Genomic DNA, 72,089 nt, shown 5'->3' with positions numbered 1-72,089 from the left:
AACCATGCATCAATAATACAGAAACAAGCAAATTCATGAGAGAGAGGAAGAGACACCTCCTGCAAACACAGCCTCACAGAGGAACTCCAATGGAATAGTAGCCCTAGATGTGCTTTCAGAGATGGGAAATTCAGAACCATCGGTATGGGTTTTTGGAAGGATTTTATACATATTCGGTGTTATAAAACTCAGAACTGCTGCTTCAGAAACGAAAGAAATAGGTTTAAATGGTGACCTCTGTGACATCTGATAAATCATCTCTTATATGGTATGAAAGAGAAGAAAAGGTATGAACACGCTTGGACTTTCCTCACAAGCCGTGTTGAATAAAATACCTTTTTGCGGATTTTGTGGGGCAATGACAACTTGGGTGTGAACATATTTAAGCAATTTTCTTGTCTTGCTTCTTATCTGTTGATTTTATGCATTTTAGTTTATACTAGGGAAAAGTGAGAACTATTCAAATGGCTGCTGCTTATCTGCTTATGCAAGCAAGGGCTTGCGGCATTAAATTTCATGCCTACTTAGCGTTGCTCCTTATCTCTTCACATGTAAGAACTAAGAACAGCACGCGATTCATGGATGTAGTGCAGTTTTATCAATGAGTTTGATGCTTTGCATCTACATTTTTTGCTTCTTTAACACAATAAATGTATGCCTTGGGCCCAGAAGGGCTGTGCTTCTGCAGAAGATCCTCTTAATATTCAAACTAAAGAAGACTCTTATATAGAATTGTGATTGGAGGTTGACAGGCTGGAGCCATGGATGAGTGTATTTATGATTCCATGTCTGTGTCACATTAACAGGATAACATTAAACAACTATTGCATCAGTACTGGCCTAACTTGATGAGCCATATTCTAAACCATATATTTTCAGAATACCATTGACTTTTGAAAGCTAAACTTTCCCTAGACTTTTTAAGCTATGTTTTTGAAAAAAAATTACCGGAAAAATGTAGAACAAAGAAATTAAAGAGAAAAAATTTAAGGAAAAAATGAAAAAAAATAAAAAATAATTTTTAAGTTAATAAATTATTTTTATATGTTATTTCCTTCCCTTATATAAAGACTACCTAATTTAAAAATATGTAATTTTTTAATTATATTTTATCCTTTTTTTGTTTTCAAAATCAAATATAAAAAAAACTATTTTCCTTAACATACTCTTTTCTTTCCTTAATATTTTTTAGAAGCAAACGTAGCCATAGGTTCATACATGGAAGAGTTTAGACTTGAGATCTTTGTATTCGGAGTTAGGTGGTTATATAATTGGTGACATAATGCACTTTTAACCTAAGGTTTATTTAGAAGTGATTTTAATTAAACATGACAATTTTATTAACAATACTTTCATTAGAAATGCTTTTAAAGAAAGTAATTAGTGCTTAGATATAAACTAAAGAAAATGATTGATATTGTTTTTTTACATATACAATATGTTATATAAAAATAATAATTTAAAAAAAAATTACATATCAATTAATTTTTCATAAATCACTTCAAATGATTCATTATTTAAAAAAAAAAAAAAATTGTCTCATAACAATATTTTTTTAGAAAAATATTTCTAAATATAAAGATGTCTTTTAAACATTTTTTAAAATTACTCCCCGTTCAACTCTCAACATCTGTTTAACAATTGTTTTTTAAAACAGTTTTTTATTTTTCAAAACAAAAAGTTTAGAAAATTGATTTGGCAATCAAATGCAGTTTTGTGTTTTATAATTTTTAAGAAAAAAAATATTTTTAGAAAATATCTTTTAATTTTTTTTCGCTTATTTTATAAGGGTTATTTTATATAATAATTATACAAATATTTAAAATAATTAAAAATAAAATACTATACTTTAAAATTATTTTTAAAACATGATAAAAAAATACTAAAAACGGATTAAAAACATTTTAAATTTTTAAATAAATTTTTGTTTTACAAAACATAAAAGAACAATTTTGTAAAACTGATGTTCAAACGGTTACCCAACAAACCCTTATTTAGTGTGAAGTGTGGCTAAATTTAGGTAGTTACCCGTCAAGAGGTTCCCGCCCATGTAATCTCTTCCTGTATTCTTCCTTTATTCCCTGAACAACAGGCAAAGTGAATTTTCATTGTTGGTTTATAACATGAGATACAAAATATTGTGCCAAGAATGAGAGGAAAAAAAATCCAACTCAAACCGTAGTACTTTCCTTGTTGAAAAAGACAAAAGGTGTGAACATTTGAAAGAACTCATGGCGTCCAGTCAATACCAAAAAATCCTTAGGAGTCCAGTCAATGAAATTTGGTTCACTTCACCAAAGAAACAACCAAGCAAGTACCAAAAAATCCTTGGGAGTCTGGTCAATACCTCACAGACATTCCAAATGGTAGGATGGCGCGTCTTGCTTGGTTCAAGGAAACTGAACCAATCTGAACTGGGTTACACTCAATTTGGAAGACACAGATATTGTTGCTTAAAACTTGTCTTATTTAAGTAATCAAGTGGATTAAAATGATAGGAGGGTCAAAAAGGGCCTCTTGTGAATGCAAGGGGGGAATAAAGACTTTCGCTTCAAGCTTTCTAGTATGAATATCAAATGGAGATCTTAATTTGACAATTAAGCTTTTCTCCACCTTTGGACAATGAGGGTTGGAAACTTGGAACCACTTTCCATATTGCAACGAATAAAACTTGGATTTGACACTTGGAATTGACTTGAAAGGATAATTATGAATGGGTTTTCTCAAAGTAGGGTCCGTCATCTTCAATTTTTAAATAACCAAAATGATGATTTTGGGTTATGCTCCAATATCAACCCTCACATATAATGCTATCTACTATTTTCCCTTTTTTTTTGTTTTTTCTTTGTTAATTCATTATTATTATTAGTCCAAAAATGATCATAAAAAATATTCTTAATTTATTTCCAAATAATGATAGATTCTTTCTAAAAATGTTTCTAATGAAAGTATTGTGATAAATTACTACAAGATAAAAATGCTGTCATAATTACTATATAACAAATATTTAATCTACTGAATTTTATTAATTTCTACTCAGACATTTAAATTGATCTTAATAAACAATTCTCATACTTTTTGTACAAAATAAAAGCATTTATAAGTCAATAGATATGGGCATAAAACATCAGCATGTGTTGTTAATTATGCTCTTTTCACTGGGTTTTGGCTGCACAGCTGCCTGGCTGCAATAGTTCCTCCAAAGCCATCTCACCATTATTCAATTTAAGGCCTACATGAACTTTATCTCTTTATTGTTGACCAATGTGGGAGATCCTTTTCATGATAATAACTGCCTGCCATGTAAGAATATATACGCACTGTACTAAGGTCAAAAACCATCATTAGTTAAACAGAATACCATGTAAGAATAACTGCCTACCATGTAAGAATATATACGCACTTAAAATCTTCCAAATATCTAAATCGATGCTTTTTGTTAATATATATATGCACTTTAGTAAGGTCAAAACCATCATTAGTTAAACAAAAAAGATTTTGCCGGTTAAGTTTTGTCATATGTTGCATACACATATATAGATGCAACGCCTCATATATAGACTTCAAACCATATGCAACACCTCATAAACTTCAAACCATATTATGAAAATTAAACTACTTTTTTTTATTATCTTTTCACACAATCAATATTGTCTGAAGTAATGACGTAAAAAGAATTTTAGAAATTATGACATGTCATGCATTCTTATTGATTATAATGAATATTTATAAATACATTTGAGTTATATTATAATTTAAATTCTATCTCTTACTTTAATTTAAACTTTATATTCTATTTTAATTTAAATTAATAATTAATTAGATAAATCTTAATATTTAAATTAAGAATAAATATTTAAATTATTTCTTTTATCTATTATGTCTCGCAAGATGGAGCTTTGGGAGGAAAGTTCAATCTTGACTTAAAGAGTGAGAAATTGTGCACACGAAAGAGATTTGGTGAGGTCATCGGCTAATTGATTTTCGGAGGAGACATAGGCCACACGAAGAACACCACTTTGAACTTGTTCACAAATGAAATGATAATCTAATGTAAAATGTTTCATGTGGGAATGAAAGATGGGATTGGAGTAGAGATTAGTAGCCCAACATTATCATTGTAGATCACAGGCATTTGGGGAACATAGACACTAAGTTTAATAAGTGAACATACCTAAACACATTCAACAAACATACGAGCAACATAACGATATTCCGTTTCAGTAGAAGAGCATGCCATAATTTTTTGCTTCTTGGAACTCCAAGAAATAGGGTTGCATGCGACCAAGGTAGACAATGTAAACACTTTTAGAAGTGAAGTCTTTTTTATTACCAACCTAATTTGCAATAGAAAAGCCATGAAGAGAGAGAGAGGATTTGCAATAAAGAACCAAACCATGATTAGCTATGCCACAAAGATACTGAAGCAAGTGTTTGACAATAGTCCAATGATCACTAATAGGGCGATGCATAAAATATGAGAGTTTATTTACTACAAAGTGATATAAGGTTGAGTGAGAGATAGATACTAAAGACTACCATAGTAGTCCAATACTTTATTGGATCAAAGAGGGCAGTACCAGTGTGAAATTCAAGAATTGGAGATGTAGCAAGTAGTTTGGTGACTGGTTTGACATCTGACATGTGAGTGTGAGTTAAAAGTTCTCTAATACATTGATGTTGAGAGAAAAATGACCCATGACGATGGTGTGCTGCTTCAACACCAAGGAAATAAAAGAGAGGTTCGAGATCAATCCTTAAGGGAGAATCGTTAGGTAAGAGTTAGGATGAACTTCTGTATGACACCCTCATTGTCACCAGTAATGATAATGTCATCAATATAAATAAATTGTTAATATCAACCAACATAATTAAAGTGAATTTGTTATTAATAAAATTTAAAATACTTGGATATATCACTCATATATCCTCGATATATCCAATATCTATGGATCCCGATATGAAATTTGAGAAGATATATCCATCAACCAATATTTTTTGAATATTTTACCCATATTTCATCAATTTTTCAATTTTTTCGAATTTTAACTAATATTTCATTGATATTTCTAGACGTTTTATTATTAAATAAATTAATTCTAATTATTTTAATTTTACATTTGATTTAATTTATTACCAAAAATATAAAAATTGAATTTTCTTAATAGGTTTTTTTATATAATCTATATATTTATTAAATATAAATATATATATAAATATTAAAAAGTTATACATATATTATCATTTATTTGATATCACTAAATACATTTAAATTAAAATGGATCATAATTTTAATATTAAATATATTTTAAAATTAGACATGTTATCATAATATTATTGTAAAATAATATATAATGCAACTTAATAAAAATGTATACTTATAAAATTTATATTTTTTTATCAACAAAGGGGATATTTTAAATAACTTTAAAATATCTCTTTTTACTTTTTATATAACTTTTTAGAGTTTTTTTTTTTTTTAAAAAAAAAAAACATTTTCAGAATTTTCATTATTTTTTACATTATCAATATTTTGTGTCAAAATATCCACCTATATATATATATATAATATATTTGTAAAATTGAAATACCAATATATCCATGATTGCTAATATTTTCATCTTTGATTATTAATAGGTTCAATTTAGTTATGTTGGTTGATATCCACATCTTACTTTTAGTTGAAAAGAAAAAGTCAAACATTTGGTTTTTTCTATTCAGCCAAAAAACAATACCACCTTAGTATTTACACTTCTTTCTTACTTATTTTCTCTATTCATTTGCAATTGTACGTTCTTATATTGATTTTTATCATATTATTTACCTATTAATTATGACTTGCATTCATAATTTTTAAATTTGTAAAAAATGACCATCATCTTATTCCACCATTTCCCCTCAAGTGATTACCTTATGTTGGTATAACTAGAATCCTAACAATTGATATTAAAGCAAAGTCTCTTGTCTCTACTTATCATCCAAAGTTTTTCAATTTCTAAACACCAATTTTTTGTTTTTGGAAATAATTATAGGAATTAGAAAACAAAAAGACTTGATTTTTAAAGTTTACTGATTTTGATTTATGACAAGTTATTCAAAATGGATATCATATTCCAACTCAAATTGAAAATGAGGTGTGTATTCCAAAGTATATCCATGAGTGGAATGAGTAAGAAAAGAGAAATACTCAATTGAATGTTAAAACTATATGTTACCTCCATTATGTCTTAGAAATGAAAACAATAGGATCTCCTAATATAAATCAACTAAATGTGAAGACTTTTAAAAATTACTCATGAAGGCACCAACCAAGTGGAAAAGTCTAAAATCAACATTCTTGTGCATGATTATGAATCATTTTCTATGAAGGAATTTGAAACAATTGCTTAGATGTTCACTAGTTTTATAGATATCATCAATGGATTTTAAGCTTTGAAAAAGACTTGCATCAAAACAAAGTCACAAAGATTCTAAGTCTCTTCCAAAGCAATTGGAAGCAAAGGTGATGACAATCCAAGAAGCTAAAGATCTCACTAAGCTGGCTTTTGAAGAACTCATTGAATCACTTATGACTTATGAGATAAATATGGAAGTCATTAAAAAGTTAAAGACAAGAAGAAAAAAATGAAATAACATTCAAAGCTTCAACTATTAATGATGAAGAGGAAGAAAGTGAAGGTGAAAACTTGATCTCATAACAAAGAATTCATGAGGTATATCAAGTTTGAGAAGATTAAGGGAAAGAGATCTCAATCAAAGGAGTCCTCAAGTTCTAAGAAAAAAAAAAACAAAAGCAATGGTGGCAACATAGAATGAAAGTAATAAAGACTCCATGGAAGAAGAATGCATAAATGAGGATACCAACATGTATTTCATGGCTTTTGAGGATGATGAAAATAAGGGAAATTCTTCAACAATAAATGATAAATTATAAAATGCCTTTGAAGAATTATATTTTGATTTTAAAAAGTTTGCTTTGAAAAAAATGTCTATCTCAAAAATAAAATTTCTTTTCTTGAAAATGAGCTTAAAAAATTAAAAATATTGAGAAGACAAAAATATCTTTTGAAAAAGAAAATAAGAAGGAAAAAGAAAAAAGAGTTGTTAACATTCTCTCTAGAAAATTTCTCAAATGGTCAAAAGGTTTTTGCAAGGTTGGGAGCTACGTTTGGATTGACCTAGTGCTCTTCGTTGAGCTCATGTCTACCACAAAGTGTCTTCTCTCCTCTTCCTCTTGTGTTTAGCAAATGAGTATTTGTTAGGTCTTAGCGCCATCCAATTGTTCAACTTCATAGTAATCAAAGTCCTTAAGGAAGAAGTGCTCCTCAGGAACTAAGTATCCTAGAGAGATTTGAAGAAGGATCTGAGGGACGAAATGATCTACACGAGATATTCCCTCCATCTGGTTTGGTTTTAAAAGTAACAAAGTATGCTTTCTTTGAGCAATATTGATCATGTGTAAGTGGTTCAAGTGCTCCCATGACGCCTTTTCTACCCACTCAACTAGGCATATTTGTTTCTTATTTGTAAGATGAATCATTTGAATTAGGTAAGAAACTGGAGAAACATTGATATTGAAAACTATGGCAGTGCATACCTAAGAAGTTTAGAGTGTGGTTCAAATAGAACTTCCCATGGGCCTCATCCTTTGTACCATCCCAAAAGTCATAGAAAATAACATTGTCCTTTGCCCAACCTATACTAAAGTTAAGGCAAATTAATCACTAGCTATAATGAATGGGTATGGGCCAAAAGAAGGAACTTTTTCTACCAATTCAGCTTGATGGTATGTATGAACATAACCTCCTACAACGATAAGTCAAGGTTGTAAAGGGTGTTCAAAACACTACACCCCATCAATATCTGAATTACATTCGAATGGAAGTAGACTAGAGAGATGTAAGAATAGTAAAAAAAAAACTACCTCGCCATTAAGGGTAAATTGCTCTTTAGTAAAGTACATAGAGTTTAGGAATTAGTCAGTTGTTGACTGCGTTTTCACGCATGTGGTAACCTAGATACCTGTTGTATTTAAAATAAAAAATTTGGCTCTAAATTTCTCCTCAAAAAAGTCATCTACAAGCTATATAACGCTCTTATGGGGAAAATTTTGTACCATGCCTGTAGGATTTCCCAATATTTAAAGTTGCACCCTGTTTTTCCATTTGCATGGAAGTAAGCAATAGGGTTTTACTCAAACAAACAATGTTATAAACAAAGCGCAAACACATTAAGTCATTCCCTAACCATTTATCCTAGACGAAAATGGTCATGTATCTAAAAAGTTGGCATGCTAACTTGGAAAATCATTCCAATAGTTTCAACAAAGAAGGTATGCTCAACCCTAAACCAAATCCTATTCAGCAACTACAAGCATGGCTTCCCATCGAACAAAGACACTTGATTCATGATCAAAGTTTTCTCTAAGCCATGAGGGAGGTACCTCAGACTATGTAGGACCCTAAGGACCTAAAGTGCCTTATGCGGAAATAGAATGGAGACTAAACTTATAAAGCATAAGTAGAAGGCTTAATTCACCAGGACAACTCATATTTAACACAACAAGAAGGAAATTAGAAATGTAAACTAACATGTTCAACAAAGGTTAAGGTAGAAGAAAAAAACTCTAATGGTGTTGTCAATGGTGAACCAACACTTTTAGAGGAGTAACAGTAAGTTTCAAAGTGAAACAATACTTAAGTAAGAGGATTAGCAAGATGGAAGAAAAAGTAAAATAGGAAAGGAAAGACAACACTATATACCCCCAAAATAGGCATTGGGAAGGTAGAGAGTCAATCATCATGTTATTTAAATGATTGAGGTGATTTATGTGGGTGCGAAGTCCTATAAACTACAACACATCCCCTCATTGTGTGACAAACTACAACAACATTAATTCAAATTTTAAAAAATAAAAATAAACGTAAAATAAGTTTGCTAGAAATCCTTATTGTTTCACTAATTTTTGTGACTCACCACCCTTAGATTCCCACCTAGAAGGCAAAGTTGCAAAAAGGGGCAATTATAGAAGGTTGTAGCTATGTCAGTGCAAGGACCTAGTGAACATGCTTGAATAAAAACATTTGAGCATTTGCTTTAAAATGTGCAACCAAGTTTGGGGGTGCCCATATGAGTTTTCATAGGGAAAAATATCAAGCGAGCATGGTTCCTTGAACCATAGATGTTTGCCTAGCTAATGACAGCATCGTGTCTATGACAAAATGCAGTAGATTAGAGTAACCAACATCCACTAATGACCTTGGGAGGTTTTTGTAAGAATTGCATGTCACTCTCTTTACACATCTCCTTCCCTTGCAAGCTAATGACAAACGAGAAGGCACCTATCAAGCCATTATTGTCTCACAAGTCATCTAAGTAGAGAGTGAGACAATATAAGCAAGTGTTATAAAAGAGGTGCAACCAAGCATTAGTGAAGGCACACAAGTTCATGGTCTAATTTAGTCATTAGAGGGGATTCCCTAAGGTAGACCTAGAGTATCCTTTTGTGTAGACCTTTCGGATCATGCATCAATGTCGCACAAAACCGGGTACAAACAAGTAGGAGCCTTAAACCATGAGGAAGAATGACAATGGCTCAAATATTTTATAAAACTTATTTGTAGTATCCATATTTATTTTTCTTTCTTAATTTTATCTAATCCCATTTTTATCACACAAATGATTAATCATCATAAGATTGATTTTTATATAAATCTTAATATCATCATAAAATAAATTTCAATAAATTAATTTTTTGTAATTTTATATCTAATATTTGATTAAATATCCTTTTAGTAGTGGGTAGTATTCATTTTGATCTTGAGATTTTTTAAATTTAAATTTTTTAGATCTAATTAAGTAATTAATAATTTGCAACTAACTACATAATTATTTAAATTATATATATTATTTAATTGTTGGCAAAATTTAATCTTATTGAATGATTCATATGGAGTTTTTGTTTAATTTTTATTATAAAAGATTATATGGCTTAATAGGATCCATTGAATTTATAAACAATAATTTTTAATTTTTATGTCCTCGCTTATATTTTATTTGAGAAGATTTATGATTCTACTAAATCTCTAATTATCAAAGCACTTGTGTTTTTATAATGGTACAATACTTGTATCATCATATTATAGATAACTATTAAATAAAAATCTTATAACTATTAAATGATTTACATTTAATTATTTGAAAAAAAAAATCAAACTTTTTATAGGTGAAATTACAGAACTTTTCTAAAATTTTGTAGCAAAAGCTTACTAAAATTATTTTTTTAAAAAAAATTAGCGACATTTTTTGCTATTTTCAAATTATTTTGAAAAAATCCTTTTAATTTTTAATAAATTTTAATAAAATATCAAACTTTTTTAAAAATGTTTTTATTATTATTTTATTTAGTTTAATATATTATATATTTTTCTTTCCTTTCATAATTAATGAAAATTGTCTTATTTTATTAAATTATATTGAGGGTCCTATTTCTAAGATGTATATATATATATATATATATATATATATATATTTTCTACTCACTTTCCTTAACCAAATTTTTTTACACTACCCCGAAGGAGGAACTGATGATAGTGGTAGGAGTGCTTTAAGCAAAAAAGGAAATTGAAAAGAGATTTCAAATGCTTCAAATTTTGCAAGGAAAATGTTTGGGGAGAGGTGCATTCGTCATAGGTAATGATGTCCTTCCTTTGATTGATAGACACAACGATAGCTAACCTATTGATGTTTTCCTAATGCAACATGTATCCATGAATGACTCTTGAATTAAAATTTGAACCAAGGTTGAGCCAACTTATCATGTTCACCACTCTTCGATTGGGTCATCAAGCTAGAAAATGGGTTAATTGAAGGGACTAAACGTTATCTAAGAAATCAACTCACACATACTACTTGAATCAACTAATTAGGTTGAGCCTGGTGTAGACCCCCATTTTGGGGTGTATTTTTTGCAGGTGTTATTTTGCCACGTGGAAGAACCTTAGAAATCCATATGTCACCTCAGGATTGGCCATTGGGGAATCACTGTAGTGGGCTGAAGGTGCAATGAGCCAATGACACGTGCAAGGAGAATATTCTGAGGTGGTTTTGAAAAAATGAAAAAAAAAAAACTGAAGGTCATTATACAGGGTAGCGTGTTTTTTGCTAGAGCATGATGGGTTGGGAAGGAAGATAGCTGGGGAAATTGGAGAGGACTGAGGAGAACCAGTTGGGTATTCGGGCTTGAGAAGAATAAAAAAAAAAAAAAACGTGTTTTTGGTTGTTGGAAGAAGGATTGCTTAAGAAATAAGAGAGCTTGAGCAGAGAGGATAGCTAGAGAGGGGGAGATAGCTGGAGAGAAGAAGAAGTAGTGAAAATGAAGAGAGCTTGAGCGGAGAGGATAGATGGGAAGGGAGAAATAGCTGGAGAGAAGAAGAAGTAGTGAAAATGAAGAGAGCTTGAGCGGAGAGGATAGCTGGGGAGGGAGAAATAGCTGGAGAGAAGAAGAATGAGTGAAAATGAAGAGAGCTTGAGCAGAAAGGATAACTTGGGAGATGGGAGGTTTTCCTGGAGAGAGTTGAAACAGGGGAAGAAAAATGAGTTGAACTTAATCTAAAGGAAATGTGAAGATAGCTAAAATGGAGCTATAGGTATAGTGCGCGAAAATAAGAAGAAAAAACAGTGAGCTGCAACCCAAAATACCTTATTGGGAAAAAGACTTTTAGTAATCAGCTTATTACTCAAGTACGCTCTCTATCTTTCTTGTTCATTCGATTATTTTTAGATTGATATCCTTTTCGTATTCATGTTTGATCAATCAATTGTCATACTTGCTTCATTTTACTTAGTAGAGACCCATTTTAGGAGCTTATAGGGATGCTATAGTTTTTACCATACCTTTCCAATAAGTAACCTGACCCCCGAACCCCGATTTGATTTTTCGCAAACCATTTTTTTCAAATAAGAAGTCACACTTAAGGTTTTCTTTCTTATTTTGTTTTCCTTTTAAAAATAAAACAAAAATAAGTGGCGACTTCAAGTCATTTTCTAAAAAATAAATCATTTTCAAATAAAAAGCGAATTCGCCATCGAGTAGAAGCGCATGCACATAAATGCGGGGTCCACACCTGGTAAGAGCCTAACTTATAATTAATAGCCTATGTGCTCAATTGTATGGGGATCCTAGACTAATCCTCTAACCTGACCATGCATGGGTTACCTAAACTCTCATTTGTCATCTACTTGCAATGTCATAATTAATCCTATCTTTCCCATGGTGCAAAGTTTGTCTTCTCTAATGCTACTCAAACCATTGTTGGCCATCTCCCGTTAACATAGGATTAACAATCTAACTAGGAAGAAGCATATATATATATATATATATATATATATATATATATATATATCCCCACATGAAATACCCTTAATTATACCTTTCTAACCAAACCTTACGAGGTGATATAAAGAATAACTAAGTAATATACAAAGTATGTAACTTCTTCTCTTACTCTTACTTTTCCTTTTTGTAAGAAGTGATCATAACTTAGCTATCAGAACAGAATTCCTAGGAATCATATAAGTTTCTTTGTTATTTCAAGAGTGTACTACAACAAAGTAATTGATTGGCTAGTTATACCCAAGTATGAAAATATAGATAATCACGGATATATCGATACTTCAATTTTATAGATATATTGGATATATTGAAGACATATCGATGGATATTTTAGTAAAAAAAAAAAAAATTGATTAGCATAAAATTCATCAAAACTCATAGAAATATAAATAAAAACCTCATACAAATGTAATTAAAAGTATAATAAATATTTTAAAGTTGTTTTATTGAATAATTTGCTATATGTATGAATAATTTATCATATTTAATAATAATATTGTACGAGTTAATAAAAAATATAAATTTTATAAGTGTACATTCAGTATTAAATTATATCAAATATTATTAGATAATAATATTATGATATTTGATTATAATATGTCTAATTTTAAAATATATTTAATATTAAAATTATGATACATTTAATTCAATGGTATTAAATAATATAAAATAAATGATAATATATGTATATTTTTAATATTTAATTAATATATTAATGATATTAAAAACACTATGAAGAAAATTATCATGATAATTTTTACATTTTTGGTAATCAATTAAACAAAAGTTTTTCAGTTAATTATAAAATAATTATAATTAATTTGTTCTTTAAAATATTCTTTTAATATTTTGTTTATATGATAACTTTTAATATATATATATATATATATATAAAATATGTAGTGCAACATATTTACCAAGGGGCTAGCTTGCTCCAGTGGTGGTGGGACGATTTTTTTCATCGAGAAATCAACAAAAAAATGTTGCAAATGGCGATTTGTTCCACACTTCATCGAGTAATCACCAAATACCGAAATTTCAATGAAACATTGTGATTTTTTGGATATTTTTGCCCTCCAACATTATGACCCCCTGTTTCACTTCCATGACCCTCGAAACGTGATATTTCAATGAAATTTCATCGAAATTTATGGAAATTTTCATCTATAATCATACCCTCATTGGAGGTTCAATTAATGTCAAGTGTCTAGATCAAGCTTTGAAGAGTTACACTAATAATAATCAAGAAGTTCTTTGTTTGCTATGTATGTCTAAAACCTAGAAACATATCATATTACACTTTTTAATAACACTAGGCTTGTTTTGCATGCAAGACACATGAATTACTAGCTAATAGTGTATTTTTTTTTTTAATCTAAAAATACATAAATAAACCATATTTGTAATCTAAGTCTCTTATAACACTTGACATTAAGTCTTATAATAATTAAATAAATTTTATATATAATATTAATATTTTTATTGAAGTAAATAATAGAATAATTATCTTTCATTATATACTAATTTTAATGATAACATATTAAACCTAAATATATAAATATTTTTAATGTAGCACTATATATTTTCATTTCATCCATAAATTTAATTATATACTTTAAGTTCTCTTATCATAAAATAAAATAGAGTCATTATCAAATATACTACAAGAGACATTATAAATATACTATAAATATCATTAAAAGCTAGATAAAAAATTACTTTAAAAGAAATAAAATATAAAATATAATGCTTACTTACTAGATGTAAGTAAGTAAAATATAAAAAATCACTTTTCTTAATACAATTGTATTTGGGAATTTGTTTTAAAGACTCATTTCCTAAAATAAAAACTGGATTAAAAATAAAAGTTGAAATAATTTTTTTTCTAAAACAAAAATTGGATTGGAAATAGAAGTTATATATATATATATATATATATATATATATATATATATATATATATAATATTTAATAAAAATTGGATTAGGAATAGAAGTTGTAATAAAAACTCTTTTCTTAAATAAAAAGTGGATTTGGAAATAATTTTTGTAAATAGAAGTTGAAAAAGAAATCTTTCTAAATGGAATCTTTGGAATGGAATATCTTGTTGTGAATAAATAAATAAAATCGTAAAATTATTCTTCTAAATAAATTTGTAAATATCACTTTTCAAATAAATTTGTCAATATTATATATATATATATATATATATATATATATATATATATATATATATATATATATATTACTTTGTAGGAAAGACATTTATTCTTAAAAAAAAAAAGATATTTTTAATAAATTTTCCAAGAAACCTTTTTCTAGATAAAATATGAAAAAAAAAATCTTTATTTTAATAAAATTGGGCTGATTTTTTTTTTTTTTTGTAAATAATTTTTAAGTGCTTTTTTTTTTTAATTCAATTTTGTAGTCAATCACTTCTCTTAAATAAGATTTGAATTGAAATATTTCTTCAAAATTTGTAAAAATCTATTCTTTTAGAAAAAGTAAATAAAACTTTCTTTTGTAAGTAAAATCAAATCTACACATTTAGTTTCAATAATAAAATTGTATTCAAAACATGCGCTTTGTGAATAAGTAAATTAAAATCATTAATATGAAATTGTTTTTATTGAAAATAGATTCTTTCGAAATTCCTTTAAATTATGTTGTAATTTTTAGAATAATAAAACTCATATTTTCTAATTAATCTAATAAATTACTCAATGCAATTCTCTCATTATTTATGTTGTATATTCTTGTAATTTGTCATTATTTTATCTTGTTGTGTATTTATATGTACTAATATTCTATGATTAATTAATTAATTATCATAATTCTCTTTATTTATTTAATAGAGACCGTATGTATATGAGTTTAAAGGGGTGTTATAATTTGTCACTTTGTCATCTTATTATATAACTTGATGCCCAAATCTATTTTTTGGTTCATAGACTTGACTTTTCTAAAAAAAGGAATCACATAAAATTTTATTTTTTATTTTTTTTTCCTTTAAAAATAAATTAAAATAAATGATGATTCCAATTTTTAAAAAATTAGTTTTGTACTAATAAAAAACGAGTCTTATTATTAAGTGAGAATGCACATAAAAATAAAAATACAGTTCCACAACAAAACATTGTACCCCTGAGTTTCACCACACTCGTGATGTTCATCCATGCCTGTGTGGTAGCAAGGCTTACCATGCATTATACCTTACTCATGTCTTTAGTGTAGTATGTCTATTACCACTCCTAGAGTCACCCTCCTCCTTTACAAAGCATTTTAAGCCTTTTCCATTCTAAATGGTAGGAGATATCATGGGCACTTCCACATTCAATTATAGAGTTATTCTTAAAAACTACTTTACTTGGAAACCCCCTGTTAGGGTGTATCCTATTTTAATAGTAGGAAATGCCCTCCTAGGGCATATGCTTCAAAGGAAAATCCTAATACAATACAATGAAATCTTACACTTGAATTTTTACCTAATCAAGTCAACGCTTGTATAATACTCATAGCATATAATACTAAGAGCTTATTTGGAAACTATTTTTTAAAACTAAAATCAAGAAATTATTTTCTAGACTTGAAAAAAGTTTGGTAACTTTTTTATAGAAAACAATTTTCTAAAAACTTATTATGAAAGTATGGCATTTTTTTAACATGTTTAAATTATTTTTAGTTCTTTCATTTGTTTTATAGGAATTGTTTTAAAAAATAATTATACAAATATAAAAAATGATTGAAAATAAAACATTATAAACAAAAAATAATTGAAAATATAAAAAACAAGTTGACAACATTAAAAATTATTCAAACAAGCTTCTAGAAAATATAAAAGAACTGCTTTTAAAAATTATTATTTTTAAATTATTTTTAAAAACTATTTTTTTGAAAACTATTTCCAAATAGGCATTGAATCTCCCACATACCTCTAATTTTCATCTTGTCTTTGTTATGATTTGTCAACCCTATATGCCATAAACACTCATGGATGAAAGGTATGATTAACCATATGAGGCCCACATTCTTATGGTCAAGGTGCTCACTCTCGCACATCGAAAACTTTGCCCAATCCCTCTCAATGTTTTTTGCACTTTTGTGGGCACCTATACCAAACTTTTTGCTTTCTTTTCCTTAGAGTGGGATCTCAAGGAAAATTTAAGAAAAATTGGAGGTAGTTTTATATTGAAGCAATTAATCCTAGTATAGTAGTAAAGAAATCTTTATGAATAGATGAGATTGAAGTTGATCTCTTATTATAATTTAACACAATAAAATCTGAACATCCTTGCTGATTGCAGCAGTGGGCTGAAGTGCACTTTGGGAGTTTAGACATCAAATGGCACTCTTTGAGTTGTATTTTTTAAAATTTAAAGTTGGACTACAAAGGCCAACTTAAGGTGGGTCATTCTCATTCATCATAAAGCACTGATCCCCCCACCCCACCATGTTAGCAAAAGGCAGACCCCCCCATCTGCAAAACCTACCACTCATTATGGTTTCAAATAAAGGACAAAAATTAAAGATTATCCAGGCATCAATATACCAATTCAAATGACTGCAAGTGGGATTTTTAAATGGAATGTTATGCTTCAAATTCCCTGGGGCATATCACTCCTTAATCCTCAATGCACGTACACCTCAATCTGATGAAAATTTCAAGGAAAATCACATCCCACCCAAAGGACTTTTCTCTCCAATCTGTGAATGTAAATTTCGTAAAACACTAAGCAAAACCGTGGCACGTACATTCCAAACATCATATCATTTCCCCTAGTGAAAGTCAGGGTTTTTTCTTTTTTTTCTTTTTGTTTCTTTTTTCTTCTGTGGGGGTGGGGGCTAAGAAAATAGAACTTTTGTGAGTTGTAAAAGCAGATTGGCGTATTGCATTTGGTGTCTTCCCCTTGTCAATATGCCTTATTTGCGCTTCCAAAGGGGACAGACCTTTCCCACCCATTCTGTCATTATAAGTGCGGGTGGTCCATCTCCCCATTTTCATTGTGTGAATGCAAATTATACACTCATCTTTCTTCCACCAATGTGGTTTAAAGTTGCTTCTAAATTGTATTAAATTGCTTTGTCAAAAAAGGGAAGGAAAAAAAAAAAGGGTCCCTAAGGAATAGGGGTCAAGCTGTGATAATTTTATGTGTCACAACTGCAGGCCCCACAAAAATTAGGCCACTGATAGTGGAACATGTCCTTTATGGTTCTTGCTGTATTTTCACTCCATTCTTCTGCCATAGTTTATATGTAACGTACCCATAGTTGGGCTATATTATATTATGATTAAAATATTGGGGATGAAGCATATTGGCTTTTCTATTCCAAAAAGCCTTTGTCTCTCTCTCCCATAACTGCAACATGCTTTAACCATAAGTAATCTAACTATATTTTTTTACTAATTTACTAATTTAAGGATGTGTTTGGCATGTGAGGAATAAAAATGGAACTAAAGTGAACCTCAATACTATTGGGGGGGTGTTGGGGGAGTTCTTAGTTTTCAGTTCCAAACTTGTCATAAACATATTATTTTTACTGATTTAATTATCTTTCTGGGTTGTTAGGATGAAAGGTATGGGAGTGGCATGAGGGCCCCCTCTGGTTGAATGTGAGTATGTATGTACCGAAGGTGCCTCAAGTGTCATGCTTTTTGCTTTTTGTTGGCATAATTATCAACACAAATCTGAACTTTATGGATTGATTTTCTCATATATTCTCTTTTCTTATCAGTCTCATTGAAAGAAAATTGGTAACTAATCAAGATCCTTTCATGGAAGAAAATTGGGGTCAGATGAAGATACTTTCTTGACTTTATAGATTAGTATAAGCACTAAGCAGTAAATGTCTATAATCATTAAATTAATCAATATGCTAATTGGCTTTCACAAAGTTGGTCTAGATGCATGGAGGGTATGAGTGGACAGAAGCCAGTCAACCCACTTGGCCCAGTCAAGAGGGCTCACAGAATTTCAGGCCTTGAAGATTGACAAGACTTTAATTTTATAGAACATTACATCCTTGGGAATAAATTTTGATTTAATGAGCTGCTGTTTCTCTAGGAATTGAACCACCCAAATCATGAATTAACATGGCCTTATTTGGGAATATTTAATATATATTTATATAAATAAATAAATAAATAACCGTTCACGTAGTATCAAATATTTTTTTAAAATAGGTTTTTTTATCAGATGTGTTTTCGAGTTTGAAAAATAATTTCCAAATAAACTCGGAGATTTCTTTGGTCATGTTTAATTAGAATTAAGAATTTATTAAAATAATAAGAGTAGGAATTAATCAATTAATCATGGTGAGATGTGACTAGTGATTGACTAATGTTAGGCACTAAGGTGGTTGGGCTTGTTTGGAATAATTCTAATCCATCTCAAGTTGGCCTTGGAAAAAATCGATGAGGTTGATCACTTCAGATAATTGTGATTGTATTGAAAGGAACATAATTAATGATCAATAAAATTATCATCATATAAGACTCATTATAATCTGTCGCATAGGTATTATTATAGTACTTGGATATCTAACATATAGTCTGTAGTCCATATAAATACGGATAATGAATAAAAGAATTAAAATAACAAAAAATAATAATAATTAATAATTAGTGATTTGGATTTTTTTTTTTTTTACATGATTTATGGAACAGTCCTCTCCTTGACAGGTGGTGCCCAATGCCAGGTAAGATAAAAGAAATAATATAATTTTTTTTTTCTTTATAAAACTTTTTCTCTCACTTTTAACCAACTTAAGCATGAGATAGTACTAATTCTTAGGTTCTTGTCACCCTTGGAGATTTCTTCATAATCCAAGCTCAACCGGAAAGAACCTGACAGTAGGTTGGGTTCTCGAAAAATTAAAATATATATATATGAGAAAAAAAAAAGTAAAAAATAAAAAATAAAAAATAGGATAAATTTAAAAGATAGATTTAAAGTTAATAAATTTAAAGTTAATAAATTATTTTTATGTATTTTTTAATATTTATTTAACTTATTTTTTTCATTTATATAAAAATTAAATGATTTTAAAGTATATAACTTTCAAACTATTTTTAATTATATTTGATTTTTTATATTTATTTATTTTCAAGATAAATCATGCAAATACAAAAAAAAAAAAAAAAAAAAAAGTCATTGTGCTTCACATTTTCTTCTTATATTTTGCAAAACCAAACATGGTATAAATTTTTTTTCCTACAATTAACATTAGCTATAAGGGAAATTCAAAAGTTATCATTAAAAGTCATTATACCATTTGAGTGGCATTGAAGCAAAAATTAATTTAATTCTTAAGAAGATATTTGTTACAAGTTAGTTACAGGTTACAAACCATTACCATGCTCTTGATATATAGCTTTCTTATATTTCCCTGATTAAGATCAGAAATTGAAAAAATTCTTTTTGAAGTATTTTTTCTTTTCTGATATGGTATCAGAGCTATTTTCTTCTCCGTTATCTCATTTTCTTCCATTACTTCTCTTTTCTCTTATCTAATGGCTTGAGAAGGCAACCAAAATGTCAACAATGACAGTCACCAAGTTATGGGTTCATCAAATATGTCATCAATGGAAGATTATGGAAGTCCTTTTTATCTGCATAATGGTGATCATCCAAGTTTGGTTTTGGTTTCACACCATTTGACTGGGTCTAATTACAATACTTGGAGTCGTTTCATGCTCATGGCTAGTGCTGCAAAGAACAAAGTCAGTTTCATTGATGGAAGTATCACTCAACCAGCCTTTGATCATCTTCTCTTTTGCATTTGGGCTTGTTGCAATAGCATGGTAATTTTTTGGATTCTTAATGTTGTTTATAAAGAAATAACAAATAGTCTATTATACATAGATAATGCTTCAAAAATCTAGATGTGGTCGTTTTCATCAAAGTAATGATCATCAAATTTTCCAAATCAAGAAGCAGTTTATTTCCTTTAACCAAGGATCCCTTAATGTCAATGAGTATTTCACCAAATTGAAAATTCTTTGGGATAAACTCAGAATATCAACTTGTGTCTATTTATCATTGTAGAGGAAAAAAAACTATGGATGGATTTTCAACAACAGGAGTATGCTATGCAATTCCTCATGGGGCTCAATGAGTCCTATGCTCAAATTCGTGCTCAAATTTTGATGATGACTCATTTGCCTTCTTTGTTAAAAGTCTTTTCTCTGGTTATTCAAGGAGAACAAAAACACTCTATTAGCTCTAGTCTCAATTCAGATCCCCTAAATCTTAATGATCCTAATGCATCTACATCAACATTTTCTCTGAATTAGAGTTCTAATTCTTCTACAATAGCTTTGGCAAGTAATTTATGTTCTAAACCAAAAGGAGATAGGTCTCTCTATTCTCATTGTGGTGTATAGGGCCACACCATTGATAAGTGCTATAAGCTTCATAGGTGCCTACTTGGGTATAAACCAAAATCCAAGTCAACGTTGACCAAGGCTCAAGGGAATCAAATGGTTTCTACAATGAATGAAGAATCTAGATCAACTCTCTTTGAAACCTTTTTGAGTCTATTAACTCCTTCATAATGTCAACAACTCATTTCAATTTTGAGCTCGTAGCTGCAAGTCAATCCTCATGCTTCTCTAAAAGTGCAACGGTCTGAATCCTCAATTTGTAGTTTCAATAGTATAATTTCTTCTTCTTGGTCTTTTTTCAATTCTTCCATTTCCTTAAAATCATAGGTTTTGGACACAGGAGATACTCATCATGTGTGTTGCTCCTTGAGTTCTTTTACTTTCTCAATTCCAACAGCTAATTTGTTTATTGCACTACCAAATGGTTATTCAATTCCTATTAAATGCACAAGTTCAGTTCAATTGCGTGATAATTTGCTTCTATAAAAAATTTTGTATGTTCTTGATTTCCATTTCAATCTTATTTCCATTAGTGTTCTTACTAAAAATCATCAATTCTCAGTCAATTTCCTCACCGACTCTTGTATTATCCAGGACCATACTCAAGGCAAAGTGATCGGGATGGGTAGAAGACAAGACAATCTCTATGTTTTTTATTCCTCAAGTTCTCCTAAGTTTTTAGATATCTTGACAAATTGTAATAAGGTTTCTATCACAAAATGATCTTTGACACTTTTGTTTGGGTCATCCCTTACATGTTAGACTTCATACCTTGAAAAATGAATTGAATGTTTCAAAATTTTATGCTAATTTTGATCATTGCTCGATATGTCATTAAGCAAAAACAATGACATTTGCCCTTTACCTCTTCAAATAATTGGTCTAAATCATCATTTTTATTGATTCACTATGATGTTTGGGGTCTTTTTCATACCCCTACTATTGAAGGATATCATTATTTTTTTACAATTTTCGATGACTGCACTTGTTTACATGGGTCTATCTTTTGCATAAAAAAATTAAAGTGATAAAAGTCCTTCTTACTTTTTTTTTTTTTTTTAATTTTTTTTAACTCAAACTCAGTTTGGAGTCAAAATAAAATTTGTTTGCTCAGATAATGCACCTAAACTTTCTTTTTCTGATTTCTTTTGTAAAAACCAAGTCATTTCATTTCATCCTTGTATTGACACATCACAACAAAATTCAATGGTTGAAAGAAAGCATGAACACATCCTTAATGTTGCTAGGACTCTACATTTCCAATCACATATTCCCTCAAGACATTGGGAAGACTGCATACTCACCTCAATTTACCTAATAAATAGAATGTCATCGCCAATCTTGACTAACAAAGCACCATTTGAATTACTCTGGAACAAAAAGCCTTCCTGCAATCATCTTCGGGCATTTAGTTGTTTGTGTTATGTTTTCACCCTTCTTCGTCATTGCACAAAGTTTTCTCCTTGGTCCATGCAAGCAGTTTTCCTTGGATGTCCTATTAGATACAAAGGATACAAGTTGTTTGATTTGGCCACTAACACCACATTCATATCCAAAGATGTTGTCTTTCCACAAAGAAAATTTTCCCTTCCAGGTAGTGTCCTAAGATCTTCCTCATTTTGATTTCTTTTCTGATCGAGTTTTACCATCTTTCTCATCTATTGATCCTAACCATTTCCCCACTAATATAGCTCTAAGTCCCAATACAAATTCTAGTCCACCATCTAACTCTAACTCATGTCCTTCAAGTGTCACAAAACCACCTTCTTACCTTAAGGATTACCATTGCTCTTCTATTTCCAGTGTCACTTACTCCACCTATCATCCTTTATCAAATGCCCTCAATTATGACAAACTAACTCCTAACCATTGGACCTTTGTTCATTCCATATCTTCTCATGTTAAACCAACAACCTATTCTCAGGTAGTTGTAATTCCAAAATGGCAAGAGGCTATGCCAACTAAGTTATAGGCCTTAGAGGGCAATGGCACTTGGACATTGACTACTTTGCCACCTAATAACATCATGTTGGTTGTAAATGGGTTTATTGAATTAAATACAAAGTAGATGGTACCATAGAGCGTTATAAAGCTTGTTTGGTGGTGAAAGGGTATATACTCAACAAGCATTGACTATTTTGATACTTTCTCCTTAGTAGATAAGCTTGTCATTGTAAAAATGCTACTTGCCTTAGCTTCCATATATGGCTGGAGTTTAACTCAATTAGATGTCAACAATGCTTTTTTACATGGTAATCTTATTGAAAAAGTATACATGTCTTTGCCACTTGGATTTCACCATGAGGAGAAGCCTTTTTTGCCTGCCAATACTATTTGTAAACTCCATAAATCCCATTATGGACTCAAGCAAGCCTTAAGACAACGGTTTTCCAAATTCTCAAGTGTGCTCATCAGCAAAGGTTTCAAGCAATCTACTATTGATAGTTCTCTTTTTACCATAATGACTTGTAATTCTTTCATGATGCCACTTGTATATGTTGATGATATTGTCATAGAAAGCAACAATCAAAAGGACTTTGTTGAATTGAAGCAATTTCTTGATGGATGTTTTAAGCTCAAAGACTTAGGACCCTTAAAATATCTTCTTAAATTAGAAGTTGCTAGATCTCCCAAAGGCATTTCTCTCAGTTAAAGACACTATGCCTTACAACTTCTATCAGACTTAGAGTTACTTGGATGCAAGCTAAGTAAAATTCCAATGGATCCTAACATCAAGCTCTTGCAAGAAGAAGATGACTTACTTGATGACCTTATTGTATATAGAAGAATGATTGGAAAAATGTTATATATCACCATAACAAGACTAGACTTGTCTTATGCTATCAATCGTTTGAGTTAGTTTCTTGCCAAACCAAGAATTCCATACTTGCAGGTAGCTCATAGATTACTCCAATATGTAAAGTCCACTATAGGCTAAGGATTATTTTTTTCTTCATCATCATCAATTCAATTAAAGGGATTTGCAGATTCTGACTAGGCCTTTTTCCCAAATACTAGAAAATGTATTAACAATTTTTGCATCTTCATTGGAGACTCTTTGGTTTCATGGAAATCAAATAAACAACAAATTGTATCAAAATCTCCAGTTAAAGCAGAATATCGATCTCTAGCCAATGCAACTTGTGAAATACTGTGGCTTTTCTCTTTACTTAAGGCTTGCACATTCAACATCCACAACCTGACTAGCTATTTTGTAACAATTGAGCTACTTTATATATTATAACTAATCTTATATTTCACGAGCACACTAAACACATTGAAATTGATTGACATCTAGTAAGAAAGAAAGTACAAGTTGGTCACCCAAAGATGTTGCATGTTTCTTCACAACATCATATTGTAGACTTGCTAACTAAACCTCTTCATCCAACCTAGTTTGCTTATCTTCTTAGAAAGATGAGAGTTCACAACATTCATTCTCCATCTTGAGAGGGAGCATTAAATTGATTATTTCTATCTCTAATTTTCTTATTATAATATGCTAATATTTGAGTTGGAAATTTGTTACAAGTTACAAACCATCACCATGCTCTTGATATATAGCCTTATTGCATCTTTCCCAATTAAGATTAGAAATTGAGAAAGTTCTTCTTGAAGTTCATTTTTTTTCTTTAGCATTTAAGTAACTAAGAATTCAAAGATGCATTAATCTTTAATTCTTGTATGATTTCCTAAAATATTTTAGTTTAATTGAATATGGAAAGATAACCCTAAAACAAGTTATCTTTCAATATATATCACCAAAGTTAATTTAAGAATAATGTGGTAAATTTGCATCTTCTAAAGAAATACCATCTAGCAAACATAAGAGTTATGTTTGATTCGGAAAATATGAAGAAAAATTAAATATAATTAAAATTAGTTTAAGACATATATATTTGAATTATTTAATATTTATATTAAAAAGAGAAATAAATGAAATAAAATTGAATTAGTATGTAAAAATGATTTATTCACATTAAATATATCTTTTATCTTTTCTTCATGTTTTTTCTTTTCTTTTTTATTTTTTTTCTCGTATTTTATCTCAGAATTTTTAAGAATCAAACATAAAAAGGAAACACCAATTTCACAATCTAAAATTTCTCATTATTTTAAAAATTGGAAACTAAGATTATATCCTTATGATATAATTTATCTTTTTCTATCAATAAAATAACCCAAGTATTAAAGATTACTAATTTTGCATGCAAACCCTAAAAATGTTTAGTTATAAGGAAAATGGAGAAAATGACTTTTTAAAATTTAGAAGAAAAAGATAATTTTGTAATTTATATATATTGTGAGTGTGGACTTAGTAGATAATAAATCGAATCAATAGATTTAATTCGAATCTTAAAGTAGATCAAGTACATTTAGGGATATCAAATACTTCTATTTATTGGTGCTCAAGGGCAGCGGCTAAATGCTTTTTACTTTGTGACCAGGATGACAGCTAAGCGTCCACGTAGCAACATGGCATATCATCTCTCCACTTTCAGGATCTCTAAGGTATAAACCTCACGTACACGGCATCACCTCCTCCAACATCACGTATCTCAATGCGAAACCCACCTCCCTCCACGTGGGCCCTACCGCCCCTACCGTACAACCCAACGTAGGTGCCACGTACAACTACGATCAGGCATACTTCTCCTATACACCCTTGTTTTGCCATACTCTTCCTATAAAGTCGCCGTCAGGCGACAATATCCACTCAACAGTCCCTCTCTCTCTCCTCTCTCTTTCTCTCTGAAAAAAAAACTCAAAAAGCTGTGTCCTGTAACGTTCAAAACCTCATAGATTCCTCGGAAAAGTCTCCACCACCACCTCCGCCATCGTCACCAACACCGCCCCGCCGCCGCCGCCGACGCCAGTTGGGATCTAAAGGGGTGAGGGGTGGGGGAAGCTTTATGAGTGAGCATGCTGTGATGAGAAGAAGATGGGCGGAGTGACGTCGTCGATCGCCGCGAAATTCGCCTTCTTTCCGCCTACCCCGGCGTCCTACGTAGTAGTGGCCGACGAATCATGCGGTGGCAGATTGTACATACCGGAGGTGCCCAGGAGGGATGACGTGGACGTGTTGAAGCTCAGGACCAGAAGGGGGAACGAAATCGTGGCCGTACACGTCAAGCATCCCAAGGCGACCGCCACTCTCCTCTATTCTCACGGTAATGCCGCCGATTTGGGTCAGATGTTTGAGCTCTTTGTGGAATTGAGCCTTCGTCTTCGAATCAATCTCATGGGGTAATTTTATTTATTTATCTATTTTCATTATTGTTGGTTTCTTTTAATCAATATAATAATTTTCTATTGGGTTAGCTTTGTGTTCAAAGCTCTAATTGAAGTTCTGCTTCTGGATTATGATTTTTTTCTAATTTTATTTCCCTGATTGGGTTGAGGCATTTAATTATGATGTTAATAAAGTTGAGGTTGCTTAATTTTGTGAAATGTTTATACAAGGCAAAAGAGTTCTTTCCTTTTAATTTTGGGAATTTGATGGGTTAAGATGTTGGAGATGCTTTCCATATATACCTCAGAAAGATAAGGATTTGGGTTTTTTCTTTTCTTTCTTCTTTTGCTTTTGTCTGCCTGTTTGTAATGACGTTATTCCATGGCCTTATGATGAACCGGGTCAGTTTGCAATATCAGGGATGAACATCCCGAGTATCATTCTTATTATAACCTGGTAAATGAGAGTAAGCATTAAAGGCTAATCTCGTTTCAGGTATATGCAAAGAAGAGAGAAGATTGGTCTGTCACAGAAAATTATTGTTTCTTAAAGTATAGTCTTTTATTTTTGGACATAGATGTTAGTGAATCTCTGGTTAGCGGACAAACTGATTTTTCTTGCTTTATGGATTGAGGCAATGATTATCAAAACCAGTGAAGGAAAAGGTTGTTAACAGAAGGATTTTCCTTCATGTTAGCTTACTAGCAATTTAAATATTGGTGTTCTTTTGGGGATGTAAGGTTTTCCTTGTCCCACGGGAAGAATGAAATTCAGGTTAAAAAAGTGTTAATGCTGATTAACTGGAAATGCTTGTCAAGTGGACTTTGACTGCTACTAATCATTAAGGCTGTCTAACCTTTTGATTATAATGTTAAGATATTTCAGTGTTCTTTATTTTATGAGATGGTATTTCTTCTATTGGATGTGTCTAGCTAGACATCCCAAATCTATTTGTTGTAATCTAATTTCTGTTAAATCATAATCAGAGGGGAAAAGCAATTGTATGTCAAAATGCAAATTTTCCATTTCTAGCATTGCCAATGTGCAGATAAGGTTAATTAGTGTGGTCGGGAAGACTAAGAAACATGTTAAAAAATTAAGATATTTGAGTTTGTTTCCTGAAGAGGATATGATCTACAATCTTTTCTGGTCAAACAATGACTGCTACCTAGGAGATTCCTGCTTATATATTTATTTGTTTATTTTATATGAAAATTGGAAATAAAACTTCCAGCTTCTTGAAGATTAATGGATAGATTGCTTATATGTCGGAAGTGTAAAGGAATTTGCTAATGACTACACCACAATAGGCATGTGGATCTGCTCAAGTAGTTTCTACAAAGTAAATTCAATTTGTGTACCGAATGTTTGTTGCATGGAGATGCATTCATGTTAGATGAATGTAAAATTCTAGATATTTGTAAAGAATTTAAGATGGGAGATATTGCCTTTCTTTGATATGCAAAAGATTAAATCAATTAAAAGTGCAAGGAAAAAAAAAAAAATGAAGGCACACATAAGTATACATGGTGTATACAAGAACTATAAAAGGCCATATGAAGCAAAGAAAGATGCACCAAAAAAATTAAAAAAAAAAAAAAAACCCAAAAAAATCTCTCTCCCAACTTAGAGCTTAGCTAGTTAATGAAGTCTAAAATGGACATAGAGTAATCACCCATATACACTCTTAACTAACTCTAAGAAGTTATACATAAAGGACTGTTTGATTGCTTAATTCACATTGTCAATGTTTTAAAAAGCTTTTCTATTCCTCATGGTCTAAAATAAATATAAAGGAGCTACTCTCCAAGCTTTTTTCTTCTTTTTCCAAATAAAGGATCATGCCAACTCAAAAGAATGTTTCTACTTGAGGACTTTGTTTCCCACTTTATTCCAAATAGGGAATAAATGAGTTGCCTTAAGATGAACACCTTTGTGCAATGGAGAAAGATATGATCACTTGTTTCTTCTTTTTCTTTGCAAAGATAACATCTAATTGGCAACTTCCATCCCTTTCTTTTGAGTTGGTCCAGTCTTAAGATCTTTCCCCATGCTGCTTCTTGAACAAGAAAAAACCTCCCTCAATGGAGTATTAGAATTCTTAACTGTGCTCGAAGGGAAAACCTCCATTCTTCCATTAGCTAGAAGAAGAAAATATTGTCCTCTACTTCCCTACTAATAGAAAGAGGAGTAGAGAGATTTAATTGAGAAATTGCTATTTTTTTATCTTAACCACAAAATATTGTCCTCTACTTCTCTACTAATAGTCTAACCTTGCAGTCTCCTAAAGAAAACCTCCCGTTCTTCAAGCTCCCAATCATGGATTTGTCTTAAGAATCAATGGTTCGAGCAGCCCCCCTCCCCTTCCTGCTCCCACATCTCAGCTACCCATGCATCTTTAACAATAATTATAGAAAACAATTTAGGGAAAGGCTCTCTCAATAAAGAGTTGTCACATCACCTAGTCTTCCTCCTTTTGATATATACTCTCTTCTATATAGCAATGTTTTTGAAATTTTTCTTCCACTGCATCCAAACCTTGAGGCGATCTAAACTTTGCTCCTAATTGAAGGCCCAAATAAACATGGGGGAGGGAACTCGCCCAATAGCACAAAATGCCAACTAGCTCTTCCACATTTTGTTAACTCCCCTAGGACCGGGATCAATTCACTTTTCTCTAAATTGATTTTTAAACCCAAGATTGCCTTAAACCGCATGAAAGACAAGGTTAAGTGCTCCAATTGGTCCTTGTTGGCATCACAAAGGATAGGAGTATTATTAACAAACTAAAAATTGGAAATTTTCAATACCACACCTCTTCTCCCATTGACTATTAAACCCTTGATGAAGCCCCCTTCTTTTTCCCTATTTGGAATGCTGGAGAGTTCCTCCATAGTCAACATAAAAAGGTACAGGGAAAGAGGGTTACTTGTCTCAAGTCCCTAGAACTTTGGAAATAACCTAATGGGGCGCCATCAACTAGACAGAGAAGCAAGCTATAGAGATGCATCATTTACTCCATCTAATCCACTTAGATCCAAAATCGCCATAGAAAAACCTAATTGATATGGTCATGTGTTTTTTGATATCTAACTTACAAACAATCCTATAGATGGAACTCTTCAACCTTGAGTCAATGACTTCATTTGGTATAGGAACTACTTCCAAGATTTGATGACCCTCAACAAATGCATATTGAAAATCTAAAACCACTTTTCCCACCACTCTTTTGAGATCGTTAGCCAAAACATTTTTTAGAAGTTTGTATAGTCCCCTCACTAAGCTAATTTGGTCTGAAGTTTTTTAAATCTTCTGCCACCCTTTCTCTGGTATTAGCACAAGTATGGCATTTAGGCTTCTTTCAAAGGACCCATGCTCATAGAACTCCTTAAAATATCCCATTACATCACTTTTCATGACCCTAACAAAATTGTCAAAAAGCCATGGATAAACCATCCAATGCTGGCGCTTTATCTTCACACAAGCAAGGAAGGGCAGCATAAACCTTCTCCTTCAGTAGTCCTAAATCTATTATGTCCAAAGATTCAAAGGCCAACCCTTTGATACTCGGCCTCCACTTTGTTAGTTTTGAAAGAATGTTGTGGAAGGCATTAGCCACCCCTTCCGTGATATTTGCTTCTTTCAATAGATTCTCCCACTCTATGGATACAAGAAAATGATGAAGTCTTGAAGCAATTTGATCATCCAAACCTCCACTCTAAGTAAATGGGCCTCCAATGAAAGGAAGGTCCTTCAATCGAAACTTCTCTAAGATCTTTGAAAAATGCCTCATTGCTTATGAGAGTTTTGAGCAGTTCCTCCTTTTCATAGTACATCTAACGATTTGAAATCTCCTCCTATACAACAAGGATGATTTTAAAGCTTGTAGCAGCCAACTTTTCTCAAAAATCCTCCCTCCCCTCACTTTGGACCAGCCTATACACCCCAATGAATATACACACAAAATCCTCCTCACAACTTCCAAAATGACAAGAGATTGAGAAATCCTCCTTCTCCATATCAATTAACTCCAACACCCGCCCCTGCTTGTTCCTTCGCTTTCACAACTTCCAACTCCAAAAACCTGCCCACACCTAGACTCTCCTCTCCTTCTACAATGACATATGTTGAACCTTTGTTTTTTGTAAACGTACAAGATCAACCATCTAAGATCTAATAAGAGATTTGATCGTTTTTCACTTTTCTATCTCATTGATCCCTTTGACATTCAAAGATAAAATTTGCAACTTCATTAGTCAACCTTTGCTAGTTCCCAACTATTATTCTTGTTCCTCCTACCCTTCCTTGATGCAGAACTATAGTTAATGGAACACTCTAGCTTCCTCAATTCCCTCTCAAATTTGGATCCAACACTTGGTTTTCTTTTTAATTCCCTGACTTAAGGTTTTATCTCCTTTTCTCAGCTCCATTCTCAGAAGGGCTAAATTTTTTCTTCAAACCCTTTTATTGGCATCCCCATGAATTTGCTAAAAGAAACAAGCTTGTTGAAATAGTCCCTAGAGAAGTAGGCCTCCCTATTAGACAAGTGGGGATGCTTTCCCTCTACACCAATTGTCCCCCCCTTTCACTCTCTTTGTTTCTTTGTTTGTGGACACTACCAACATGCCATCATTCAAAACTATATGCAAAGGCCCACTTGTTACGCCATTGAGCACATTGAAAGGCTCACCTCTTGGCTCCTCTAGCTAGACAAGCAACTGCCCACCTGTTCACTGAATGAGAGCCCATAGAGAGAGAAGAAGGAAAGAAAGCCCAATGCCTTAAGTAAGAAGAAGAAGGAGGGCATGTACTTGGGAAATGGTAGGCTTTGACCAAAAGAGCCTTGTTGCTAAGAGTAGATCTCTTCAAGGGCACCAAAGCAAGAGCTGACTCCTTTGAAGCACAAAGATGGCCATCCCTATCCTTCACTAAAGTGTTTTCGACCATCGAAGGAATGAGCACACCATGCTTTGTAATTCTGTAGTCACATGTATGCTTTATCATTCTCTAGTGAATGTATCACCCATGCGGTGTCCTCTACTAATGGTATAATATGTATTGATTTTTTCTTTCCAGCTGCATTCATTGATTGTAACTTTCCTGTTATCCCTTATTTCTTTTGTGTGTTTACACAAATAATAATAATAAAAAATTTCTTTAACATGTTAAAATTTTTATCCCAAAACTATGTAATTGACAAGTCTTTTCAGAAAGCTTTGATTTACTTTATAGTTGAGTTGTTGTTTCATGCATTTGATCTTATAGTCCACCGACATATGGAGATTGAAGTGTGCATCATGGATTGCTTCATTTGTCTTTGAATGAGGTATTAGGTGTATTTTGATAGTTGGGATTAGTTTTATGCGTTAAAATTCATGAAAGATGTTTTTATTAATTTTACGTGTTTTATTTTTTATTTTTTATTTTTAATAGTTTCTAAAAAAGATGATATATATTTTTGAAATAGTTATATCAAAGATGATATCTATATATATATATATATATATATATATAGTTTCTATTTTGTGAAAGAAGATTTTCTATTTTAATTGGAAGACTTTTTGGAATAGGAAATTTTTTTAAATAAATTGATTTTAGAAACTTTTTAGTCACAAGGAAACCCATAATTTTTTAAAAGTTTATTTAAAATTGAAATGATTTAAATTGGTTGAATTGTATTTAGAAACAAATTTCTTTCGGAAAGAAAATTCCTAGCTAACTTATTATAGGATCATTCATTTTTCAAATTCTTAAAATTAAGAGCTTCAGAGAAGAGAAATAAGAGATTTCTCCTTGCATAAGGTTTCATACTCTATTGTAGGATTTCTGCTTGTTCAAGATCAAGTCCTTACATGGATATCATTCTTTGATTTTGAATCCGTGTCCAAACTCTCATATCCTATAATTTCTTAGGTTCTTGTTAGACGAAGAGTGTGCCTTAGAGGAGTTCGAAGGTGTGCTTTGGGAGACATAAAGTGTACTTCAGTGGGCTTCGGAAGTCCACTTTGATAGACTTTCATAGGGGTTTCTGACTAAAAGGTGAACAAGGGCATAGGTGGCATTTTCATGATTTTGAAACATGGAAGAAGTAAGGTGAGAGTTCAAGGTTACTTCTCGAATTGGTAGCCTCAACACTTGAATTGTTGGTAAAACCTTGCAATTTTGTTTTAACTTTTAGTTTGAGATTTAGCAAGTGAGAGCTTGTGGTTTTTCCCCTTGGTAAAAAACTTTTAAGATTTCCGTGTATATACCATACATCCATTCTTCTTTATTTTTCTTGCAATTTGTGATCGGATTAGTCACTACATGCTTGGTGTAGTTGGATGGATGAATTAATTGGAAAAATTAGAAAGGTTCTAAATTTGGAAACATGGGTCATCCTCCTCTCAGTTTGCTTGAGTTACCAACATCTTTTTCATATGGAATAAGCCAAACTTGAGCAATAGATATTTGGAGGGTTGGGTCTGATACAAATGATTTCATACCTGTGTTCTACCTATAAAATATCCAAAACCATTGAGAGAAAAATATTAGGGTTTAGCATGGATACACCGACCTAGCCTGTTGAGGTCCCTACTTGCGACTCAATTTCATTTTTGAGGCATTTATTTCATGAACCGAGAATAGGATTTTTATCAAAACCAAATGAAAAAGGTATCCACTTTTTGATTTCCATTTTCATTTTTTTCCCTAATAAAAATTTGTTCTCATTGATGTTAGAATACTAGACACTATCCACATCAATAATTACTCTAATGGATGTTTAAATCAAGTTTGAACCTGATTTGTTGCAATCCAAATCCTAAATACTCACACACTTTGTTCTTGCTATTAATTTTATTTTTAATACAAAATTGTAACTCAAAAATTATTGTGTAATGTTTGATACTATCAATTGCATTGTGGTTAAATAAAGAAGATATGATTGAAAATAACAAATTCACGTTAATAATGTTTTATATAAAATTTTATTTTATTTATTTGTGGTAGGCCTTGCAAAGTATTACTATTTTACTTTTGTCATTGAATTAATTATTTTAATTAAACTTAATTAATTTAATAGTGTAAAGATGAAGTTTGTGTATATTTCTCTCCTTTGTATTTTTTTCCCCAAGTGGGATTTGACACTTGGTTAGTTTTTAACCTTTTTGTACATCTTTGAAGGATTGCACATACTTGTATTTATCTTTTTAAGATAAATGAAGATGCTTGTTTCTTTTCCAAAAAAAAAAAAAGAAAAAAAAGAAAAAGAAAAAGCAGATGGAGTTTCTCTATCTTTTTTTTTTTTTTTTTTTTTTTTTTTTAATAGTGTCAAGAAATCAATTTCCAAATAAAAATAGTTCTTTAAATATTTGAGTCTTTATGTGAATATCGTATTTGAAGAACGTTGAAAAGGGCTTAGGCCTCATGCCTCTAGAGAGTGAGACACGTTTTGTCACATTTTTTATTCTTTTTTTCTACTTTTTCTGATAAGCAATTGACACCTTGTGTCATTTTTTTTACGGGTAATAAGAATATATATATATATACAAAAAATATGTGAAGTGCCTAAACCAAAGGCACAACAAAGTACACATAATGCATACATGGTCACTTGAAAATATGCAAGAAGAAGAATGAGGAGAGGAACAAAAAACAAACCCCTCTCACCCCCTCTCGTTATTTTGAACTAATCCAAACTACGAAACCCATCATGGTCAGAAGATAATCATTTATTATTTATAAAAGATAGTTTAATTGCTTGTTCTTTTTGTTTTGAATCTTTAAAGTCTCTTTTGTTTCTTTCCATCCATTGTGTCTAGAACAGACACAAAAGTGACCCTCCAAGCTTTTTTTTCCACTTCTTGCCCATGGCGGAACCATGTTAGGTTAATGAATATCTTTATATTTTCGAATGCATCACCCAAACCACACAAAATAGAGAGAAAATCAATTGCCACGGGATACATGCTATAGGCAATGGAGTAGCAAATGATTAACCAATTCCTCGTCCAATTTACACATATAGGATCTGTTTGGCATACTCCATCCCCTTCTTCTAAGTTGATTGATATCAAAATTTTGCCCCACGAGGCCCCCCAAGCAAAAAAAGTCACCTTTCTAGAATCCAGCGATTCCAAACACAGTTTGCGGGAAATGACTTACTTGTTCCTTGGACTAATGAAAGGAGAAGGATTTGATGGAGAACTTGTCACCCTTGGAATACTTCTACTCCAAACAATCCTCCTCACTCCTAACTAAGCAAGCTTGGAGTTTTTAGAGAAAGTCCATCACTCCTTCAAGCTTTCAAGAAAAGTGAGGGCTCTACCAACCACTTTCCCCATACTGCTCCCCAATATCTGCTACCCATGCATCTTTGTTTGTGGCTAAAACCAAAAAGACAAAAAAGATTCTTCGAAAGATGAACCATCACTCCATCTATCTTTCCAACGTTTGATGCTTCTTCCATTGCCAATAGAGAAGCGAACTTTGCCTTGGATTGAGTCTCATGCTTTTCTGATTGTTTTCCACACACCCATCCCATAACCATTTCTCGCACCATTTGAGAATAGGTTCTCAATAAACATGAACAATGTGACATTTTCCTTGTTACTCATCTTGACTCAACCAAGCCTTTGGTACCTGCTACTTATGGTTACTAATGACATTTTTGCCATTCTGCCGTAGAATGGCAAGTACCAAATGAAATCATAGGTCATCTCACTCTTAGTAAGGACTTTGGCATTCATTTTTGGCATTATGAATGGAATTTATTGTTGCATGGTTCGCAATTGGTTCCTATAAGAAGATAACCACCTTATTGAAAATTTTTAGTATATCAAAATGATACCCCATCTCCCCCCTCCCCCCCCCCCCCCCCCCCCCCCTGGAACCATGTCTTTGTGATAGTTGAAAGGCACCTCCAATTAAGAAACACAACCATTACAATAATAAATGAGAGAAAATTTATTTTTGCTAAAATTGTTTAGTAAGGGTTTTGTATTGAAAAAGCTTTATTAGTAACATGGACTCCAGGGGAGTGAATTATCATGAATAAGTTTATATTCTAGATCTAGTAATATTTTTTTCTTAGATTTTATGTTGATATCATGCACCCTACCCCACTAAGAAAGCAATCACCTTTGCAGGAAAAGTAAAAGAATGGACACATGATACGTACGTAGAGACTTGTAAGTATTTCTACCAAAAGGGCAAAACAACAGGTTTTCACATTGCAAATCTCCTCTAAAAGTTAAAAATAAGATACAAGGTGAGGCAGGAGCATTTGAGAATTTGTTAAGTTCCAACCACCTTAGTGCTATAAAAATAGAATTGTTTTACAATTAGGAATTCACTAGTTCATATAGATTTAGGTTTCATGAACTGATTAGGCTTTTGTTAGTTTTCTGTTTTATATAGGCTTCTATTTTATGTTTTCTTATTAGAATAATTCAATCATGATAAGTGCTGTTTTACTATCATACTGAGGATTAGGATTAACTTTATAAATACCTAGGACCTAGACAATGATGTGGTTCAACATATTGAAGTTGTGTCTGCTGTAACAGGGTTAGTATTAAATTTGTGATGGAGGTAGCTTGTGTATACCAAAGTGCTCCTATCTCATTTAAAGTTGAGGAACCAGCATTTATTTATCCTAATTTTTGAGAAGATTCTTATAGAAAAACCTAGTATGGTTACTTCTAGTTAAGCTTCTTAAATGGTCCTTTTTTTACGTTGTTGCTCTTTGTAGGCCAGTTTTGTTGGAGCATTAGAAGATTACAACTTACCATTGCAATCAATTGTATCGGTTAGTTAGATATATGTGTGCTACATGCTAAAATACATATTTCAAGTCCTGGGCTATCAAATAATGTATCACATACTTTATGTGGCAAGAATTATTTTTTCCCTACATATATTCTTAGTCCTTTTTTTATATGCAATTAAGTAGTATGCATTGAAAGATGCCTAACAAAAAGGGGGCGTGAGCCTAGTACATAAGAGGTACATGGCATGCACCAAGGCCTTTATCAGTCAATTTGGAACTTTGCTCATTTTACATGTGTTTTGCTTAATGACAAACTCTTCAATGAGAGCTTGAGATCTGGAATCCAAGCTGGGTTGCACAGATACAAATTTCCTTACATGAGATTTAGCAATATTCTTAGAGCCATATACAGATTCTTGTAAACAGAATTTGATTTTTATTATAAATGTTAGAGATGAAATAGAACCATTTTTTATGTTGTTGACAGTTTTATCTCATTGCCTGAGTCTGGTATATATATGATTTTTCCAGGTATGACTATTCTGGCTATGGACAATCAGCTGGAAAGGTTAGATGCTCTGCTTCTCCATTTGTAATTTTTCTGTGGGGGAAAAAAGGGTCTCTGCTTATGTTGCCTTCAGCACTTCTCTATTTAATTTAATTAAATAGTCACTCAGCATTGCTTTTATTGCCTTTTTATTTTTCATTTTTACATTTGGAGGGCCTACATTATATACATTTCTGTTTGCCTAGAATGGAAAACTATGATCTCATAAAAGTATAACTATAGACTTGTATGGACTCTGACATATGAACATTTATTTGCTATGCTCAAAGTTCTATTCTTCTAAGTTTCATCTTCATCCTCCTAAAAGGCAAAAAACCTCAAAATATGACAACAAAAAGATATATTAAGCAAAAGTCATCATTCTTTTTTTATTACAGCATTGCAGTTAGTATTCGTATTATTAGAATAACATATGTTACACTCAGATAACACCTCACTGATATTCCTTGGCACAATAGTTGCACTTAAGCTTTGATTTTCCATGTGTACCTCTAACCACATGAGTACTGTGCTTCCACATAAGATCACTTAAGCTTCAATAATCCATGTGTGGCATTAACCACACAAGTGCAGAATTTCACATAAGATCATTTTCAATTTCTTCTTTTGGTCATCCATTTTAGCCATTTAAATATTAATATGCTGATCTTATTAAGGGAAAAAAACAATTGAAAAACTTAATTATGTTAATAATGATCAAAATAGTCAGATGTGTTCATAATGTATTAATCATCTACTGTTGATATGTATCATTTTATGTGAAAATATATAAATTGTACCATATCCTATGTATTGCATTGTTTATATAAGTTTTGCACAACTGTGTGATTATTATTAGTGATATGAGCAGTTCAATGTTTCTAAGATTTAACATTAAATATCTAAACTGAAACTGGTAGGCAGTGATTGGCATCCCTCTGAATGACATATCAACTATTTTGCCTCATCAATCTCACCAAGAAAAAGGGATATTGAATTATAAAGGAGCATGAATTTTTGTCTCTGATACTGCTTCTCTTTAGGCTTCTTGTTCCAAGGTTTTTAAGGGGATTCCCCCTAATGTGTTACAACTTGATTAGCTAGCAGTGTGTGGCTCCAATGGGTCGGTCTAACCTAGAGAGTTTGTTTATTTTTGCATTGTATATTCTTGTTTTTGTATTCTTGTAGTTTAGATTTTCTTTGGTGGGAGGATTCCTCATCCTTCTCTTGTACTTATTTTTTCTATCAATATATCTCTTTGTCGTTTCCTACAATTTTTTATTTTTTATTTTATTTTATTTTATTTTTGTCTTTGATACTGTCGTTTGGGATAATCATTTTATTTTATTATTATTATTTTTTGTGTAAACATTTGGAACAATAATCTCATCCCTCAGAAAACTCAGTAAGAAGCCTAGGGCAACATTTACTCACTACCTTTTTGCTATACAATGTTGAGTCACTTTGTCTGCCTTTATTTATGGTTACTTGATCTACTTGAATGATTCTCTCCCACATAATTTTAAAAGGTGCAAAAGTCTCCTACAGCTTAGGCACAAGGCACAACACAAGGTGTGGGTTTGAGTGAAGTGAAATCGACCTAGGATGCATATCGATTTTATAACATATGATTCAAAATCTTATCCAATCAATAAAAAACTTAGGATTCAAAATATTTAAAAGAAGCATTCAATAAAACATAATGAAATTGATCTATAAAAAAATAAAAAAGTAATGAAATTATATACATTTCAATACATAATTAGAAATTTCAAGAATAAAAGTGTTTAAAAAGAAAGAATAAAGTCGACAAGGTGTGCCTCTTCATGAAGGCGCATGTCTGGGCAAGTGATGTGCTATAACTAGGGAGCGGTTGTGCTTTAAGCGTGCCTTTTAGAACTATGCTCTCCCATCCTCAATTCCAATAAGTTCAAGCAAATTGTGAAAGACTTATTTCTTTTTTGACAGATAAGAAGCAATTGTATTGAAAAGCGCCAAAAAAGGTGCACCAAGGTACATATGATGTATACAATGGCTGCCACAAAGAGCCCAAAAAAGGTGGGAAAACAAAAAAATACTCCCTCAAACCGAACCTAACCAATCAATGAAATCAAATATGGACATCGATCCATTGCCTATAAGCAACTTGGACCAAGAATACAAACTACATAGAAATAGGACTTTCAGTTTATGATAAGAGAGGTCCTCATTGTCAAATGATCTTCTATTTCTCTCCTACCAAATTATCCAAAAAAGGCGTAAAGGAGTAGCTCCCTAAACTTTTTTCCACTTCTTCCTCGCAAAAGAACCATTCCAACCTAACAAGGTGTTTTTTATGGAGGAGTGAATCACCTATGAGATACCAAAAAGAGAGAACAAAAGCTACCACAACTCCCTCGCCTTGCTACAATGCAGAAGAATGTGATAAATTGAATCTTCATGAGTGTGATGAAGAAAACATCTATTGGCCAAAGATCAACCTCTTTGTTGTAATTAATCAAGAGTCAAAGCTTTTCCCTAGGTCATCTCGCAAGCAAAGAAACTCACTTTAAGTGGAGTCCAAGCATTCCACATAATAACAGATGGGAACGATTCAAATCTCCCTTCTTCTAGGCTAGAGTAAAGTGACCCTAACAAAGAAAGATTTACTCTTTGCCTCTAACCAACACACCTTGTCTTTTACTGCCTCAACTACCCCCTTAACAAGTAGTTTTGCAAAGAAAGCTCCACATCCTCAATCTCCCAATTGTTTGGATGCCTAGAGAATCTACGAGTCCACACACCTCCACCATTAGAGTGAGATCACAAGTCCGCCACCCAAGCCTCCTCATGGTTCAAAGTATTGGCCGACTCGTATCTGCCTTGAACCTTTCTATGTTGAGTCTGATACCCGATATCATCTTCAATACAAACCCAACTAAGAACCGGTTAAACTCGGTTGACTCGGTCGAGATTTTGAGCGGACTTGATTGAAATTACGAGTTGAAGGAGAAGAAGCAATCAAAAAATATTTTTTTTTTTCCCTTTCAAATCACACAAAAAGCAACCAAAATTGAGAAATCTCTAAAAAAAAAAAATGAGAGTTCTCTTCAAAAGAAAAAAATTTTCAAGACCATGAATGTGAAGGAGAAGGAGAAGAAGAAAGCTTCATGTCGGTGATGTAGTTGTGCTGATTGTCTGATGAGAAACATCACATTCTTCCATCAATGACGATCTTTGCATTTTGGTGTTGCCTCTGCTTGCTCGATCTCCGTTGTGTTTGCGGTGTTGTTTGGGTGTGCATTGTAGAGAGGCAAAACTGCAAATTGGGTATCTTGTGGTGTGAATAAGTGATGTTTGGGATTGGGAATTGAAGAAAAGGGCTTAATGTATTGTTTTATATAAAAATGATTTATTATTTTGGATGTTCATATATTTGCATCAATTTACTTTATATGCCAATGATATTTGGAATTGGGAATTTGAAAATTATTATTTTATATATTAAATATGGTATGAATGACTTTAATTTAGGTAATGTACTATTTTACATGGTAATGTTATTATATAAGGTGTATTATTTTATATGCTAATTTATTGTTAATAATTTATGAAATCATTTCGTTTATTATTATGTTAATATATTTTTAAGTTGATTAATTTCTTAATTCATTTAATTATATTAAAATAATTTTTATAATTTTTTGAACTTCTTAAGTATCTTATTTTGCTTATCATCCGATATCGAACCGAGATGCCGATACCAATGTGCCTTGGAACCCTCCAAGTTGATGACCAATACCGTGATTTTGAACTATGAGTCTCCTTGGAAGTAGCTAAGGCAACCATTTATCCTTCCAAAACTTTACCCTTCTCCCATTACCCACCGAGAAGGAAATCCTGCAATTAACTTGTCTCCCACAAATTTCTTATAGCCTTCCATAACCCAACACCATAACCCTCGTTTACTTCCTTAGAACACCAACCCCTTCAACTTCCCCATGCTTACCACTTATGATTTGTCAAATGCCTATTTCTTGAGGTTTCCTTAGTGCAGTGCTGCTGAAATTGCACGTTCTGTTGAGGCTTACATGGGTGCATGCTCATGCTTCAAGCTTGCCAGACACCAAATATGCACACACGTACATAAACAGATGCACGCATCATAGAGTGGGAGAGAAAGAAGAAATAGAAGGGGTGGGGTGGGATGGGGAAAAGGCTGGGGCTTACATTTTGAACCTTGTGATGCATGTGCACACGCTGAGAAGCAGTACAATGCTTAGAAATTGGAATGAGTGTTGATCTAGAAAAATATTTATTTTGCAAGATCACATTGATGTGGTGCAGCACAATATTATGATATAGTCATTTTTGTGTCATCTACCTTTTAGCTCATGCTGGACTGCAAAGTCTTTCATCATGCTCTCTGGTTCATGAATAGGTCTTCTAACTGGAACTGTTTCAATCCATGGTTTAAGATTTCAAACCCATCACCATTTTAGTAGGTTTATATTTAGTTGAATTGGAAATAGAACTTCATACCAGATTGGAATCTGATGATACTTCATAGAAGATAATGTAATTGTTTATAAAAATTATAATTTTTGAAAAGATTTTGGATAATGCTTCTTAAGTATTGAAAATTTCGAAAGGCCTAAGAAAATAGTGAATGTTTTGACTTCACGTGCCGTGCATCAGAAGCAACTACCTTATGGTTTTTGAAGAATCTTAGAAAAAAATGAGTATGCGCACATGTATAGATGATATACATGCTCTTTATCTATGTCCCAAAATCTCTTTATTATTATTTTTCAGAGAAACTCTTTATTTTCCCATTCTCATTTGCCAGTTTTGCTCCTGTTTGTGTTTGTGTCTATTGTTTTCTTTTTTCTTTTAACCTAATGGAACACAAATAACTATAATAATAATGATGATAATGATGATGATGGTAATAGTAATATCACTGCTAGAATCATTCGTACCCCTATAAATTCTAAATTTCTTTGGAAAATCTGATTTTTTCAGATACTTGAATTCCATATTGTTTGTTGCTTTATCCACTTGGGTGAGTAAAGAAAATTTTACGGTGCAAAGGTTGTGGGTTCAGGCTGTATGGCATGTCAAGAGTGAGGCATGCTAACACGCAGAAAATCCACTGTTGTTTCCAACATCTGGCTATGTAACACATAACTTTTATCATACTTGTCTTCCTACCTTCATTCTTATTTTATGCAGCAGATTGCATTAACATAATTATCATTTGAAACTATAAATTATTTTAGCATATAGAATCATATGATCATGCATTGCTTCCTTGAAATCTTTAATTTTGCTATCAAAATAAATAAATAAAAAAGAACAGAAAAGAAAAATCTTTCTACATTGCAGCTTTTGTTTGGTCAGTGAGGATGATGCTTGGCCACATGCTTCGTAACCAAAACACACCTGGTCTAAGTGCATAACTAGGATTGTTGGATGACTTTGGATTTGGATGCACGGATATCTCTTAGTCCAATAAATAAGATGTATCATGGAACATTAATAATCAGGAATTTATACTGGGTTCTCATTAGGTAGAATATTTCACCAGTGAACTCTTTTATTGTCTAGAAGAATCCTATACTTGGAGGCCTTGTATACCGCCCATAAACTATCGTTGTGCCTCCTACTTTTCTTAGGTGCCTTTAATGAATTTCTTTCTTGTTTGCCTATCAAAAGAGAGAAAAAAAAAGATTGCTGTACTTGGGATGAACTTTGACATGTTTAGTTGCTTAGGGATATAATCATTTCTATTATGTACCATTTGCACATAATATAACATTCATCCATCCCTTTTTCTTTGGAACAGCCATCAGAATGTAATACATATGCAGACATTGATGCAGTATATAAATGCCTTAAGGAGCAGTACGGGGTTAAAGATGAGCAATTAATATTATATGGTCAGTCTGTTGGTAGTGGTCCTACAATTGATCTTGCTTCACGTGTATCAAACTTGAGAGGTGTGGTCTTACATAGCCCAATTTTGTCTGGGTTGAGGGTATTGTACCCTGTCAAACGGACATACTGGTTTGATATTTACAAGGTATTTCCATCATACTATCGTGGCTAGATTAGTCAGATAGTGGAGTCATATTTTTATTTTTATTTTTAATTCTTTTCTCTTTACTTTTGTTTTTATTTTTTATGGGTGATTGGGGCTCACTTCTTTGCTTTGTTCTTTTCAGAATATTGACAAAATTGGTATGGTGAGATGTCCTGTTCTTGTAATTCATGTAAGTATTGCTTGCTGTTTTCATTCAATCTCTCCTTTTTGGTTTCATTTCAAATTTGTTTTTTGTATTCCTCTCATTCTTATTCTATGACTATATGCATTGTCAGATATGGGATTACTGTTACTTGGCATGGAAATTCTTTCTTAACTTGAGATATCATTGATAGCAGCTTTGCTACTATAAATTGGGAAAGAAATTATATTTGTTAAGATAATCATATTTGAACTTTCATCTATCAAAAAGAAAAGGAAAAAACAAAAAGAAGGCTTTCAGTTTTCATGTGTTTCCTATATCAATAACTTCAAAGACAAGCCCCTTTGGTTATGCTCTTGAACCTCCAAGAAGGATAAAAAATGAAAAAAGTTGGTCACTTGTAACAGGTTAAGATGCACTCTATTGTATTATTCCAAAATTTATGTGACCGTATGTTTTGCTTTCCATAGTGGTGGATCACAGCAGAAAGTAGTTAAACTCCAATTCAGAGAGTTTTCTTTGAAGCAAATTCAGTGATAAAGCTAGTATTTTATCTTCAGGGGACGGCTGATGAAGTTGTTGATTGTTCCCATGGGAAGCAGCTTTGGGAGCTTTGCCAGGAAAAGTATGAACCATTATGGTTAAGTGGAGGTGGACATTGCAATCTTGAGCTTTATCCAGAATTCATTAAACATCTGAAAAAATTTGTGCTGACTATTGGCAAATCGAAGGCGGCCACAAATGGTTCTAAAAAAACAGCAGTAGACTCTGACAGTCAGAGCAAGACATCTGAAAGTGGAACTTCAGATGCGTTTGAATTGAGCACTGACCTTCCGGAAGCATCTAGAAACAGTTTAGATAGTCGACTTGAGAAGTCAAAGAAGACGAACAAGCCTGAAAAATCTCGGATGAGCACTGACCATGTTGACAGGTTTAGGAGAAGAAAAGGCTTAGTCTGGTGACTCCTACACGAAGAGTGTTCTAAATAAGTTTTTGTGCTAATAACCACTTGAGAAGGTATTTATTCTTTGCTTGTGCTCCTGTATGATGCATCAACTCTAAACAACAAGTGTTGTCAAATTGAGTGTGACTCTTCATATGAAATGTTCCAAGTCATGTGTATTGCTCAGAGGATAAATTGATAATGGGAAGGAGCTTGCATCTGTATTTCTTCTGTAAAATTAATAGTTTTGAACATGGAATATCTTGCAGTTCCATTGATCATGTTACTTCAAATTTGTTGGTTCAATCCTTCAATGTTTCTTGCATTCTGTGATGGAAAACATCAGACAAATCCATGAGATCTTTACATCAATGGCCTCTCTATTGGTTGTGAAGCCCTTCTCCGGTTCTGTAAAATCCTATTTTTTCTTTAATTTTAGTTAGTGAAGTAGGTATAATCATTTTTAATCACTTTAGAAGGTATTATCCATATTACCCAGGCACATAAATCTGATTTGGCATAGAATTTAATTGTCACTAAAGCTGTATTCAGGTGATAAGATTTTCACCTTGCTTCCAGTCATTGGTTGTTTTTGTCTGTTTTTAGTTCATCTTTTAAACTTTATTTATTCAAAGTCCTCCAATTTCAGTTTTATTATGATTTATTTTACTATAGCCAAGTGCATTACAAAATGTGCTATTTGAATGGGGTATTGTGAATGATTATGATTTTGAATTCCTTTACTTGATATTCATATTCTTCATTGAGCAGTACCGGATATTGGGATGTTATTCCTTTACCAGATATTCATTTTGTGGAAAAGGCAATTTGATTCAGGCTGGCAAACCACTCGTGTCAAATTTCTTCAAAATTTAGGACTAAGGGACTTTTGACGAGAGTCCGGTAATTTTAAAAAATTATTCTTAAATTATCATAGCAAAAAAAGTTATTCCAAATGTATGGTAGTTTTTGCCAGGTAGGAGAGAGGGGCACGGATAAATTTTTTTTTAAAGCAAAATCGTCTTTTGAAAAGACGATTTAAAAAAAAAAATTTAATGGAAATAAAAACAAATTCAAAAGGGAAATCGTCTTTTTACAAAAAATTGGAAATCTAAATTAATTTAAAAAAAAAAATCAAAAGGGAAACCGTCTCTTTATTATAAAAAAATTAATATAAAAAAAATATCAAATTTAAAAAAAAATTTAATATTACAAAAAATAAATTTTTTTTCAATAAAATCCCAAATTAAAAAAAATTAATATTACAAAAAATTGGAAATCCAAACTAGTTTAAAAAAAAAATTCAAAGGGAAATCGTCTCTTCAAGAGACGATTTTCCCATTTAAAAAAAAAAAAAAAATTCAAAAGGTAAATCGAAAAAATTCAAAAGGTAAATCATCTCTTCAAGAGGGAAATCGTCTCAAGAGACGATTTCCCATTAAAAAAAAATAATATTACAAAAAATAAATTTTTTTTAAAAAATCCTAAATTAAAAGAAAAAATTAATATTAAAAAAAATTGGAAATCCAAACTAAATTAAAAATATATATATATTCAAAGGTAAAATTCCCATAAAAAAAAATCCCAAAGGGAAATCGTTTCTTGATTTCCCATTAATATTACAAAAAATAAATTTTAAAAAAATTCCCAAAATAAAAAAAAATTAATATTACACAAAATTGGAAATCCAAACTAAATTAAAAAAAAAATTCAAAGGGAATTTGTCTCTTTAAGAGACGATTTCCCATTAAAAAAAAAATTAATATTACAAAAAATTGGAAATGATTTTCCAAACTAAATTAAAAAAAAAAATTCAAAGACGATTTCCCATTAAAAAAAATTGGAAATGATTTTCCAAACTAAATTAAAAAAAGGGAAAAAAAATCAAAGACAATTTCCCATTAAAAAAAAATAATATTACAAAAAATTGGAAATCCAAACTAAATTTGTAATATTAATTTTTTTTTAATTTGGGATATTTTTTAAAAAAATTTATTTTTTGTAATATTAATTTTTTTTAATGGGAACGATTTTTTTTTTTAATCGGAAATCCTTTCCCTTTGAATTTTTATTTTTTTTAAAAAGATTAGTTTGGACTTCCAATTTTTTGTAATATAATTTTTTTTAATGGGAAATCGTCTCTTCAAAATATGATTTCTCTTTATATTTATTTTTTTAAAAAAATTAGTTTGGATTTTCAATTTTTTGTAATATTAATTTTTTTTAATGGGAAATTGTCTCTTTAAGAGACGATTTCCATTTAAATTTTTTTTTTTAAAATTGTCTTTTCAAAAGACGATTTTGCTTAAAAAAAAATTTATTGGCAAAAACTACCATACATTTGGAATTACTTTTTCTCTTACGGTAATTTAAGAATAATTTTTTTAAATGACCGTACTCTTGTCAAAAGTCCCAGGACTAAGTGGGTGTTTGGTAACACTTAATAGATATTATTTAATGACTTAATTGATTTTAAGTTAAATTATATTTAATTTGTTGACTTAAAACTTATTATTTAGTTTTTATTTAAATATTGGGGTTGTTTGATAAAATTAACTTAAAACTTATTTTAAATTATTAAATTGATATATTTATTTTTATAAATTATAATTAGGGCAAACCAAGTTGAGTAATAGTGGAGGTTGTGGAATAACTAAAGAAATTTTGAAAGTAATAAGGGTAAATGAGGTAAAAAAGTAAAATAAATATATGAATTTAAGAATAAGTTAATTATTTTTATTTATTACTTAACGTTGGTTTTTATTTTAAGTCATATTATTTTACCAAACACACTTAATTTATTTAATAACTTATATTAAATTATTAAGTTATTAAGTTGATTTACTATACATCCATTAAGGAGGTCTTTGGTAAGCTTAATACTTATTACTTAATAAATTGAGTTGATTTTAAGTTAAATTATATTTAAGTTATTGAGTTGATTTTTTTCTTTTTCATAAAATTAACTTAAAATTTATTCTAAATCATCAAATTGATATATTTATCATTAAAAAATATAATTAGAGTAAATGAGATAATGTAACAATGGAGGTCCTGTAGTAGTAAAAGAGATTGTGAATGTAATTATGATAAAAAGATAAAAATAACATATAAACTTAAGAATAAGTTAATTGTTTTTACTTATTATTTAAAGTTATTTTAAACTTTAAATTATACCATTAAGTTATTTTATCAAATATAATTAACTCAATGACTTAAATTAAATTGTTAAGTTGATTTATCGAATATGTACTAAATGTCCTTAAAAAAAGAAAAAAAAAAGAAAAACCGGACTGGGATATGAGCTTGAGGATAACGTTTTAAGAATTGAATCATCCTTTGATTATTGGATCACGATTTAATGACTGTATCAATGAATCATGTTCGAAGGTTGATGCGAGCATGACTATTATTATAATTTTAATATTATTAATATAAAAATTAAAATTACATATAAATAATTAAAAAAAATTAAAATATTTCCTCATTTTATGTTTTATTAATTATATTAAATCATGACAGAGAAACCAAATCTTATTATTTATTTTATTTATGTTGCCCAAAGCCTAAATATCTAACACACATTTTTTATAAACAACTAAATTAACAAAACGGCAACGTGGGTTCATGGCACACTCAAATGCCCGAGTTCGAGCTTTGCTCTGGTGTTTTTATAGTGGGAAGAAGAAAATCAGCCGGCTCTGATCCAGAAAACCGATGATGTTGCTTGTGATGGTTAAGAGTCAAGGATTTGGGGCGTGCATGTTTGTCATAAACTTATAAGGTGATTTGTTTGGGTGTATTGTTATTTTTCAAAACAAAAATAGTGAATATTTTTTTTTTAATTATATAGATATTTTTATTTTTAATCTTAAAAAATCTAAAGAATAATGTTGTAATTTTTTTTAAACTGAGTTACAAAATATGTTTTTAAAATAAAGAATATTCATTCACAGAATCGCAAGTTGACTTGGGTATGTTAAAGAGCATCAAAGCAGGTATATTAACTGGAAAACTGGTTTGCTTAGCCAGGACGGTATACACGAATGCACACGAATTTTCCTTCATTTGCTCCTCATAATCTTATATTTTCCTCCCAGTCTAGCCTTCTAGCGACGACCCGAGTCGTTGAAAGCGAAATGGAAGAAGTTTGGTAGATGTCAGTGTCCACCCAAAATAAAAACAAAATTGTGTATTTTTTTTTACCTAGTCAGCTAGTTTGACCATGATTGGCATTGGATGGAATAGATAAGGTTTATCTCCTTCCTCTTTTGAACCACTCCAAATTTACATCTCTCTCCGAAAATGCCTCCCAATTTCTTCCCAGCTTATTCTGTTTTCTTGATGATCATGCTGATCCCTGTTCCGAGGGTTGTGTGCGAGGACAATCAACAATTCGTCAGCTGCGGCGCACAGTATGAGTGCGGGAATATGGTTATTAGTTATCCTTTCTGGGGAGGGAGTCGCCCTCATTACTGTGGTCATCCAGGGTTCGAGCTGACTTGTGATGGTGAAGCCCCGGAGTTTACAATGGAGGAGGCGAGTTACCGAATCCTGGATATCAATAACTCAGTCCATACTCTCACCGTTGCTAGGGCGGATTACTGGGATAGTTACTGCCCTCCTACATATGTTAACACCACTCTGAATGAATCCCTTTTTACTTATAATGCCACCGATACAGAGGTGACCCTCTACTATGATTGTCCCCAAAGTAAGATGGCGCCTTCCAACCAGTTCAATTGCATCAATATCATTGGTTACTATACAACACTGGATCTTGACCTTAGCGTAAGCACAGGGAGTTGCGGTGTGAGTGTGACGGTTCCCATTTTTCAGTCAGCAGCTACCGCTATAGTGAGCGGTGGAGGTACACTGACTCTTCTTACAGAAGCTCTTAAGGGTGGTTTCAGGTTGGAGTGGAATGCCAGTAATAGTTTGTGTACAGAATGTGTTGAATCCGGTGGGCAGTGCGGCTATACCTCCAACCAATTCACATGCTATTGTCGGAATGGGTATCCTCTCTCCAGTTGCCAAAACACAAGAAAATCATCAGGTATGTATAGAAACAACTTCATCAGATATATAGCTTTCGTCTCACAAACATGCATGCTACCGTTCCTTCACCAATCTCTTAGTTTCCAAAAATTTTAGGCAAAATACAAGGAGAAAAGACTAAAAGGGAAGAAAAATAAAACATAATAGATTTTAAATTAATAAATTAATTTGTTACTTCAAAACCTTTATACTTATTTAACTCATAAATTAAATAATTTAAAGTATGAATTTTTTTTACTAATTTTAATTATATTTGATTTATTTTATAGTAAAATCAAATATGGTAAAATGATTTTCCTCACGTTGGGTTTTGTTACGAAAGAAAATAAAATATATTTAATATTAATTAAAAACTTATCTAATTTTAAATTATTTATAATTTATATAAAAAAGTTAAAATAAGTTAAATAAGTTTGAAATAGCATACAAAATCATTGAGTTTAAATTCATTTTTAAATTTTCTTTCAATTTTTTTCTTTCTACTTTCTCTTCATTCCCTCAAATTTTCAAGAGCCAAACTATTCCTTTTTATTTTTTTTTCTTTCTACTTTTTCTCTTTATTCCCCATTCCCTCAAAATTTTCGAGATCCACACATCAGCAAGAAATTTGCATAATTAAATAGATTAGAAGTTAAGTCTTTATCACTTTCCTCCTTATAATTGTGTTATTAATTTGTAGGCACCTTAGATGCAGGTTGATTTTGTTTTGATAGGGATGATAGTTTTGTTAGTTTCTGGGGTGTCCCACCCCACCCCACCTTTAGTAAGATGGGTATGAGAAAGCGATAATCGGGGATGAAATGAATTTGACAAGAATTTCAAAACCTAAATCAAGTTTAGAGCAAGTATGGGTTTTGTACCATTCTACCTCACCTTGCCCCAAATATGAATTTACAGAATTACCCTTCATATATTAGAAAATTCTCAAAATATAGGTCATATAAATATTGTTTCTTTAGAAATGTGCCCCTCTCCACACATAGCTCCTCTCCCATTTTTTGCTTCGATCTATCATTTTTTTGCCCTAATCTTAGGTCACATGGGAGAATGTGAAAGGCCTATAGGACTAGCAGAGGAGGCATCTATAAAAGTTCCCTTAGAAAAGCATCCTATTGAAGCACCCCAATAGTGAGTTGTTGCTTGTGGTAGCGAGATCGATGGTATTTTAGCTATTGTACAATGAAGATGTTGACATCAATGGGAATTACCACTTCAGTGCATCTAAGAAGGTGATGAGTTGCAAGATCGATTTGTGGGAGCCTCAATGGTAGATGATGGAGAGATTGTTGGAGGATCTTTGGGATTTGTAAGCAATGTAGAGAGAAAAGGTGTTGATGATGTGATTAAGAATATGTCCTCTTTTAAGTTTGGTTGGGTAATGCTTGTGATTAATTTAGGAGATGTAAAGTTGTTGGTGAAGGAGGATTGGAGGGTTTGGATCTTGCCATTAGCAAGGTTATAGAATAGTAGATCTTGGAAAGTAAAGGCAATTTTCTTGCTTTTCCATTGATTTGGTTGGTTTCCGTGAGACCAAAGGCTCAGTTTGGTTGTTGGAAGAGGACATGAAAGGGAAATGCTAATTGAAAAAGGCTCTCTTTCTTTAGCATTTTGCCTTATATGGTTGGTACTTACAACCTTTGAACATTTGCATACCTATGTGTTCTAGGACTTCCTTAATGCAACCTTTTTGTTTATTTATTTTGTAGAAGCATGCAAATAAGAAAAATAAGAAAATAAATAATGAAGCAATCATAAAAGCATATAAGATTTAACAAGGTTTGTTATATGCTTATGTCCATAGAGAAAGAGGATCAATTTGCAATACTCAAGTGAGTAGTTACAATTTTGAAGCATAAATTACCAAAAAATTGGAATATTAATTAAAACAAAATTGTTAAAATATAAACAAGATTTAATGTCTTAACAATTATAACTCACCATAAGTTCTGTTTAATGTGTAACCATAACATTAATTTTCTTTGATAGTTATAATCATAACTCTTTTTTTTTTTGTTTTTTTTTTTGTTTGCATATCAAGGTTGTCATTTCTATTGAATCCATATGCTATATGCAATGCACTCCTCTCCTTTGTATCATCCGAATTCAGTATGATCCTTCCCAGTTTAGTTGCAGTTTTCCTTCTACAAGATCTCAAATATTTTGGAAAACTTTTTATAGCACAAGTTCTCCTTCTTGAAATCGCCTTTCTTGTAACTTTCGATATATGATGATGTTATTCCTTGCTGATAGTCTTCAACTTTTAAAGTAGTTGCATTGCTCTTCAAGTAAGTCTAGATCTAGTTCCAAGGTTGTCGGGGTTTGCTAATCGTCAAGCATTAGTGTACCCAATTGGTATTATAGCTTCGGGCCCATAAGCTAGTGCGAATGGAGTCTCCCATGTGGCTGATCTTGTTTGGTCCTGCAGCATGCCCATAGGACAATCGACAACATGTTTCCTTTGCCTTTACCTTTTCTTAAGATAGTTCAACAAGGTCTAATTGGTGGCTTCTTCTTGGCTATTGCCTTGCGGGTGTAGGGGAATACCTTAGAGGTCGACTATTTTAAGGTCATTGCAAAATTTTTTGAATTCTTCGAAATTAAACTAGGCGTCATGGTTAATTATGAGGATTCAAGGTTTATTGAATAGAAATACTATATTTTGCCATACAAATCTCCATACATCCCCCTTTTTTGTTTTTGAATATGCCTTTGCTTCCTCTCACTTGGTGTAATATAGTAGGTAGCTACAAGAACAAATCCTTATCATTAAACCGCAACAAGTAGGGGTCCAATTATGTCTAGCCCCCATTGAGTGAATGGCCAGGGTACACTAAATTGATGGAGGTCCTAATTCATCTTCACTTGAATTAGAACCTTCATCAATTTCTTATAGGATGTAAATTTCTTCAAAAGCTTATGTTTTTTTTGTTAAATAAGAATGACAAGCATTTAGTGCCTTTTGAATACAATTTTGGTTTTATTAATTTAAAAAATCAATGAATTTTCGGTTGTAATTTTTTTAAAAGTACTTGAAGATATAAAACATGTTTACTAATTCATTTTTTTTTTGTTTAAAAAAAAAACACATTTGATAGTTATATGACACCAAGTAGAAAACAATCATTTTTCTATTTTAAAATTTGTTTTAAAAAATGGGAATAAATTTTTTGATGACTTTATTATTATTATTATTTTTTAAATTTTTTCTATCAAAATTTGAAAACAAGAGGTAAAAATGGGTCACCAAACATGTTTTCAAATTTTGTTTTTACATATTTTAATTACAAAAAAAATTTGAAAAATAAAAGTGAAGCCAAATATACCCTTGTTGGTCAATTTCAATTTTACGATGGTTTTATGCTTAAGATTCATAAAACAATATTTCATTGTACTTGAAATGGTTCATTTTTAGGAAATTTAATGTAATTTTCAATGCTTTTATACTATCTTCTATGTAATTTTCATTTTTTTTAAATTTAATTGCGAGAGTTGAAAATACCTCATTTTCACTATCAAAGAGGTCCTAAATCTTACCATGTCTGGGTGATGGCCTATCTGTTCTGTCGTTAGTAACATCCTCTAGTTTGGTTTCTTTACAATTTTAAGTTGTATAGAACTCATTTTCATTTTAAGTGTGACTAATTTGATGTTTGTTTTACATGATCAGGCTCAACTGTGCTGAAAAAGATTATTATAGGTAATATATAATTTTGAAGTTCTAAATTTGGAAAATTAATATCTCCATACTTGTTTTTACGTTTAAGTAATAGTATGAATTCTTTGAACACAGGCATTGTTGCAGTTGTGGCTACGCTCATATTAGTTTTTGCAATGCTTGGTTGCCTTAGAATAAGAAAATGCCCATTGGCGTGCAAGACATTGGTCTTCTGGAAGAAGGAATCAGAGGATGATGAAAATGTGGAAGCATTTATAAGGAACTATGGATCATTGGCTCCAAAGAGATACAATTATTCAGATGTTAAGAAAATGACCAACTCATTCACAAGTAAATTAGGTGAAGGAGGATTTGGTTGTGTGTACAAAGGAAAGCTCCCTGATGGTCGCATGGTGGCAGTGAAACTTTTGAGTAAGTCAAAGGGTAATGGACAAGACTTTATTAATGAAGTTGCAAGCATCAGTAGAACTTCTCATGTTAATATAGTCACTTTTATGGGATTTTGTTTTGAGAGGAGTAGAAGAGCTCTGATTTATGAATTCATGCCCAATGGATCTCTTGATAAGTTCATCTATAATAGAGGATCCTCTAATGAAAGCCTGAACTTGGAATGGAAGACCATGTACCAAATTGCAGTCGGCATTGCTCGAGGACTAGAATACTTATACCGAGGTTGCAACACAAGGATTTTGCATTTTGACATAAAACCTCACAACATTCTTCTAGACCAAAACTTCATCCCAAAAATTTCTGATTTTGGCCTTGCTAAACTATGCCTGAAGACAGAAAGCATGGTGTCGATGACGCACGCACGGGGCACCACTGGATACATAGCTCCCGAGGTATTCTGTAGAAACTTTGGAGGAGTCTCTCATAAATCCGATGTCTACAGCTATGGAATGTTGGTTCTTGAAATGGTTGGAGGGAGAAAGAATATTGATGTGCAAGTGTCTCACAGCAGTCAGATACATTTTCCAACTTGGATTTATAAGCAGCTTCAGCCAGGCAAGGATCTTACAGTACTTCGTAGTATCACCAATGAAGAGGAGGAAGAAACAGCGAGGAAGATGGTTTTAGTGAGCCTGTGGTGCATTCAGCCCAATCCATCTGACCGACCATCGATTGATAAGGTGGTAGAGATGTTGGAAGGAAGCTCTCATCTCTTAGAGATTCCCCCAAATCCTTTTATGTTTTCTCCTCAAAACACACCACAGTCCACAGTGTCAACTTAGAAAGAGATCGTTAACATTATTGTTAAAAAAAAAAAAAAAAAGAATATGATTTTTCCCTGCTGGAGAGAGAGGAGCAATGCCCACCATGAGAAACAAATTCAAATATCTCAACTGAAGGCCAACTCCAAAGATTAGGTCGTGCATATCTTTGTAACAACTTTACTAGATCTTCATCTCAAATCATCTGTTGCAGAGAATCCTAAAGAAGACACAATGCTACAGCGACAAGATAACTGAGATTTGCTCATTACTTTTTCTCATTAGTCTCTTTATGGTATCAAACCATCTTTAACTCACATGAGTATTGTTCTTCCTATGTTAATTATTCAAGTATCCATATATTAAGGAAATCTCAAAATTTCTATTTGTCTCTCTAAAACTGTCATCCAACTATTTCTTGTGGGAAACACAGATACTATCGTTAAATGAAAGTTAAGATTTACTTGGTTTCATCACAGAGGAACTCCATCACATGTGAGTGAGTTAGATAGAGATCATCAAGATATGGCATTATGGACATGTACAGATAGACTAGTTAATGCCTGGATCACTTCTCTTTCTGAAGAAGCTCTAAAATCCAATTTTGGCCTTGCTACTTACCATGCTGTGTTGAAGGCTTTGTCAAATACCTACAATCTGGATTCTGAAGCATGCTACACTTGACTCTTACATAATTGAGTTCAAGTCTACCTGTAACTTGATGCCATTGGCAAACCAGTACATGCCTGTTAAGAATCAGGTTTTCTGGCTCCTGAATGGACTTGGACAACAATTTGAATCTTTCCTGTTCCATCTTACAATGACTTTATACTACAATGCCATGAATTATATATAACAAATCTGAAGTTTCTAAGCATGTGAATCATGCGCTTGCATTTGTTGGTTGGTTTTCGTTCAAACTGCAAGAATTAACAAAAGGTCAAGTTTCAATCCAATTCTAGGCCATCCTCTAACCATCATACATCATAATTTCCCGTTAACCCTAAAGCTTACAATTCCTAGTTCCCCGACTCTACTCCTATCTGCTATAATATTTGCAAATTAAAATGAAAGGTCATGATGCTCTCGAGGCTTGGCCTCATTTTGACAAAAGCTATTAGGATGGTCAACTCTAGCAAGTTTTTGTTGCTTTTTGACTTGACACATCCAATGCATCGAATTGGATCACAGACTGCAAAAGCTCATATTACTAATGATCCAAGTATTTTTTTTATTTTTTATCCCAAACCATGTGAAGGAATATCTGGCTTTCTTATGCCTCGTCAGCTTCATGTGTAATTGCACTCCTATCCACACAAGAAGCCCAATCCATTGGAGGCTTCATAATGTCCACAAAGACAATTATCATATCATGTGTACCGGCCCATTTCATTGATGTCTTTACAAGGTCCACCAAATTAGCTGCAACTCCATCTATGTTAACTTATCTTGTTCTTATCATGGCAAAATCTACAAAATGTGTTCTCTATCTACATTGATTTATATTTATTTACACCATTTAGCGCATTGATTTATATTTTTCTTGCTGATCTTAGTACTAGTCCATGTTCCCAGGGTTCTGAGCAAGAATGATGAGTATTACGTCAACTGCGGCATTCAAGTCAGGTGCGCTAATATGGAAATCAGCTACCCTTTCTGGGGAGGGAAGCGCCCTAATTACTGTGGGCACCCAGGCTATGAGCTGAAATGTAATGGTGATGCCCCAGAGCTAACAATGATGGATGTGAGTTACCGAGTCCTGGACATCAATACCTCATCCCAAAACGTGACCGTTGCTAGGGCTGATTACTGGAACGATTATTGTCCTGACAAATACATCAATACCACTCTGGATGCTGCCCTCTTTAATTATACTTCCACCTTCCCCAACCTCACGCTCTACTACGACTGTCCCTCAGGTGTCCGACGGTATCCCAACTCCTTCACTTGCAGTGACACTAACACCAATATCAGTGTCTTCTACACAGCAACTGGGAGTGATGCAATAACGGTGACTTGCATGGACAATGTCACGGTTCCAATCTTCCAGTCAGCGGCCGACGACATAGAGAACGGTCTAGCAGGTTCAATAAATCTAGCAATTGCAATGAGTCTTCTCGGAGAAGCTCTCGCTGGTGGTTTTGGGTTGGAATTGGTCGCCATTAATAATAGTTTGTGCGAAGGATGCGTCGGATCCGGTGGGCAGTGCGGCTACAACGCCACTTCCAATGAATTTGCTTGCTTTTGCCCGGATATGCTTTATCCCTCCACTTGTCCAAACAATACGAACACGGGATTGTGTGAGGCCTGTGTTGCATCCGGTGGGCGCTGCGACTACAACTGGACTTCCAACGAATTCACATGCAATTGCTCTGGTATTCCTTATGCCGTCACTTGTCCAAACAATACAAACACATCATTGTGCAAGGAATGTGTTGCATCCGGTGGGCAGTGCGGCTACAACGGGACTTCCAACGAATTCGCATGCAATTGCTCTGATATTCCTTATGCCATCACTTGTCCGAACAATACAAACACATCATTGTGTAAGGCATGCTTTTGTCGGGGTATGCTTCATCCATCCACCTGTCCAAAAGATGCAGCCAAGGGTATGTATTCTTACCAACTTCAAACCATATATGTTTTCAGTGGGGGAGCACCCTTCAATTTTATTAATTTCTTTGGTTTCTCTTTTAACCAATATTTTTCCTTTTCCAAACTGGGATAAAAGGGGCTGCGCTGAAACCTATTTGCAGGGATTTGCATTTCCCCTGCAATAGGAAACATAATAATACTCTTTTTTATCCCCAACACTCTGTATCAGATTTTCCCCCGCCATTCCCGTTCCATTTATTTATTTATTTGGGGGTTATATTTGAAGGCCACGCGAACGATGACCTTAGGTTCAAATTGTAGACAATTCTTCCTTTTTGTTAAGCCTAATAAGATGACCAATTCCATCAGGCAGAAGGAAAAACTGATAAGGAAACTTAGACTTGAAAAACAGAGCAAAACAGAGATGTGGAAGTTCTGTTTATAGTCCCCCTTCCATCCAATCCCCTTTTTGGCTTTTGGAGTCCTTAAAAAAAAACCCTCTCTTGAAAGATTGAAAGTTGATATGTTATACAAGTCATAGTGTGAAAGGAGGAAAAGAAGCCTATTTATTGTAGGGTTGGTAAAATAGTTTGTCATAGGGCAGTTTGGAAAAAGAAGGCCGGTGAGTCTAAAAGTCTACGTCAAAATTCAAGATGAAAAAGCCCACAAGATAAAATAAAATAATAAATCTGTAATCAAAGACATTTAACCCTTACAAATTGTCAAAGCATGCCAAACAATCCTCATAGTTTTTAAGAGTGTATAGAATCCCTCTGTATTCTTTCATCAATCCCAACTGTAGCATCGTTGTTTCTTACTGGAAATAGAACTTTAATTAATCGCTGTGACCAAAAATGAAATATTTGGGCTCTTCTTTATTAAGAAAAGTATTAAAAGAAAAAGAGAAAAGTTTAAATTCTTTTATTTGACTTATTTTAAAAATTACCAAGAAAAATAAATATAATAAAAATTATTTAAAACTTAATCTATTTTCAAATTCTTCATTTTTTTCATGGAAAAAGAAATAAGAAATAAGAAAAATAAATGTTGAAAAACATATAAGAAAATTTTATTGACTTTTCTTTCCTTTTTCTTCAATCTCCTTTTCGCTGCAATTTTTCTTTCATTTTGTAAGCTTTAAACAAAATCCTAGGGAGCATTTTGTTTGGGGACAATTGGACATATGATTGCTAGACAAATCCATTTTTTTTTTGGATTATTCTATTTTGGGAACAGTGGGCTTGATGTGATAATAAAAGTGATTTAAAATTTTAGGGTCCCCTAAAGTACCAAATCAATGTATGCCAAAAAGGGATTAATTGCAATATATCACATGTTGAATTAAGTCTCATAGCTTTATACTCAAGTATATCCCATTGCTTTATACTTCGGTTCAATTCTTTTATAGTTTGATCCTATTATTTGCAACCTCATTCAATTATCCAAATTTCCTCATGCGTTTTCAATGGTTGGGATGAAATCTAATATTGTATTTCATTATGTAATTGGTTAAGAATGTAGTAACACAAATATGCTAAATAATGGGAGATTTTACCGGTATTTTGCATTATATTTGAATTAATTGCTTAGATTACATTTTTCTAATTATGGATCTATCTTGGTGAATATGTCTTTTATCACATTAATATACAATGCTTTCATCATTGTGTTAACATATATAACTTATAAATTCAAGTAAAAATATATAACTTAATAGTTCTTATGTAAAAGTAATGGTGTAGCTTAGTCATTTCAACTTAGTCTTTGAATAACAAGCTATTACCCGAGCAGAAGTAGAAGAGTCCATCCTTATGATGGAGAGGGAGTTTCGCAAGAAGGCCCAGATTCTTAAGGGGAAATAAGAAGAAGTGGTTGTTCTTTAGACATCAATCATCTTGCTTTGTGATCAAAACAAAGACCTATAGGGAATTTATAGGCTACGGGAACATCATCTCTCTAGGTTTGGGTTGTATTAAGGTTGAATTAGTAGACACTCATTCTAGACTAGTTTCTTTAGAGGATCAGCTTTGCCTCAATCAGGATGAGGCTAAGGAGGTTATTCATATTAAAGGAGAGATGTCTAAGACTTTAGAAGATCATTCTCTTACAATTGACTCACAAGATGATGACTTAAACAAAAAAGATGGCCAACCAAGTCTTGCATGATTGAGGTATATTCTGCTCAAGTGAAAACAACATTTGAGTCTAACAAATTTATAGGTTACAACAGACTTTAACCAAACTCAATGAGGAGGAGGCTAAAGAAAATGGTGAGTTCGATAGGGAGGATGATGATGCAGAGTAAGAGGGTTTTTTTTTTTTTTTTTTTTTTCCTAGAAGATAGTTTTTGGGTGCCCCTTGTGTTTTCATTGAAAAAATCTTTTTTGGAAATGCCCTTTTCTTTTAAATGGATGATTTTGCATTCTTTTATAATGCTGGTCAAGGATGAGGCCACTAGGGGTCGTTTGATGGTGTTGTTCTAGGGAGATACTTGACATGGATGACTTTGCTCCTTAGGCAAATGCCCTTAGAGGTGTGGCTAATAGGGGTCATTTAGTATGGTCATTCCATGGAGATTTTTAAGGTAGATGATTTTGTAGCCATAGGTTAATCCCCTTGAGGCTAAGGACCTTAAGGGCTATTTGATGATCATTTAAGGGAGAAACTCAAATTGGATGATTTTTCACCCTTAGATGAATGTCGATAGTCTTCAACTTTTAGAGTAGTTGCTTTTGTAAAATTGAGAGAAGAAAGTAGAATAATAAAATAAAAGTATAGAAAAGAAAGAAGAAGATAACATTAGGATATAACATGGTTCAACAATTTGCCTACATTCAAAGTCCAACAATCACATGCCAAGCATTAAATGCTAATTGCTAGTCAACCAATCGACACGCAACTCGATTGGTCAAACCTCTAATGGCTAATTTGGCTTTTTTTCCTCTATAAAAAGACTTCAATCTTCATTGTTTTCAAGAGCTTAACCTTCCTAAATCTTTCTTGAATATATTTAGGCCTTGGGAGAGTATTTTTTAGTGTACTATTATTCTAAAACTTGCATATCTTTAGTGCACTATTCAATCCTAGTTTTCTTGTATTATTTGAGCCTAAAGTTTTGTTCTAGGATTTTATGAAATTGTTTATAAATCTTTGAGAGGAAGAATCTAAGTGTGAGGCATCACTTAGAAATTCTCAATTGTGGGGTATTACTTGAGAGGTTGTTCAAGAGTGAGGTATCTCTTGAGAATTGTAAAAGGTGCTTGGAGCCAAAAGTCCAAAAGGGTGGATTGGAACCATAATCCAATTGTATTGCTTGAAGGCTTGGTTTGGAAGCCTTGAAATAGTGGAACCTCAAGCTTGGGATTGAAGTTAGAGGAGAGTGGACGTAGGTCGGGTTGCGCCGAACCACTATAAAAATCTTGTGTTTGCATTCTCTCTTCCCTACTCTCTTAATTTATATGCAATTGTTTTTATATTGTTTTATTATATACTTGCATATAATTATTTCTCACATTCACATATTTTAAATTTACAAAAAGAGATCATCACCCTATTCACCCCCCTCCCCCCCTTTAGGGTGATTACCATATGTTGGATTAGCCTAATTTTTCTAATAAATATTAATATAGTAAACAATAATTCTAATAGTAAATAAAAAACTCTAATAGAGAAATTGTTGGATAAGTTTGGAATGGCTAAGGCCAAAATAGTAAGCACTCCTTTAGCCACTCATTTCAAGCCATCATCGTCCTCATTCTTTACCACAAAAAAGAAGACAATTTTACGAGAATGATTCCATATGCTAACTAGCTAGTATAGCAAGTAGGCTAATGAATATTGTGGTTTATTTTAAACCTAACCTAGCATTGTCTAATCTTGGAAAAGAACATTGGAATGCCACCAAATGGATATTTGGATATTTATGGGCTCTACAAGTTTTGTTCTAGTGTATGGAAAGTGGTAGAATGTATAAATAAACATAATGTGCTATGTTGATTCGGATTTTGCTGGGGATTGTGATAGTAAAAGCTCAATGGCAAGGTATATTTTCACTGTTGGATGAAATCATATGATTGAAAAGTAACTTCATAGTCAATAGTAGTTCTATCCATTTCACAGACAATGTATATTGCTATAACAGAAGATGTGAAAGAAGTAATATAATTAAAAGATCTATTTGATTAATTATAGGGTTTTTTTTTTCTTTTTGTGATAGTCAAAGTGCAATTTATACCACAAGGCACCAAAAGCACATTGTTATTAAACTTTGTTTGATAGAGAAGATGATTGCTTAAAGAATAGTTGAAGTTAAGATCTTTATTCATGAAAACCCAATAGATATGATTACAAAGACCGTTTGTAAATCCAAGTTTGAATTATTTTTGAACTTGGTGAATATCAAAGACTTTAAGTAGCCCTTAAAGGGGATTTTGTGGTGATTAAGGGAAAATTAATGATCTAGGTGGAGAATTGCTATGGGTCAATGGCTCACTAATCTTCTTTGTACACATAAATTGTTTTTGGACAAGTCAGTAGTAGACTAAAGTGGCAGTAATGTTTTTAATAGCTAGTGTTTGGTCAAAAATCAGATTCATCTTGTTAGTTTTTTAATAAGTTTCAATCACAAGCCTTGGAAATTTGTATAAATATAGGGAAATTAAACTAATTTGAGAGGAAATTAAATTCTACGAGATCAATTAAAGCATATAGTTCTATAAATTCTTGGGTTGGTACTTTCTGGTAAGACTTCTTTAGGCTAAGAGAAAGTAAGGGAAAATTGCTTTGTATAATTCTTATTTTCATAGTGAAAGATTAATTCTTTTATTGCTCATGGACATAGGTGCCTTGCTGAATTAAACTACGTAAATGTTTGTCCTATGTGATTGCTTTCTAATTCAATTGCTGATGTGGTTATGTGGTTTTTGGTAAGTCTTATAAAGTAATAATATGGATGTATCTTACATGTGTCTATGTCCACCATCCTAAAAAAGTAATCATAATGTTGAGGCATTTATAAAACACCATGTGTAATGACCCATCCCATTTGTTTTTAAAACATATTTATAAAGTTAAGATAAGCTCATACATTCCCCTAATTGATATAAGATATCACAATCACTCCCCATATAGACCCAATGTTCTTGTTGTATCCCATGGGATTGTAGAGAGCCAAACATACATACACTCCTACACCAAGGTTAAGGATGAGGTCAGATACTATTATAACGATCCCCCCAATTGTGTAGATATTGTCCACTTTGGACTAAGGGTTTTTACAACTTTAAAATGTATCTATATGTTAAGGAGAATTCATACATGTTCAACATCAGGAACTTTTTTTCTCTATCTGATGTGGGATATTACACTATGGATCTCTCTGACTCCAAAACCATAAATTAAAATGTGGGAAGCATTTGTATCAATACTGCTCCCATTATTATTGACATTTTAGCCTTTCTGGTATGCGAGAAAAGAGTTCCGATGTGTGAATTCATGCCTAATGATGAGTCCCCTTCTATGTTAAATTGTAACGCAGGATTTTGGAAATGGATTGCACTTGGAGGTAGAAAACATTTTACAAATGGGTTTGGAATATTAATAAATCACGAAAATCAATTTCAGAAAAGATGCAAGTAATTACATTCGTCCTCTTATCTAATTAAGCAATTGCTCCCTTATCTTTCTATCTCGTCAATCAAATTAAATTTTTGCTTTAACTTTGAAAAGAAATCCAAATTGTTCAGTACATTGACCAGCCTCGCCTCTCTATCTTTGTATTTCCAACTGATTAAATAAAAAAAAAGTATTTCTTGATAGCTATCCAGGTAAATACTTCCCTCTCAGAGAAAGAAAATGATTTCCAAAGAAACTTCATTTTAAAAAACTGCAAAAACCCGCGCCGTGACTTGATAAAATTAGGAACTATCTATAAAATAATTTCATCTTCATCTCCCAAGAAGTATCCAAAATTTCTCTGTTTCTCTTCTCCAAGAATGCATCCCAACCTCTTCCCGGCTTACTTTATTTTCTTCATCATCAGTGTCCATGTACACACATCTTTATGCGCCGAGAACGAGCAATACCTCAACTGCAGCACACCGGTTCAATGCGCCAATATGGAGATAAGTTACCCTTTCTGGGGAGGGAACCGACCTGGTTACTGTGGCCACCCGGGGTTTGAGCTGAGTTGTGATGGTGACGCCCCAGAGTTTACGATGGTGGAGGTCAGTTACCGAGTCCGCGATATCAATAATGCATCCCAAACTCTCACGGTGGCTAGAGCTGATTTCTGGAATGATTATTGTCCCCAAAAGTATATAAATACCACTCTGAATGTCACCCTTTTTAGTTATATAGTACAAGGCATCCTCGCCTGACGCTGTACTATGGTTGCCCCCCAAGCATTCAAGGGCTTCCCCATGCTTTTATTTGTAGCAGCGGTACCACCAATATCACCGGATACCTTGCAACTAATGATACAACTTTGGTCACTTGCAATAACAGCGTCACCGTCCCAGTTTCTCAATCAGCAGCTGATGCTATAGAGAACAGTAATGGATCTTCCATAGGCCTCCTTACAGCAGCTCTCAACAATGGTTTCGGGCTGGTTTGGGCTGCGAATTATAGTTTATGTCAGAGATGCGTGGCATCAGGTGGGCGGTGCGGATACCAGTACTCCAGTACCAATGAATTCACATGCTATTGCCGAGATAAGCCTTATGCCTCTACTTGTCAAAAAAAAGGTATGCGAAACACCAACTTCATTCTTACCTTAATTTATTTTTTCAACTCTAATGTGATTTATGGGAGTTAAAAGTTAAAAGTTAACTTTAAGTTAAATCATTGCTATGTTGCTGACTTCAAGCTTACTACTTAATTTTTACTTTAAATATTTATTAAGGTCATTTAGTAAAGTAAACCTAAAATTTATTCTAAATCATTAAATTGACATTTTTACCCAATTACAAAAATATTTATCATAAAAGATGAATCGTAAATGTTAAGTCATAATTGTAAAATATACTCTCATTAAAAATGGACAAATGAAGGAAAAGACATTTGAAATTAAGAATAAGTTAACTACTTTTAAACTTAAAATTGCTTTTGACTTTAAATTATAATATTAAATTATTTTATCAAGCATGCTTAATCTATTTAATAATTTAAATCAAGTTATTAAGTAATTAAGTTAATTTACCAAACATCCTCTAAGATTATGCTAAATTATTTTTAGTTTATGTTTCTTAATCATATCTAAAAGTGCTTAGTTGGTTGAGTTAGTTTTAATAAGGTTAATGTGTGAAATATCAAAGTTTGTGGTCATTTGAACTACTATTAGTAATTTCTAATTCAAAATTTTCTTTGATCTTTCTTTAGTCAAAGTTTTGTTGAGATTGTGTCTGCAACTATTCCTTAGCATCACTCAAGCGCCCATAAGATTTAATCTAAAATTTTAATGTGTGCTCAATGACTCAAATTAACTTTAGCAACATTTCTACCAATGTCCAATCAAAGATGAATTACCATAAAGGCTAATCCGATGTCAATGTAAAATTGTTTTTCAACATTTTGGTTAAAGTTGTATATATGGGAATGAATGGCACATTATATTAGACTAAACACTTCTTAAGTTAATATTTATTTATATTATTTTATGTGATATTTGATAAGATACATCTTAATAGTTTATATTTAAATATAGAATTATTGTCATTGCATTTGGTGTCATATCACTTCGGAGGTGTCACACTTCGGAGGTGTCACCATGGTGATACTAGGTCAACGGTTGGGTGAGATCAAGGTGGTAGGAAGGCAACCATTTTGCTCACAGAATACTTTTACATGAGACTTTATGTTTGATTTATTACCACTCTTATCTATTGATATAGTCCCTTGACTAGACTAAAAATATTATTCATCTAATATTCTTAGCAGCACGCCGTGCTGCTAATCAACACATACATGTCCATATATTTGATAAAATATACTATCATGACAATGTTACACCGCCACCATTTAAAATAAAAGAAGACAAAGTAAGCAAAATTTTCTTTTACAATTTAATCTTTGCACGTCAAAATGAAAGGTTTTTATATGCTTTAGATGGCATCTCAAAATTATATATATTTAACATCTTCTTGGGCTTATTATCAAAATATTTTGATGGTTTTCATTTGAAACTAATCATGTTCAATGTTCCATTTTCCACTAAGTTCAATGCCTCTATTACTACTTTTAATCATATTTTCAGGTGGGTGGTCATTAGATTAAGGAAATAAATTTATTTTACTAGTTTTTATTTTCTCTTTTTTACCACTTACAACATCATTAACGTTGCTAAGGAAAGATAAGTACAAATTACAGAAAAGCATGATGATTGCAATAGGAATTAGGAAAGCCTTTTTCACCTAGCTATGGCTAGAAGATTAGTTTTAAAGTGATTACCCATGGCTTACCAATTGGAGAGTTGAAAAGACAAAGATCTCAATCTTCTCACCTAGCTATCCAAAAGCAATCTCACCATTTCCTTTGTCACACTTTTCTCCATAGGCTCACAGTTAAGAAGTGTAAACTTTTTGTGTTTATGTCTCTTTAAGGGTTTGTTTGGTTTCTATTTTCAAGAACTGTTTTTTGTTCTTGAAAACAAAAAATACAAAAAACATGTTTGGTGAAGAGGATGTGTTTTTATTTTTTATGTTTTCTGTATTATCAAAAACCACTTTTTTAAGAACAGTAAAAAGATGTTTTCATTGTTTTTTCACTATTCATATAATAGATTGTTTTTCGTGTTTTCTCTTCCTTCTTTTTGTATTTTCTTAGTTTTTTTGTGTTTCCATAAAGGTGAGCTCCACCCAACTACCACACCCCACACACTCATCTGCAAACCCTTTCTTTTTCCTTAAATTATTGAAATTAATTTACTTACACATGGTGACAAAGTCATCATTTATTTAAGAAAATTATAATTGGTGTAAAAATTTCAAAATATAATATTTTTTTAAAAAATTTAAATGAATTGTTCATATGAAAATTATTTATATATTTATAATATCAAGTTAATGGAAGAAAACACTTTATTAATTAAAAAAAAAACTTTTAAACATTTTTTTGTTTTACTTATTTAAAAAAACTTTTTTATTAACTCAATTAAATATTTTTTTTTTTTGAGAACAAAAACTATATTCTAGATTTCAGTTTATCAAACACATTTTTTTTTTTTTTTAAACACAAAAAACTATTCTCAAAAACTATTTTCCAGAACAATTTTAAAAAACAGCAACCAAATAGGCCGTAATTATCTCAAGTTTGTTTTTTTTTTTTGGTTCTTTCTTTGTTTCATTTAATCCTAAACTTTGGTTGTGAGTCACAAATTTATGTTCATTCTTCAGGATCTAACAAGTTGGCCACACAGCTCATCAGAGGTGATATAAGCATGATTTAAATTTGTTAAGTTACCTTGTCCTAACATTCGACGAATTAACATGCATATTCATAGAAAGCTAATCTATCTTTTTTTAATACAGTAAGTTCGGCCTTCGGAATTGTTGCAGTAATCTATGGAATGATTCGCTGCATTAAAAGGAAATTCTCATCAGCAAAAACTGACGACCGAAATGTGGAGGCATTTTTAAGGAGCTGTGGATCTCTTGCCCCAAAGAGATATAGTTATTCAGATATCAAGAAAATGACCAACTCGCTCGCATGTAAATTGGGTCAAGGAGGATTTGGTTCTGTGTACAAAGGAGAGATATCCGACGGCCATCTTGTGGCAGTGAAACTCTTGAGTGAGTTAAAAAGTAATGGGGAAGAATTTATTAATGAAGTTGCTAGCATTAGCAGAACTTGCCATGTTAACATAGTCACACTTTTGGGTTTCTGTTTTGAGGGTCCCAAAAGAGCTCTGGTCTATGAATTCATGCCCAATGGATCTCTGGATAAGTTCATTTCTCATCAAGAATCTCCTAATCGTGCAAACTTGAACCTGGAATGGAAAAATATATTCCAAATTGCAGTTGGCATTGCACGAGGACTAGAGTACTTACACAGTGGTTGCACCACAAGGATTCTACATCTTGACATAAAGCCTCATAACATTCTTCTAGATGAAGATTTCTGCCCTAAAATTTCTGATTTTGGCCTTGCTAAACTATGCCAGAGGAAAGAGAGTATCATATCAATGACAGGAGCAAGAGGCACTGTTGGATACATTGCTCCAGAAGTATTCTGTTGAAATTTTGGTGGAGTCTCTCATAAATCCGACGACTATAGCTACGGAATGTTAGTTCTCGAAATGGTGGGAGGAAGAAAGAACAACATTGATATTCAAGAATCCAATGCCAGTGAAATATATTTTCCTGATTGGATCTATGAGAATCTTGAGCAAGGCAAATGTCAACTACTTCTTCAAGTTACGACCGACGAGGAACAAGAAATAGCAAGGAAGATTATTATAGTGAGTATGTGGTGCATCCAGACCAATCCGTCCAATCGGCCATCAATGAGCAAGGTAGTAGAAATGTTGGAAGGGAGCCTTCAGTCCTTGGAAATTCCACCAAAGCCTTTCCTGTTTTCTCCTATCATGTCAGACCAAGATTCTTCCACACAGTTAGTGTCATAATTAAGGGGAAAAACAAGATTTGTTTGATGGGGACAAAAATGTGAATTAATGTTACTATGTTACTATATTTTGTATGTCGGCCTTGAGTTTTGAATAATTGATTTTACTTGAAAGGGCAGCAAGAATGTTGATGCTTACTGGTTTAGCTGCAAATTTTTTCTGTGAACTAGTCCTTTTAGAGAACATCTCCTCTAAATGATCAATGATCTGCCAAACGTTCAACATCTGAAAACTATTCAGTGATTCGTCCTAAACCTATTTTTGTATTTTAAGCGTAACATTCTATATAGTTTTTCCATGAAAAACATACATGTTTCGACGAGGAGGAATACCAAGGATATGATGTAATCACATATGGTTTACACCCCTGCCAAGTGTAGATGAGGCAATATTTCATGATTAATTAACACTAAAATGGCGTACTATATAGCCCCTCAAGAATGTCTTAAAAATGATCAAGCCTTAAATCAAACCATGGGAGGAGAGCATAACGATGGTGCAACATGCACCAAGACTATGGCCACATCAACTAGACTTGTTGGCATGATTGGTGTTGATTAGTTAGAGAAAGAAAAAGATGGAATGTATTAAAAACAAATGTTTTTCCACTTCTAATTCTCATGGGGCATAATTTTCACCAAAGTTTCTATCAACAAGACTTCAACACAAGTTATTAGTACCAGAAAAATAATGTAGCATCATGGATTACAAGAATATTAATGGCTTAAATAGTTTATTAGCATCTTGTATAAAACATGATTAGCATTATCATTTCCCAAATCTTTGCAATTAATTACTAGTACAAATTCTTAATGTTGACTTAAATGCAATCCTCAGTACATATGCTAAATGACCCAAGTAAACTTTATTAACTAAGTAAACTTAAAGGAGCATGACATGATTTTTGTGTGAAATGGTGAAGGTTTATAAATTTCCTGAATTGGTAATTCAAATGCACTCAATATGGTAAACTAAAGGTTAGAAATGCTCTTATAGTTGTCATACTAAAGAAAAACCTACTATTTATTAGACAACTTTCCACTGACATCATGTGGACATTAGAGTTTAACAATCTTTATTTTGTTGAGCGTAACAAAATATCCTTGTAACGGCCATAAAAGAGGTATGCTTTATGCCTTAGAAGAAATAAAACAATAATATCTAAATTCTATGAGAAGTAGCATAACAACTTCATGTGTGTGGCACCAAAGGATAGGGCATCCCAATTCAAAGAATTTGCAAGTTCTAAATTAAGGTCCAAAGTCACATTCTCATTCTTATATTTTAACGGTTGTTGTACTTGTAACAATAAACACCATACAAAGGGACTCATCCACTATATGAGAGTAAGGAGTTGAAGATATTAATTAAAATTCATAAGGTGATTCGTCTCACATCAAAAGTGTTATATTGACATTATGGATCAAGGCAAGAATAAAATTATTGTTTTGTTATTTCTTAGTTTTTGAATCTATTATGGTTTTTGCATTCAACTTGATTTTTAAATTAATCTGTTATTCTATATAAAGTTTTAGTTTATCAAATTACTTCTTATAATTAATTTAATCGATGTGACTTCCAATGATCCAATTCTAAAAATTATCCATTGTAATACCAACCTTAGGATTTTGGTTTTTGAATTAGCAGCAGATAGGCATACTACCAATGATACCACTCTTGGGAAAGTTTTGATGATAGGTAATTTCCATGTGAATTATAGTAATATGAAAGATGATGAGTATGAGTGTTCAAAATGTGTTGCTTCTGGCAGGCTATTTGAATAAGACTATGATAAGGGTGTTAGGAAAATGAAAACTCTTATATTAGTACTTATCGGGAAAATTGCAACACTAAAATACAAGAAGAAAAATAAAGTGAAATAAAGAAGTGGTTCATTATAATTGCTTATATCCACAAGAATGGGACATTAAATTTATTAATAAACTTCAAACATACACACTTCAAACTCTCTCAACTTTTCTATACTCAAAACCTAATACACCATTTGCTTATTTGTATTCACTCTTTGCCTGCTTCTTTCCCTTTCTCTCTAAATCCTATATAAAACCACATATTTCAAAAAGTCCTATGTGTTATCCTAAACCGATGGTGTCTAATCCTAGTCAAACTCAAAAAGTAATTCATCAAACCACAAACTCTAAAATATTGACTCTTATAAAAAAAAAAAAAAAACAAATCATTTGAGCTAAGTATCAATGATCTCCACCTTGACTCAAATTCTCTCAACTTTGCACAATTGATAAGAATAAACATGTGTCAAGTTCAAACTTTCATTGAACTTGACCCAAAAAGTGTCTTTGTCTTCTTCATTCCTTTTGCAATTAGTCTTATCCATATGCCAATGAGTACACTTAATTGAAAATGAAGTCGTAATCCTCTTATTGCACTTTTTTACTTTGAAAACTTCTTTAACACTAGCAAAAGATTCATGGTGTGGCTTCACCTTTATAGTTCCACTTAAAATTGACTCCCCCGTCAAAGTGTATAAATTTTTCATCTTTTTCCCTTTCATGACTATCAAAATACCTTTATTAATATTTATTATATTGTTTTCTTATAGAAAAAGCATAGCCTAAAGTATCCAAAGCTCCCAAAGAAATTAAATTCCTCATCAACTTAGGAACATGCTTAACATTAGTCAATATCCTTACAGCATCATCAAACACCTTCACTTTCACGATACAAATCTCAATTATTTTAGAGCTTAAATCATTGTCTATTCAAACAATACTAGTATCACATTCCTTATAGGTGCCAAATCACTATTTATATGAGTAGATATGAAAAGAACATCCAAAGTCTAAAATCCAAGAGTTAGTAAATTTTCATCAACTATAACATAAAGAACATCACATATCTTATCAAACTATTCATTAACTATATTGGTAGAATCTAGAGTCTCTTGTGATTTAAGATTTATCTTTGCTTCCAAGTGTTTTGTCAATTATTCATAATATCTTCTTATATATCCCTTTTTATAGCAATAATAGCACTCCATATCCCTCCAAAAGTTTGGTTATGAATGATCATCTCTTCTATCATAATACCTACCTCACAATTTGTTCCTACCATAATGTGATTAAAAATTCATCATAAAAGTTTGTCCAATATGAAACAAACTACTTGATTGCTTAATATTTTCAATTTGTAAAAGAGTAATTGACACCTCATCCACCATCAATGTCGTCTTTCAACTAAAAGTATAGTCATCATTATCTCATATGATTTTTATAGGGATGCCAATAAAATAAAAGTTTGATCTTCCTCAACAATTTTAACCACTTATTAAACTTATTTATATGATCCCTAAAACTCATTCCTTCATCCATCTTCAATTCAAATAATGACTTCTTTGTATATAACCTATTTATTAGGAATTTTGACATATAAATTTTTTATAACTTCTATAAATGAGAAGGAGATTTCTAATTTAAAATGTTATATTCTATTTAGGAGTCAGACTTAAATAAATAGTACTTATCGTTTTTGCTTCTAATTCTTTTCATTCTTCATTTGTCATGCTATTTGTTTTCTTACCTTACAACGCTTTAAGAAGTTCTTGTTGCACTAAAACATCTTTAATGGTATTTTTCCAAATAATAAAATTATTATTTCTATCAAAGGGCTTTATATCATATTTTTTTATCAAACATCATCGTCAAAATAATTTTTCCATGATTTGCATACCATGACTTCGATAACACTTGTTGGGAAAACAAAAGTTTTGATGTCATTTGTTAGAAAAACTGCAACATTATACATGGTAGAAAAAATAAAATGAAATAAAGAATACAAAAAAATTTACATAATTCAGAGTAATTGCTTATGTCCACGGGGAAAAGAAAATCATATTTATTAATAAACTTCAAACATACACACTTAAAACTTTCACAACATTTCTCTATTAAAACCCAATACACTCTTTACTCATCTTTATCCCTTTTCTAAATCCTATATAAAACCATGTATTTGTAGAGTTAATCTTATATGTTAACCCTAAATTAATACTTTCTTAATCTTACTCAAACTCAAAAGGTAATTTATTAAAATATAAATCTATAAATATTGGCTCTACTAAAAATAAAAAGCAAATGATTTGAGCTAAATACCAACAAACTGTCATTCTGCTTGTATATCAAATTATTAATAATCTTAATTTCCAAATTAGTAAACTGGAATCCAGCTCTTGGGTTCCATGAATGTTTGACAGACAATATCAGCACATAAAAAATTCTAATAAACAAGTCTCTCTCATTTGACACATAGAAGCTCCCTTCCAAATCAATTCAAAGGAAAGGGATCGCCCCTCCCCCTTCAAAATCAAAAATTAATTATAGGCTTGCAAAAAGCTTCTGAATAAAAATTATTTTGTTTTAAAAATTATCTTACTTATCAAAACTTAATAACTAATTTTTAATTATTTAAAAAATAAAATAAATAAATATACTAATTAATCTCCAATTATTTTAGAAAAAAAAATTATGATGTCTTTCAATTATATCATTTTGGCATAAAAAAATAACTAAACTTCTCTTACCACATTTGTCTTATGGTTAATTTTCACTGAAATTGCAATAAATTTATCGTACTCCACTTATACACATTTTTCAAACAAATATTAAAGCTTCCCAATAAATTTATCAAGTTTTTGAAAATTTAAAATTCGACAACTTTAGGATTTTGTTAAATTTATATTTTGAATATTTACAAAAAAAAAAATTATATAAAAATATATTTATATATATTTTTATTAAATACTCAAAAATTTTGCCCTAACCTGCTGCCTAATAAGTTAAAAAATGATTTTAATATCATTTGTATAAAAGTTGACTTATGTCACCAAGTTGCTCATCCATTTTGAGAAGGTAAAGCGCCACCGACATAGAAGCGCCAAAGCCTAAGAATGGCAACTCTCATGGCACCAGTCTCTCTGTGAAGATATTTACCGGGACAAATTTTTAGTTTGTATAGAAGGTTGAAAATCAATATTAATATTTATGATATTATTTTTATTGTTTTTGTATTCTATCACTTCACATATCATGAGCATGTATTTTCATCATAAATCTCTTTTTTTTTTTTTTAAACATTGATTTTTTCTTTTTCTTTTTCTAAGAGGAAAATCACGAGGGTACTGTAAAATAATTCAAAATTTTCTTTGAATTTTCATATTTTTCTCCTTGTACAGGTAATGAATTTTAACTTGACAGAGATTTCATGAGATTAATTTTCAATACTCAATTAAATTATTAATTCATTCTTCATACAAAATTTGTCTTTGAAGGATTAATTCGAATTGGTAATTTTTGTCATTCTTTAAAATTTCTAATAGCAATATGTTGAAATAAATTAATATGTTTACTAATTTTGACACTTGAGTATTAGACTGCACAAGAGATGGAGGTCAGTTTCATTTGCACACACACTTCAGT

At 31.9% G+C, this 72,089-nt stretch overlaps 4 protein-coding genes and 1 pseudogene across 7 annotated transcripts in view; 4 read left to right on the top strand and 1 right to left on the bottom strand.

The window, feature by feature from the left end:
* Positions 1-264, bottom strand: part of LOC117929848 (peptide methionine sulfoxide reductase-like) — a 1,834-nt gene extending 1,570 nt beyond the window's left edge. The window contains exon 1 of one of the 2 annotated variants that reach the window (XM_034850270.1): positions 78-264. In XM_034850270.1, coding sequence (XP_034706161.1) covers positions 78-258 — 181 coding nt within the window. In that variant the 5' untranslated portion in view covers positions 259-264. Of the gene's footprint in view, positions 1-56 lie in introns of both variants that reach the window. The other variant, XM_034850269.1, reaches the window with a different exon arrangement.
* A 25,221-nt stretch (positions 265-25,485) lies between these two features.
* LOC117930274 (alpha/beta hydrolase domain-containing protein 17B-like) lies at positions 25,486-43,948 on the top strand. Of its 3 annotated transcripts, none has more exons than XM_034850834.1 (5): positions 25,486-26,024; positions 36,293-36,329; positions 42,136-42,372; positions 42,515-42,562; positions 43,006-43,188. In XM_034850834.1, the coding sequence occupies exons 1-5, from the start codon at positions 25,720-25,722 to the stop codon at positions 43,030-43,032; spliced, it is 654 nt and encodes a 217-aa protein (XP_034706725.1). In that variant the 5' UTR covers positions 25,486-25,719; the 3' UTR covers positions 43,033-43,188. The 3 variants fall into 3 exon arrangements, with proteins under 3 accessions (XP_034706725.1, XP_034706724.1, XP_034706723.1); XM_034850833.1 differs by lacking the exon at positions 43,006-43,188 and adding an exon at positions 42,669-42,771; XM_034850832.1 differs by having other exon boundaries at positions 25,488-26,024; positions 43,096-43,948.
* A 3,797-nt stretch (positions 43,949-47,745) lies between these two features.
* LOC117929487 (LEAF RUST 10 DISEASE-RESISTANCE LOCUS RECEPTOR-LIKE PROTEIN KINASE-like 2.5) lies at positions 47,746-53,899 on the top strand. The gene is made up of 3 exons (XM_034849788.1): positions 47,746-48,534; positions 52,204-52,233; positions 52,327-53,899. Exons 1-3 carry the CDS (start codon positions 47,784-47,786, stop codon positions 53,442-53,444), a joined length of 1,899 nt encoding a protein of 632 aa, XP_034705679.1. The 5' UTR covers positions 47,746-47,783; the 3' UTR covers positions 53,445-53,899.
* A 992-nt stretch (positions 53,900-54,891) lies between these two features.
* LOC117930451 (LEAF RUST 10 DISEASE-RESISTANCE LOCUS RECEPTOR-LIKE PROTEIN KINASE-like 2.7) lies at positions 54,892-62,144 on the top strand. Its single transcript, XM_034851112.1, has 2 exons — positions 54,892-56,032; positions 62,059-62,144. The coding sequence occupies exons 1-2, from the start codon at positions 55,060-55,062 to the stop codon at positions 62,142-62,144; spliced, it is 1,059 nt and encodes a 352-aa protein (XP_034707003.1). The 5' UTR covers positions 54,892-55,059.
* A 3,508-nt stretch (positions 62,145-65,652) lies between these two features.
* Positions 65,653-66,659, top strand: LOC117929488 (annotated as a pseudogene).
* The last annotated feature ends 5,430 nt before the right edge of the window (positions 66,660-72,089 follow it).

Source organism: Vitis riparia, chromosome 14, assembly GCF_004353265.1.
Source record: "Vitis riparia cultivar Riparia Gloire de Montpellier isolate 1030 chromosome 14, EGFV_Vit.rip_1.0, whole genome shotgun sequence".
NCBI classification, from domain to species: Eukaryota; Viridiplantae; Streptophyta; class Magnoliopsida; order Vitales; family Vitaceae; genus Vitis; species Vitis riparia.
This window is presented reverse-complemented; position numbering and strand designations above follow the sequence as displayed.

Excerpts from the sequence above, each read along its gene's own strand:
- LOC117930274 (XM_034850832.1), top strand. The coding sequence starts at position 25,720 with ATGGGCGGAGTGACGTCGTCGATCGCCGCGAAATTCGCCTTCTTTCCG. Across the intron at positions 26,025-36,292 it reads CTTCGAATCAATCTCATGGG|GTATGACTATTCTGGCTATG; the intron begins GTAATTTTATTT and ends TGATTTTTCCAG. Across the intron at positions 42,373-42,514 it reads ACTGGTTTGATATTTACAAG|AATATTGACAAAATTGGTAT; the intron begins GTATTTCCATCA and ends TGTTCTTTTCAG.
- LOC117929487 (XM_034849788.1), top strand. The coding sequence starts at position 47,784 with ATGCCTCCCAATTTCTTCCCAGCTTATTCTGTTTTCTTGATGATCATG. Across the intron at positions 48,535-52,203 it reads AAACACAAGAAAATCATCAG|GCTCAACTGTGCTGAAAAAG; the intron begins GTATGTATAGAA and ends TTACATGATCAG. Across the intron at positions 52,234-52,326 it reads GCTGAAAAAGATTATTATAG|GCATTGTTGCAGTTGTGGCT; the intron begins GTAATATATAAT and ends CTTTGAACACAG.
- LOC117930451 (XM_034851112.1), top strand. The coding sequence starts at position 55,060 with ATGGAAATCAGCTACCCTTTCTGGGGAGGGAAGCGCCCTAATTACTGT. Across the intron at positions 56,033-62,058 it reads TCCAAAAGATGCAGCCAAGG|TGTCCATGTACACACATCTT; the intron begins GTATGTATTCTT and ends CTTCATCATCAG.